The sequence below is a fragment of the Amblyomma americanum genome, chromosome 9 (genome assembly GCF_052857255.1).
Source record: "Amblyomma americanum isolate KBUSLIRL-KWMA chromosome 9, ASM5285725v1, whole genome shotgun sequence".
NCBI lineage: Eukaryota > Metazoa > Arthropoda > Arachnida > Ixodida > Ixodidae > Amblyomma > Amblyomma americanum.
The window spans coordinates 60900889-60972977 of record NC_135505.1 but is presented as its reverse complement, the minus strand read 5'-3'; the positions used below and the strand labels follow the sequence as shown (position 1 = coordinate 60972977).

Here is a 72089-nt window from a genome sequence, read left to right as displayed (position 1 = left end):
TTCCATGATGGCTGCGTGGCTGACATTGTCAAAGTCCCCCTTGATGTCGAGGGCCATGGCTATGTTTTCGCCCGTTTTGAGTGCTGTTTCGAGGACCTCCTCCTTGATCTCTAGGAGACATCTTGTGTCGATAGGTTTGCTCTGAAGCCAAACATGCTTTGCGGGTATAGCCCTTTGTTTTCTAGGTGTAGTTGGATCCATTTCGTGATGACTCTCGTAGAGTTTCCCCAGGCATGAAGTGAGAGAGACGGGTCTGAGGTTCTCTATCTGCAGCTTCTTGCCCGGTTTAAGGATCATCACCACTACGGCTTGCTGCCACTCGTCTGGGATTCTTCCCTCTTTCAACAGTGTGTTCAGGTATGCTGTTAGTTGATCCGTCGCCTCGTCGCTGAGGTTGCGCATCAGGGAGTTTCTGATTCTGTCAGCTCCCGCTGCCGTGTTCTTGGTTATCGCCCTCATTGCCGCGGTGACTTCCTCGCGTGTTATGGGTCTGTCCATGTCGGGGTTCTCTAGTCCTTGGTACTCCCCGTCGTAGGCTTCGGGTTCGTTCTTGCCGTAGCATTTTGTTCGTACCGCCTCGAGTAGTTGCTCGTCGTTACCCTCGTATTGGTGTACGAGTCTCTGGATCGCCTTTCCGCTTTCGGCATTAGACTTTGTAAGATCCATAAGGGCTTTAAGTATGCGCCACGTTTTAGCCGTGCTGAGTGTTCTGTTCAGCGAGCTGCTGAACTGTTGCCACCCTTGTCTGGCTAGCTGTGCCGCGTACTCTTCCGCCTGAGTCGTGATTTCCGCTATTTTTTTCTTGAGCTTCTTATTCAGCTTCTATTTTTTCCATGTTTTGGTGAGCCCGCGTCTTGCCTCCCATATCCCAAGGAAGAAAAAGTACGACCGAAATAACGTCCCACGTACGTCCACGCTAGACATTCGACGTCCTTCGGACGCCAGAATTCGGGTGCAAGTTTCCCAGAGCAAATTTCTTTCGTGTATAATGAGCGCGGTACTATACCCGAGAGAGAGAGAGAGAGAGACTAGGTACTACAGGCACTCGGCTTTGCACACCAGTCCCGTGAATATTGCTGTCGGATGTTGTTTATAGAGGCGCAATATAAAACGCCTGAAATCCTGAAATCAGACAACTAGCTTATCAGACATACGTACGCCCAAAGCTTGAATACGCCTCATCCATCTGGAACCCTTCACAAGCATACCTTACAAATGAATTAGAAGCCGTTCAAAACAGAGCTGCACGGTTCATCATGTCACAGTACTCGCGTGATAGTAGTGTCACTGCACTAAAACGAGCCCTTTCCCTCCCAAGTCTCCAATCACGTCGCATCGTATCACGCCTATGCCTCCTTCATTCCTTTTTCTACCGCCCTATTAACAGGCATCCTTTGCTGCAGCCACCATCAAGAATATCCCCTCGCCTAAACCACACTCATCCCATAGCTCCCATTAAAGGCCGCACATCAGCTATGAATGTTTCATTCTTTCCAGATGCAATAGCCCGATGGAATGCCCTACCTGATAATATTGCTTCTTGCACAGATCGAGCAATTTTCCGCACTGAATTAGCGAATCACCTGTGTCTTACGTGATGTATTCGGCTTCATCAAATAATCTGATCTCCTTTAATGTTTTTAATTTTAATTTATCGTTTCATTGCTTTTTGTTTTTGTTGAGCTGGTACCATATGTTGTACACACTGTTCTTGCCCTCGCCTTATGTAATGCCCACGGGCCCTTAAGGCTTCAATAAATGAAATGAAATGAAAAATGAAAGTCTATTTGCACACAACAAAGTTATCACCATCAGCAGCCCGACTACGCCCACTGCAGGATAAAGGCCTCTCCCATACCTCTCCAATTAACCCCGTCAGGTGCCAGCTGCGGCCACCGTATCCCCGCAAGCTACTAAATCTCAACCGCCCACATAACTTTCTGCCGCAACCTGTTACGTCTTCCTGCTTTTGGGATCCGGTTATCTTGCGTTCGAATTGCATGCCCTGCCCACAAGCAAACTTCATTTTCTTCATTTAGACTACTATCTTTAACCCGCGTTGTTTGAACCCTAAAACTGGACAGGTAATGTCATTGGTGCCATCCAAAGTACGTTCGAAGAGTGTTTCACTATGGTTTACTAAGAAAAACCAGACCTCGAGTTCTGTTGACACACATTTATCCACCTCCACACAATGCCTGTATCAAGCATCTCTCTTCACAACGCTTCTTTCAGCCCGTATCGATGGCTGACCATAAAAAACAAGAGAGGCATATTAGCTGCTAATTATCTAAAGCTACAGGCAGAGAGCCTCACACCAGCGAGTTCAGATTCTCTGACAAGTGCACTAGTAAAATTATAATTATCCTCATAATACTCACAATTATCGTTCTTCCAGGTGTTAAACTGCACGAGCGGTTCCGAATAAACCACGAATGCGAGTTTGTCGAAGTGCCATAAGCGTCCAGAAGACGTCACGGCGAGAAAAAGCTGCGAAGACCAAACGAAATTGGATTGGAAAACATTTAATTCGTCAAAAAAGGCAGAATGCAGACGATCCGTGCTAGGTGGCTATCAGTCCACGGCTGACAGCGACCTGGGTAGCCCATTCAATGACCCGGGTTTGAACTCCCAAGTCTGAGCTGACCAACACGTACGGCCTCCCACTGCTCGAGAGTAGGAACCTGTATTAGAGATTTCGGGGGCGGCTCCTCTTTACAATTCCACAATAGGTGATCATAAGTGGCTAAATCACCACATAATGTACATGCAGGGTCGTATTCACCGGGGTAGAATTTTGACAACAGGTAAGGCGTCATGAAGGATCGCGTCTGGAGTCGCCTCCAAGTGGTCTCCTGCTCCTTATTAAAGGCTTTGTCTGGAGGAGGGAATATCCTCCTTTCAAGTTTAAAATGATTAGTAGTATCGTGAAAAGATGATAGGCCGTCCTTCGAAAAACTCTCAGCAACGACAGCGTCCCCTGCTCGGCTGACGAATCCTCGAGCTGTTATGTGCGCCGCTTCGTTACCAGGGTTCCCCGAGTGAGCCGGGACCCATATCAATTCAATAATTCTGTCTAAGTCTTTGGTTTGACCCAATATGCTCATTGCTGCCTGAGAAATTCTGCCCCTCGCATAATTGCGTATGGCAAATTTAGAGTCGCTGAGTATGGTAGTAGCTTCTGTGTTAATGATAGCAAGGGCGATCGTCGCCTCTTCTGCCGTTTCCGAGGATTTCGTTATGGTAGTGCGGCGACTATCAGTTTACCTTGCGTATCCACCGCCGTTAGTGCGAACGCTTGTTTCTGGGGATATTCTGCGGCATCTACATATACTGCATGTTCATCTTGGTTGTATATGTTGTGTAGAGCTTTTGCCCTAGCCCTTCTTCTCCCCTCGTGGTGAGCAGGATGCATATTCTTAGCTAGTGGCTTAACTCTTATTACCTTAGCGATGCGTTTAGGTATCTGTGTTTTGGTATCTTGGGGTGGCAACTGTATGCCTAGTCCTAAACGATCAAGTATGGTTCTTCCTGCTCTGGTGCGGGAAATCCGGCCTCTCTGCATTGTTAAGTGTGCTTCTGTAAGCTCGTCTAAGGTGTTGTGTACTCCCAAGCCCCAGAAACCTTTCGGTGGAGGTACAGTTCGGTAGCCCTAATGCTACCTTGTATGCTGTTCTAATCATAGACTGTACTTTGGCTTTTTCACTACTATCTAATTTTAAGTATGGGAGTGCGTAGACAAGCCTGCTTATTACAAATGCTTGTACTATTTTGCAAAGTTCTGTCTCCTTCACTCCCTTCCTTTTGCTTGCAATTCGTCTAATTAGTCTTACCGTCATATTGACGGTTGTCTGGAGTTTTTGTAGTGTTTCCTTGTTCTTCCGGTTCGACTGAAGGAAGAGTCCTAGGATTCTTATAGTTTGAACTTCCTTTACAGGGAGCCCTTCCACCCAGATTTTCAGTGGAGGCGGAGGTTTGTAATTTTTTGCTCGAGGGCCCCTTGGTTTGTATCTGATTAGAAATAATTCGGACTTGGAGGGCGAGCAGGTTAGCCCTGCTTTACCCGCCAGGTCTTGTATTATGTCTACAGCTTGTTGCAGGGTATCCTCTATCTGACCATCGCTGCCAGTTGTGGTCCATAAAGTGATATCTGCGTAGAATGTGTGTTGCAGCCCCGGGATGGCTGCTAATTTAGAAGGAATTTTAATTAGTGAGAGATTAAAAAGGAAGGGGGACAGGACTGAGCCCTGTGGCGTTCCTTTACCTCCAAGTGAGATAGAGTCTGATTTAATCTCTCCCACTGCTATCTCTGCCGTTCTGTTACTGAGAAATGACTTGATGTACTGGAAAGTTCTTTCCCCTGGGTTGATGTCCGAGAGATTCCTTAAGATAGCATCGTGCGTGACATTATCAAACGCCTTGTTCAAATCCAAGCCTAATATGGCTTTAGTTCCTCTGCTGCGTTCCATGTCTATTATGTCTGCCTTGAGTTGCAGCATAACATCTTGGGTAGAAAGATTAGCCCTGAAGCCTAGCATGGAGTTAGGGAGGAAGTTATTGCCCTCAGCGTATTCTTGTAGCCGATTGAGAATTATATGTTTCATTAACTTTCCTAAGCAGGATGTTAAAGAGATTGGGTGTAGATTCTCTTTACACAATTTCTTGCCTGGCTTTGGAATGAATGTAATCTTTGCATGTTTCCATTCTTGTGGAATGTTTCCGTCTGTCCAGTATTTGTTCATGAGATCAGTGAGTACTGTCACTGACCCTGCGTCCAAGTTTCTAAGTGCTTTGTTAGTAACACCGTCAGGTCCAGCTGCAGACGTGGTGCGTAGTTGCCCCATGGCAAGCCACACTTCCGACTCCTTAATCTCAGCGTCCAAGTCCTCGTTTGGTGTTCCCTGATAGTTTGGCAGCGGTCCATCTGGGGTTGTGTTTAAGTATCGATCTCGTAGTTCCGTTAAGAACTCCTCTGTGGTGCCTTGATACTGATGCACTAATCTCATAAGTTGACCTCGTTTAGTTGATTTAGCCTCTGTGGGGTCAAGAAGGTGACTTAGCAGATGCCAAGTTTTCCTGCACTCGAGCTTGCCATTCATGCGGTCGCAAATTTGCTCCCATTGTTTGTGTTGAAGCTCTAGAGTATATTTTTCATTTAGTCTCTGCAATTGTGCAATTCTCTTTTTAAGATTTTTGTTGTGTTTGTTCCTCTCCCAGCGGTTTTGCAAGCTGAAATGTGCTTCCCACATATGCAATAACCTAGAGTCAGTGACTTGTCCTTCTTCCATGCCGTTTTCGGCTGTGGTAGCACACATGGAACGACGGAGAATCTGAGCAGGCCGAATTTTCTGCTTCCGCAACATCGCTGCACTTCTGTCGGTGATAAAAGAGGTAATGAAAAGGTGCTCTACAGATGTCCTCGATACGCCTACAGGAAGCCTTGAATGAATACGTACAAAAGCGGCACAGCCACAGGTACAGTACAAAGTTACATCGAAAAGTAGGGACTTGACTAAAACAATATACAAATCGTATGCACAGAGCGACTGAGGCAGACCACGCACGGAAAGTAAAGGCTTATCTGACACGCGTACTACGTCTGAGTACGCGTGGAGAGTCATTTTGGGCGTCACAGTGGAAGGCTGCCCACGTTGCAGCGGCGGATGAAGCATCCCTGTAGAGCTACCCCACGTAGTCGTCGCTCGAACAAAGCGTACAGCATGAGACAGCGAAGCCGTGCAAGAGTGCTGGTAGCGTCAGGCAAGAAGCCCAGCCTCTAAGCTTTCAATGAGGCCAAAAAAGCTTTAGTGTAAACGCGATGCGGGGAACACTCCGGCCTGTGCTGGGTAGGTATATTCTCGTTGGCACGAAAGATGTAATGATAGCGGATCATTCGCCGATTGTTGCTCGCAAGTAGCTCGCAGAACAGGAGGACTTCGTCTGCTATGAGCTTTCCAGTGATAGCCCAGTTGGCCGCAGGAGGCAAGCCGGAGTGAAACACTGGGAACAGGAAGTGTTCCTCTGATGCCACGAGGGCACTGTGAAGGCTCCATGGCTGGCGGATGGCAGACCCCGCCTTTAGGACGTTGCTCAAGCTGGACTGCTGCAGCTGCATGCGTGAGTTGGTGAAATCTACTCAGCTGCGGAATAAGATGGGCCCGAAGGATTATTCAGGGAGTGCGCAGGCAAATAAGCTTTTCACGCCCAGCAGGGCAGTGTCAACCCGTGCACTCAGGTTGAATGAGGTCGTGGCGTCGCGCATCAAGACATCGGTGAGGGCGTCGCGCACATTTTTAACGACGGAATCGGCTCTACGATTTCCACAAAATAGGCTGAGCCAAGCAACGCCTACGCTCCTTCCCACTTGCACTAGGCAGCGGCCAGTGTGCGCCAACGAAGGGAGCCCCATTAGCACAAGTGTGCCGTTGGAAATGTCTCGGTCAGCGATCCATACTAGCTCTAGCTGTTACAAAGTAAAGCCCCAGGCTGAGCGTACTGGCCATCTCCGTGTTCAGTCCCAAGAGGTAGACGAGTGCTTGGAACAGGTAGCGGTTCTCGATTTGTGCCATGATTTCGGTGGTGGATCTCCCTGCACAGGGTTTAGTACTGATTGAGCAGTAGTACCCAGCGGTCGGCGGAGATGCCTGGAGTAACACAGCGAAATTTCGGATTGACATCTGCAAAGTCTTTTGTTTGGGATTGGCCGCTGCTTGACCAAGCACTGCCAGAGTCAGCCTATTCAATGCCTCAATCGTAGCCAGTAGCTCGTCGAGACGTGATTCAGGAACGTCAGAAAGTCGCAGAATGTTCCTGACGTACTTTTGATACTGGAGCGACGGTGTCGTTCCCCTTGGTCGGCTGCCACAGGTGCGCATTAAGCCAACCCAGACTCGGAAACTGGGGCTGGGCCCGATCTTCAGTTGGAGTTCCCCCGTTTTGCTGTGATAACGCGACAGGTCTAGGCTGATCTGGAACCACGGGTGGACGTTGTGGGTTCCGGAGATGCCAAACAAAATGTCAAGCAAGTCCTTGCGGGAAGAGTCAGGTCATCGCAAGCAGTGTTGAGCTGTAAACCACTGATAGCAGCCAAGGCCGTTTTCTGAGAGATTTATGCACGATGTGACCGAGGTGCCCACTCTTTCTTGCACTCTAGATTTCGATGACGCTGCCGTGTCGTGGTCAATGAGGTTCGCGGTCACCGACACCATGACACTCAAACTACAATCGTACATCGCGTCCTCGTCAAAACTGGGAACAGAAACTAGGCGGTGATGTTGCGCCCAGCCATCGCACACAGATCGGTACAAATCAGTGCATGAGTCTTGAAATCGGTTGATGGACGATTCAGCGGTGGCCGTGTATGTCTGGAACGTCCCTCTCACAGCCGGAGAAAAATGGCAGTCCAGGTAGTCTACGCGGGACCTCCCCAGGACGGCTAAGTCCCGGTGCCGCGCACAAGCCCAGTGCATTGAGCTTAAGCAGGCCACCGAGGTACACAGCACGCCCAGCAAGACAAACACGGCCTTGATCGATGCAGCTGGCTGGCAGTTCACCTTGAGAAGCCCATCCTGCACATTCAGAAAGAAAAACAAAAGACTGGTGTCTGTACTTCCACTTATGAGCATAGGCTACGCACATGCTGCAAGCCGCGTATAGTCAAAGGCTCGGGGGTAAGTTTCGACCACGTTGAGTTTTTAACGCGACACCGTTAAGGATGTCCTGTCGCACAAAATCCGGCGGCGGCGTCGGCATCGTTGACCGTGAGCGAAAAATCCCCGAAAATCTCTTGAGAGGCAACCTAGGAGGCAGGTGCGCCAGCTACGTCACGTGACCTTGCGGCGGCATCAAACCTGCTAATCGGGTAGTGAGCAAACTGCACACCATTGTGGGGGGGGGGGGGGGGCAATGAAATTATTGACTGCTCTCTCGGGAACAGCAGCCTGGGTCGCGTGAAGCTCACCGGTGGCACCACCTTCAATCCTCGGGGCAGTGGCGCATGGCTTAACCGATTCACTACTAAGCCAGGAGGAGTAGGACTCCCAGGTATCTATTAATGCAATGTATAGAATGACAAATTCCGCATACATGGGCATTGACCCACTTCGCTCCTCAAAGCGGAGCTTGAGCGTCCCTATCGTTTTTTTTTGCTTTTTTATACGCATGAATATTGCACTCTAAACGGGGATGGGGAGCGGTTGCATTTTGCGTGCTTCAAAGCGCGATCCTTCAAAATGTGGTGGGCTTTGCTAAAAATCAAACCCAAGCGCTCGACTTCCGCGCCGTTGGAGTTCATTTTACGTTTTCACAAAATCATGCCATGTAAGTGCGGCAACAGCAACAACCTCTTAAGGACGAATCAGAGGCGAGAATTCACCAATATGTATTTGTCTGTTGTCTTGCATGGGTGGCTGGCAGGCGCACTCATATGTAATCGTTAGTCTACAGCTGTAAAATCAGGCCTTCACACGCAGCAGAGAACGTACAGTCACGCTCATAGATCTATTTCCTCTACCTTGCTCCACCTGTATATTGTCGCCGACAAACGTAGGGCGACACAAAAGGGGCTTTTAATCCGAAGGCCAAGAAGACCAGCAGCGCGCGTCCGAGCGGGAACGTCGTCTTCTTCGCTTCCACACGAGCACAGCCATGCCGTTCGGCCGCATGGCGGCGCTCGCAGAATGTGAGCAGTGTGGCATTGGCCCCCTCCTTTCAAGAGGCATCGCTTCGATGCCTCCGGCAAGGTGGAAAAACAGAATTGAGGCACCGTAAGTGCGCAGGTGCGTGTGGCGGCGGCACTGAATGTGAACTCCGACAATGGCTAACGGGCGTAATACGGTTTCATGCGCGACACGTGGACGACTTCAGAGTTGGGCGGTCGAGAAGAGCGGACGACTCTTTCAGGGAACACTTCATAGTTCACCTCGCTGAGTTGGCGTAGCACTTCGTAGGGGCCGAAGTAGCGGCGCAGAAGCTCTTCAGAGCGCCCGCGCAAACGTATAGGGCTCCATACCCAGACGTGCTCGCCGGGTTGGTAAATCACCTCCCTGTGGCGGAGGTTGTAACGCCGGGCGTCAGTTTTCTGCTGGTGTAGAATCCGTTGTCTAGCAAGGTGGCGAGTGGCTTCTGCATCACGAATGAATTGGTCAGCGCCTGTGACAGACGAAGGGGCACAATCTGGGAACAGCATGGCGTCGAGGATGGTCAGGGCGTCCCGGCCATAACCCAAACGGAAGGGAGTGGAGCGCGTCGTTTCTTGGAGGGCGGTGTTGTACGCAAACGTGATGTAAGGGAGTATTTCGTCCCAGTTACGATGGTCAGCGTCGACATACATAGACATCATATCTGCAATGGTCTTGTTCAGTCTCTCAGTCAGACCATTCGTTTGAGGATGGTAAGCAGTCGTTTTTCTATGACTGGTGCCACTAAGACGGAGGACCTCGTGTGTAAGAGCCGACGTAAACGCGGTTCCCCGGTCAGTTAATACAACCACGGGGGCGCCGTGGCGAAGCACAATGTGGCGAACAAAGAACCGTGCAATTTCAGCCGCGGTGACACGGGGAAGAGCCTTGGTTTCACAGTAGCGGCGGAGGTATTCTGTGGCAACAACAATATACCGGTTACCCATGGAGGACACTGGGAATGTGCCCAGTAAGTCCATGCTGACTTGCTGAAATGGGATTTGCGGTGGATCAATTGGCTTCAGAAGGCCGGCCGGTTTTGTCGGCGGTACCTTCCGTCGTTGACACTCACGACAGGTTCTAACGTAGCGTTGGACGACCGCAGCAAGCCGAGGCCAGTAGTACCTGTGGTGGAGGCGTCCCATTGTTCTGGAAAAACCGAGGTGGCCAGAAGGAAGGTCGTCGTGGCATGTAGCGAGAACTTCCTGACGAAGCGCGGTTGGGACAACCAGGAGATACGCAGTTTCGGTCGGGCCGTATTTTTTCTTGTAGAGGACTCCATCTATTAAGCAAAACGACGAAATTCCGCGAGAGACGAGTCTGGGCGGAGACGGAGCAGTTCCTTCGAGGTGCTCGATTAGAGGCAGCAGTTCGCAGTCGGCCCTCTGGTGGCGGGCAAGGTCGGATGTGGTGACGGCGCCAAGGAAAGCAGGATCGTCGTCGGGCTCATCTGGTGGGCACGGAAGAGGAGCTCGGGAGAGACAGTCTGCATCGCTATGTTGCTGATACACGATAGTGACGTCGAACTCTTGCGACCGAAGGCTCCACCGTGCAAGGCGCCCCGATGGATCTTTGAAGTTCGCAAGCCAACACAAGGAGTGATGATCTCTGACGACTCGAAACGGGCGGCCGTAGAGGTGGGGACGAAATTTGGTGATTGCCCACACAACAGCGAGGCACTCCTTTTCCGTGGTGGAATAACTCATTTCGGCACGGGACAAAGTGCGACTTGCGTATGCGAGCACGCGTTCCACACTGTCTTGCCACTGCACAAGCACCGCACCGAGGCCAACATTGCTGGCATCTGTGTGCAGTTCCATGGCGGCTTTCTCGTCGAAGTGGCCAAGGATAGGCGTAGATTGGAGGCGGGCATTAAGTTCTGTGAAAGCTGTTTCCTGATCCTGGCCCCAGAAGAAGGGTTCGAAGTCTTTTGTCAGGCGAGTCAGCGGCTCTGCGAGCTTGGAGAAGTTTTCAATGTACCTCCGATAATAGGCGCAAAGTCCCAGAAAACGCCGCAAGCTTCGTTTATCTGTTGGCTGGGGAAATGCAGCAACGGCGGCCGTCTTTTCTGGGTCAGGGCAATATGACCAAGAAACTTGAGCTCCCTAAATGCGAAGTGGCACTTTTCAGGCTTCAGAGACAGACCTGCGGAACGAATGGCCTCGAAAATAGCACGCAAACGTTTCAGGTGCTCCTCGAACGTGTCGGAGAAAATCACGACGTCGTCGAGATACACAAGGCAGGACTGCCACTTCAGGTCAGTTAGTACGGTGTCCATCATATGTTGGAACGTCGCAGGGGCTGAACACAAGCAGAAAGGAAGCACCTTAAGTTCGTACAATCCGTCAGGAGTAACGAAGGCGGTCTTTTCTCGGTCACGTTCATCGACCTCGATTTGCCAATAACCGCTACGCAGGTCGAGTGACGAAAAGTAGGCAACATGGCGGAGGCGATCTAATGAGTCATCAATGCGCGGCAGTGGATATACAGCCTTTTTGGTAACGCTGTTGAGACGTCGATAATCCACGCAGAACCGCAGGCTGCCATCCTTCTTTGCCACGAGAACAACAGGTGATGCCCAGGGACTCGTCGATGGTTGTATGACGTCGTCGCGGAGCATTTCGGCAACTTGGCGGCGGATGGCATCACATTCCTTCGACGAAACACGATAAGGACGCTGACATAGTGGTCTCTGGTCACTATCGACGACAATGCGGTGCTTAGTTATTGGAGTCTGAAGAACCTTAGAGGTTGACGCAAAATAGTCGCGGAAAGAGTGAATAAGGCTTTCCACGCGGTGTTTATGATTGCTCAGAAGGTCAGTGTTCACGGGTTTCTAAACGGCTATTGGTCAGATACCTTCTGGTGTCACACGAAGGTCAAGCAGCAACTACAGCGAAATAGATTCTTAAGTAACGCCCAGGCGAAGCATAGCCAATCAGAGTCGGAAGCCCGACAAGTAACGGACATCGTGTCATGACCGAGACTAAATAAAAAAGTGAAAACAAAGAACAACACGATTAATTCGCCGATGATATCTCAGTGGGCGGGGCCAGTGAAAAAGTGGTTAACTGGCTAGGAATCACGAAAGAAGGACACGGTGATGTCGAATTATTTAAGAGGAAGGGCAGCTTGGCTCAAAGAATGTCATGGCACGAGATTATTTTGCTTGTGCGCACGGTGCGGTCAGAGAGCTTTTTCATAATCATTTCATGTCAAAGGAGGCAAGCACCAGGCTAGAACAGAGTATGTACCCATTGTATCACCGGTGGATACCCGGAGGCACTGGGCATCGAACTACTGCATGCAAGGCGGATGCTAAGAACACTTGGCCGCCGCAGTGGTGCGAGAGTAGTACAGGTGCCAAGAGCAAATTTCGATTACCCGTAACTCGGTTTCTACAAAATTGTTTTGAAAGACTTTTTCTGGGGACATTCACGAAGCAGTCGCCATCAACAACGAATGCTTACCGTGAATTTCAGGAAAAATTTTCTTGAGCTACTCTAAAATAGATCTCAATTTAGCTGTATGATTTCTTCTCTGTAATGATGTTTAAGACTTTCCAAATAGGAATCACCTCGTGTTCCTTGAGAACGACCGCTAAATAAATTTTAACTTAATTTATTCGGTGATTGTTTTGTTTTCATCGACCGAACGATAGTTGTGACGTGTATGGAGTGCTTAGGTCACATGAGGAAGAGAAAACCTCCTATGTGATCTAATAATTGGTTTTTGGGGAAAGGAAATGGCGCAGTATCTGTCTCATATATCGTTGGACACCTGAACCGCGCCGTAAGGGAAGGGACAAGGGAGGGAGTGAAAGAAGAAAGGAAGGAGGTGCCGTAGTGGAGGGCTCCGGAATAATTTCGACCACCTGGGGATCTTTAACGTGCACTGACATCGCACAGCACACGGGCGCCTTAGCGTTTTTCCTCCATAAAAACGCAGCCGCCGCGGTCGGGTTCGAACCCGGGAACTCCGGATCAGTAGTCGAGCGCCCTAACCACTAAGCCACCGCGGCGGGTCCCTATGTGATCTCCGATCCGTAGATTTATTCGACTGCAACGCTTAAGGCAGCCTCTCTCAACAGCTGGAATGATAGCAAACGACGTAAACTGCAGTTTTTCATGTCTTCCACGACCTTCAACCTCCTTACACGTCACAGCCATCGTTGGTTGATGAAACCAAACAGCATCAGAGAAAAAAAATCTATTTTAAATATTTTAGCACTCGCAGGGGAATACCACGCGATGATACATGTGTGCTAATGTCTAAAGCATTATTCGAAAAAAAATCAACAAGCAAAAATTACGTGTGTATGTTCCTTTAAGTTCGAATCATACTCGGCCAGCTCCTTGGCGGATTCCAAAGGGCTACTGCGCCCTGTTTCGCAAAGGACGGCGAGGACCCGATGACAAAGAAGCCAACGCTAAGCTGCTCTGTACCAATGATCTGTGGTAGTCACCACGCAGTTTCTGTCGTAACTACAGCTCTCGAATTACAAACCACCTTGCAGTGCGGAGTTATGGGGCCGAAGTTTAACAGTTTTTTTGCCGTTTCATCACGTTGCCTCTGTGATTAATCAGCCCCATCTTTGATGTACAGCGAACGATATTCTTTTCTGGCTTTGAACCCTGGCGTCACAGGCCATGACAGGGCGGGGGGGGGGGGGGGGGATTTGTTTTGAAACGAAACTTTACAAAGCAAGGCTGCGAGATGCGAGCCGTTGGTCCATCGCGTATGAAGATAAGGAACCGATATAGAATTAGAGGGAAACCGGCCGCATAATGTTCATCAGAGCACGTCACGCGGCTTGTAGTTTGCGCTAAGTACGTAAAATGCATGCTATGCATCGCGAGACCACATTACGGGCAATACATCACACAACATATGGACACGAGAGCCCAGCGCATTCCTAAAGCCTCTGCAATGGTCCTTCCTCCGTGAGTGCATGGAAAAGGTGGGCAGCTGAAATAGTCCATGTAAGATAGGAGTGCATCGACCATACCTGTGAAGTGATGCGCACATGTGCGGCTAGAGGCGGCTGAGGCGAGTCCTGGCCCCGGGATGAAGCACACGCTACAGCTTGCGCATCTCCAACGTGAGCCGCGTTCGGGGCAACCTGACGCGTCTTGCCGAGTCACACCGCCTCGCTCAGAGTCAGCTGCTGCAGGCCAGGGCGCCGCTGTGGTCCCCTTGGTTCGGAGTCCGAGGAGGAGCTCGCTGTGCTGCTGTACGATGTGCTCGCCACGTCGTCCTCAGCCATGGCGGCGTCTCCCGACTGGACCGTGTCGCCTGTGCGCCTCAGCATGGCGTCCCTGCGTCCTCTGTGCGCACCTCAGTGAGAGCCTGGAAGAAGAGCCTCGGATTGAGTCTCAGCTGCACTGTTGCTCGGTCTGTCCGTCCTCGATATCAGCACCGCTGCTGCTGCTGCACCGAGCGCCACGTTCGGAATGCAGCGTGCTGCACGTGGGCTGTGGCCAAAGACGTCATTTTCTTCTTGTTTCTTCTCCCGGCTATTAGCGACGAAATTTAGGGCAAAAATCGAACTCGCATGTGGGATGTTGAAGAAACCATTTTTGAACCTCAGCGGAACAGTGAAAAGCGTGCGACAAGGACCTTAAAAAAGAATGGACGGGACGCTCAAGCTCCGCCTAAAGCATATGATGCGGTAGCGTTAACGAGCCCATGTATGTGGTATTGGTCCTTCTCAACTTTACATTCATATGCTTCTAGGAGCCCTCACACCAGTCCTTCCGCAGCGGTTAAGGGATGTACCACTGTCCTGCGATGGCACACGCTGCCACCGGTGGGGACTCTGCGACCTAATTTCTTCTCGAGCAATCTCTCGCGATCAATAATTTATTTGAAAGCCACCTGCCGCGGTGGTTAGTTTGCTCACAATCCGGTGGGCAGATTATGATTAAGCCACAAGGTCACGTGACCTAGGTTGTCTACTTATGTGCCTTCTCCGCCTGGTGGCCGGCTACCCGGGCCAGCCTACGCCACGGTCGTCAGTTTCTACGACACAAAGGACTTTGGTCAATTCCGCTTGATCACCTTTTTAACGCGACAGCATTAGGACTCCTGTTCTACAGAAAATCCGGCGTCGTCGATGTCGGCGCGCTGAGATAAAAGACGCGCAAAAGCACCCTAGGTCGCGTGACCTTGTCGCGTTATCGCAACATGTGAAACCGGCTGGCGAGGAAACTTACCACCACGGCAGGTCGCAGTGAAATTAATGATTGTTCGCGTGAATTTGCTTAGTAGGAGCACCCTAGGTCGCGCAAGCCCCGCCTAAAACAGCACTTGCAATCGCAGGGTAATCGCTTCTACAAAGAGGCCATGACCGCCAATTTTCGTAAACGCACTGCGTATTGCATTTAATTCCAAACATATCAAACAACAATCCTCAAAGTTTCAGTTCATTCGGTGCAGGAGATATTTTAAAACGATTTTTTTTTTCGTTTCTTTCGCGAGCAGCTTGTTAGTGTGGCAACCTCTGCATGCTGACCTCACGAGGGCATATCCGCCCCGCGTCATCTTAAAATAGAGGAGTGCACCAGACAACGCAACGTGGCATTCCGAAACTTCTTCAACAGCGCAAAATGACGCAACGAGAAGAAACGACGGTTTCGGAACGTCGAAATCATGACTTGAGGGTCGCGGGCACTGTTCGTGGCTGCGGGTGGAATGAGCGATACGTCCCAAAACGGCATCAACGCATCGTAATATATCTAAGCTAGAAAAATGTTCACCTGCTGCAAGAAAAAAGTATTTTATTTTTTTTATTCCGGGAAAAGGCGCTTACAAGAACAGTTACTTTAACCAAATGGTGATTAATATTCAGAACAAGTGATTTCACAAACTCTCCAGATGGAAATGTTTGTGTTATAGCATCTACTGATTGGTTGACAGGTAAAGGGCCGAACAAAGCAAAAGTTGGTCATAGAAGAGGTCTGTTTCTTTTTTACGTAAAGAATAATGTATAACCACAATCTCATTTAGAACAATTGGAAATACGATTATCATATCGAGTGTCACGTGCGTCGGTGCCGGCTTAACAATTCTAGACTAATTCACTGACTCCGCGCAAGGGACGAAAAATACCTGTAAAACCGAAGGATAGCAAAAAAGAAAACAACTGCGACTACGACGCAGACAACAAGAAAGGTTCTGCACGTTCGTGAGCAAGAAATATACAAACACAATCAACATATACGCGTGTTAACTTTTTTTTTAAATACACCGCCTGAAAAACAAACAATTTACAGAACATTTTACATTTCCCTCACCCTTCAACCCCTATGTATTCTGTGTTTTGAGCCCTTAGTACGAAAAGCCCTAAAATTTCAACCAGTTTAGCAAAGAAGGCTCTAGCGAAATAGCTTTTTAAATTTGTGGTTTAGCATTCCACACCGCGGTGGCTCAGTGGTTAGGGCGCTCGACTACTGATCCGGAGTTCCCGGGTTCGAACCCGACCGCGGCGGCTGCGTTTTTATGGAGGAAAAACGCTAAGGCGCCCGTGTGCTGTGCGATGTCAGTGCACGTTAAAGATCCCCGGGTGGTCGAAATGTTGTTGTTGTTGTTAGCCTATCAAAAGATGGCACATACCCACATTGGGGGATCGGCCAAGAATCGGGTAGCTATTCACCTGAACGCAGTTAACAAAAAGGAAAAGCACGTGGGAGCATAACACCGGTGAATTTTTCGTCATGAACAGAAAAGGGATGAGTGTTTTGATTTTAAAATTTTAAGAATAATAATAAAGAGAGTGATTAAATATTGATGATTTAGTCAAAATGTAATAATTGATAGAAAAGAAAAGGTTGAAACACTTAGCAAGGCAGTCGGTGAGATTCTATCAGGAAATTTTGAACAGCGGTGCAAACAGATCTGTGGCTGAACCCAAATGTGGTGGCGCCAAATGATAGCAAGAGCGGGCTGCTCAAACTAAGTCCAAGATGCTGCAAGGGCTCCTCCAGCAACCTTTTTCTCAGTGAGTTGAATCGGCGACAATACAGCCAAAAATGTTCAATAGATTCTGGCTCACGGCAAAATGCACAAAGGGGAGAGAGCGCCAAACCCGACTTGTGAAAATAGAAATTTAGAGGGGGGATGCGGCAGCGTAGCCTCGTCAGTGATACCTCAAGCTGCCGAGAGCAACAAATTTTCCTGTTCCAATAATATTTAAGGTGCTCATAATCCGCCGATGTTAAAAGTGATGTGTCTTTCGTGCTTAAAAACGCACGTCGCCGAAATCTAGATGCTGTAATATAGGCTGTAGCCGGGATGATTGGCAACACGGGGCCGCTGAGGGAAGCCTTTTGAGATTATCAGCAATCTCATTTACTGTCACACTGCTGTGGCCGGGAACCCATACTAAATGAACAAGGCTCAAATGCGGAGGAAGTAGGGATAAGAAAGTTGATAAAATGGGACCGTCAACCTGTGCAGCGAAGGACGAACACAAAGATAAAGAATCAGTAATTACTGCAACTGCTGTAATAGAGGGGTCTAGCTTGCGTAGAGCAAGTACAACTGCTAGAAACTCTGCTTGAAAAATAGGGGTGAAATCTGGAAGGCGCAGAGAAAAGGACCAGTCTAAATGGGAGCAAAATATTCCCACACCTGCTTTTTCATTGCATTGCGATGCATCAGTGGCTATTGCTATATCGGTTGGTAGGGTCCTCAGATGATCTTCTAGAAGGCCATTTAGAATACTCGGTGGCAAAAGTTTTGCATTTTTTGGGAATATGTCGTCGAAAACAGTGTGTATAGTGGGCCCATTCCGAAGCGCAGGAAGGATATCATAAATGTTTACATCTAAAGGCTGAAGTAATCTTTGCACAAACACTACCTGAGGGGAATTGAAACGAGACCAGGGGACACCAAAAAAGGAGGTCGGCTGAGAACAGAAAATGCTTTGGGAACGGTGGAAATGGGATTCATAGATCCTGACGTAAGTTTGCACAGTTAAAAATTGAAGTCGTGATAAGAGAGACGGAATGCGAGCTTCAAGGTACAGCACATTGATAGCCACAAATTATTCCGGAGCCCTCCACTACGGCACCTCTTCTTCCTTTCTTCTTTTACTCCCTCCTTTATCCCTTCCCTTACGGCGCGGGTCAGGTGTCCAACGATATATGAGACAGATACTGCGCCATTTCCTTTCCCCAAAAACCAATTATTATTTCCACACCGCCGCCGCCGTCGAAAATTGGCTTGCTACAGCACTGTAGCCTTGCGTCGCCGCCGATTAGGGTGCCTCGATCTCCACTAGGTGTCTGGATGCCGCATTCCCACTTTGTGGACGCTAGTGAAGCCACCGGAAGTTCGGTGGCATGCCCCAGAAGTTCGCTGTCTGCTGTCTAATCAATTCAAAAAGTCGCGTCTTTCGCCATTCTTTTCGTGTAACGTCTACTGTAATATAAAAGGAATAAGCAAACTCAACGTGAGAAATGTGTGCATTGTTTGGGGAACCCTGTAATTTCAGAGACACCGAAGAAAACAGACATGCATGTCTCACCATGCCGCTGCAAAGGGGTACGGGCATTAAAAACTGTTTTCTGATCTGGTTCTTCTCTTCCGAGAGTAACTAGGAGAAGTAGGAGAATGCCGATGAGTCTAACAAATTTTCGTGTAGCAAAGAAAAGGCAATGGCACGGAAATCCCGACACCCGAAGAGCCACTCGTTATACAGCTGCCGCTGTTTCGGTTTCGAGTTGGTGGCGCACGATGTATCTTCTCATCGATGGCAGGTGATGCTTATCGCTTTAGTGTGTCATTTGCCTTCCAGACGTGCTTTTAATCTAACTCCATATCGCAGCCATGTTTCATCTACACAGCGCGAGAGAAAAGACTGACGAGAAAGACGAATGGCAGCAGCGCATGCGACAAGCGCTGTTTGAAGTCAACTGCACCAAGCGTCACGAATAAGAGCCCATTCTGGCATAATTTTCTACAGTGCGAAGCAGTAATTGATACGCTTCGTCGAAAAAGCAGTACCATATACCTTTTGGAGGCGCTAATAAGAACCAGCAGAACACCGACGGCACCTCACCAGTTCGGGGCCTCGCCCTTGCTCCGGTTCGTTCTAATTCGGTAAAATGGTCACTGCAAAGTCGGCTGCGTAATGAAGGTTTCCACCTATTCTTCCTTAAATTTATCCCTCATTGATGGTATAACTTGCGCTTAGAGCGCCACAATGTGCATCACAACAAAGACTAGAGTTGGCGACGCTAGCGCAACGTGACGACACAGAGCTGAGCAGACGAGGCTCCGTACGTACTGAGTGTAGCGTCGATCGTTCTGTCGTCTGCTAGTGTCGTCCCGTAGCGCTGCAATGGACCCTTATTTTTTAAACGTCTTTACCGAGGATTTTGATACTCTCCTCATGCAGTTGACGGCGCGACAGGTCGGCATTGTCATGAAAAAAGACAAGAATTTCGAAAAGACAAAATACTAAGTGGAAAACGAAAACTGAAAAACCGTTCTGAGGTCCGATTTCGTGCACTGCCAAAGGATGACTTCTGAGACATGCCGCACAACTTCCGGTGGCTTCACTTTCGGGCGCCCTATGCGGCATCCAGCAGATCAGTGGGGAGACGTACGATAGCGGAAGCTGCATCGCGGGCGGCATCAACGATCGCGGTGGTTCAGTTCGTTCGCGGTGTTCGTGCCAGATCTGTCTGCGACTGCTGTTTCGTTTCCTGGTGGTGCCGGGCGTTTATTTTGGTGAGACCATTCCATGTTCGTGGGGTTTTTGCCAGGGTTCAGGGTAGCCCTCCTGACTCGGGTGATGTAAGGTTGTCGGCGCGCTGTGTGCAGGCATGTCTTTCACTTCCCCGGGAGGAGGCTCGAAAGCCTGGCTCGCCAGCCTGCCGGCCGAAAGCTTGCCTTTGAATTCATTTCTAAAAAATGGTGTCAATTCAATCCCCGTGGCGCTTGTGCCGATAGGAGATGGAATTCTCAAAATGTAGAATCTGAAAACAATAAAGCATCAACTAAAAAGTCTAACCACTCACTATCTCGACATCTCTGAAGTGCGACCTTTCGGGAGGCGTGGCATTGTTTTTAAGTCGGCAAACATTGAGTGTGTGTCGGATCTGCACCGATGTAATACTACAGTGTACTAGAAGGCAGCAGTGGGTTCAGGGAGCGCTCGCGGGTGAGGCATCTCAAGTCGACGATGGGAGACAGCGCCACCGGAGAATGGGCTGTAAGGAACAGGCAGCACGCATAGCATCTGCAGCGCCGAAATAGCGTCGCGTGTTGCGTTTAGCGGTGAATAAGGTGTGCCTGCTGCTGTAATGCAAAGTGTGGTACGGGATACAACAGTTGGCGACGAGTGGTGAAGTAACCGAACGCGGAAGCAATGAGCCTGCATCAACCGCCCGAGTTCCTGCCGACGCCCGGGAAGCCCGCCATTCCTTGGACGCAGTGGCACCGCCTTTTCAAGAACTATCTCCTGGCGTCCGGGAGCGACGCTCACCCACCTGCGCGCCGTAAAGCTTTGCTGCTACACTGTTTGGGTGTGGAAGGCCAACGCTTGTACTACGCGTTGCCGGAGGAGAAATCGTCGACGCCGCCTACAGAAGGAAAGGAAGGAAGCGGTACGAGCGACGAGTACGATGCAGCGGTGGCTACGTTGGACGCTTACTTCACTTCTAAAACGAACGTCGTCGTGGAGCGGCATTGGTTCGGACAACGCACCCAACTGCCCGGGGAGACTGCAACAGCGTTCGTCACGGCGTTGCGTGAGCTGGCATTAAGTTGCGACTTCGGTAAGCAGGCTGACGATTTTATTCGTGACCAACTTGTAGCGAAAACGTGCAACCCTGTTCTTCGGGAACGCTTACTGCTTGAAGGCACTTCGCTCACTCTTGAACGCGCACTGGCTATTGCAAACAGTATCGAAGAAGCCACGAAATACTCACTTGAGCTGCAGTCATCGGCTGCGAGCGTTCAAAAGGTCGAAAAACATCGGATGCCATGCCGCTCAGAAACGCAGTTACCGCGTTCGCAGCAGCCGAAGTCCTGTTTCCGTTGCGGGTCTTCAGGGCATCTTGCAGATTCCAAGACATGCAAGGCGCGGGGTAAAACTTGCAGCAAATGTGGCAAACGAGGACATTTTCAGCGTGTCTGTAGAAGCGGCATGCCTGACGAAAGGGCCCTTGCTGTCCGAGAAGTCGACACCTGCAGTGCATCCGGCGATCTCAACGTGTTGCTTCTCGACCGGCAGTGCAAAGGAGGGATACACACAGAAGTCTTCGTACAAGATGTTCCTATACGTTTCCTCGTAGACACGGGTTCTGCTGTCTCCATTCTGTCGAACGCCACGTATTCAAGGTTGAAACGCTTCCCTTTGCAGCCAACATCAGCGTCACTCTACGATTTCTCTCGCCGCAGAATAACCATCGAGGGGTGTTTCACGGCGCCAGTCATCTTCCAGGATCGGCAGGCCGACATTCCCTTCTACGTCGTCAAGGACGGTACTGACATTCTCGGCATCGACGCTGTCGAAACGCTGCGTCTGCAAATCAACGGTACGTCATTGCAATGCACCCATATTACGCAAGCGCCAGAAGGCCTTGACCGTGAACTGTTTTGCCAGTTTCCGCACTTGTTTGATGGCAAGTTAGGGCTTGCAACAAATTTTGTCCATAAGGTCAAGATAAGAGAAGGAATCACGCCTGTTGTTGCTAAGTTGCGGCGTTTGCCATTTTCAATGCGAGACCGAGTACGCGAAGAGCTGCAGCGCCTTGAGCAAGAAGATGTCATAGAAAAGATTGACACGTCTGAATGGGTGTCTCCAATCGTAGTAGTAGCAAAGAAAAACGGCAAGATAAGAATTTGTGTCGATCTGCGCGAACCAAACAAAGCGATTGTCGTTGACAAATTTCCACTGCCGCACACGGAAGAAATATTGCACAAACTTCATGGCGCAAATTACTTTTCAAAGATTGATTTAGCAGCTGCATATCACCAAGTTCTGCTAAGCCCTGAAAGCAGGGAACTGACTACCTTCATAACCGATAGTGGACTGTACAGATTCAAGCGCGTCTGTTTCGGTCTTGCATCAGCACCGTCTGCGTTTCAGAAAATGATGGCCACTATTTTGCAGAACTGCAAAAACACTTTGTGCTACATAGATGATGTCATTGTGTACGGAAGCACACGTGAAGAGCACTTCAAGAATTTGAAACAAGTTTTGCACTTGATTGCAAAGGCTGGATTGAAGTTGAATGACAAATGCATTTTTAATGTGCAAGAAGTCGACTTCCTTGGTCACAGGATCAGTCACAAGGGAATACGCCCTTTACAAAGTAACATTGACGCCATCAAGGCTGTGCCAGCCCCAACAAATGTCGGTACTCTGCGCTCATTCTTGGGCATGGTCGGCTACTACGCCAAATTTATACCTGACTATGCGGTGGTTGTCGAGCCTCTTCGAGAGTTGCTACGTAAGAATGCCACATTCACATGGAACCCTGCAAGACAAGCTTGTTTCGAGCAACTGAAATGTTCCCTGGCCACAAGATGTTTACAGCTATTTGATCCTGCGGGTGACATTATTGTCACTACGGATGCCTCATCCATTGGCTTGGGAGCAGTGTTGCAACAGACAAGGAATGATGAACTGGTGACGATTGCTTTTGCTTCTCGCAGGCTTACTTCACAGGAACAGAAGTATTCTGTAGGGGAATTGGAAGCCCTTGCTTGCTTGTGGGCATGCGAATATTGGAGAGTGTACCTTTGGGGTCGTTCATTCATATTACGCACCGATCACCAGGTTCTGGTCACACTCCTTAGTACAAAGGGAGTAGGTCGCCGACCGTTCCGGATTGCGAGGTGGCACGCCAGGCTGTTGGCATACAACTTCACGATTGAATTTCACAAGGGTGACAAGAATACTGTTGCTGATGCTCTTTCAAGGATGCCCCTTCCAGGTCGTGTGGAGGAAGAGGAAGAAGAGACTGTTTGTGTTGTCTCAACATGCATTACTCATGAAGAGTTTGTCATTGAAACGATGCAGGACCCGTTGCTGCAGCAGGTTATAAAGTGGGTGACATCGGCATGGCCCGCAGTGAAGATGTTGCCTGCCGAAGCAGTTCCGTTCTACCGGGTGCAAACTGAGCTCTCAGTCGTTGGAGACCTCCTGCTTCGTGGTGACAAATTTGTAGTACCTTCGTCCCTCGTAGCACGGCTTCTTGACGCAGCCCACGAGTCTCATCCGGGAATAACGAGGACAAAGCAGCGACTACGTGAGCAATACTGGTGGCCTGCTATGTGCAAGCAAGTAGAACAATTCATTGCATCCTGCGCGGTATGCCAATCTGTTGACAAGTCTGCAAAACCCGTGACACCACCTCTGCAGCCAGTTGCATTCCCATCTGCACCATGGCAGAAGCTAGGCATCGATATTGTGGGCCCTTTTTCCGAAGTGCCGGCAGATTGCCGTTTTGCCATTACAGCCATCGATTACTACAGCAAGTGGCCTGAGGTTTGTTTCTCAGCAAGGGTGACAACTGCAACAGTCATCTCCTTTCTGCGAAGCATCTTCAGCAGGGAAGGATATCCAGACGAGATTGTGAGTGATCATGGTGCTCAGTTTACAGCCTTGGAGTTTGACAGTTTCCTCAAAGAACGTGGCATCGCTCATACGTATTCGGCAGTCTATCATCCGCAAGCTAACGGGCAGGTAGAGAGGTTTAATCGAGTACTCAAAGAGTACGTTCAAGTCTGCGCACAAGAACATCGGCCTTTGAAGGAAGCTATCACCGAATACCTGGGAGTCTACCGTTTCACACCGCATGCGACCACAGGAGTGAAGCCTTCCGTCCTTCTTCACGGCCGTCATCCCAGAACAAAACTTGATCTTGTAGGAGCGCCAGGTAAAGAGTTTTTTCAAGATCCGCAGGCAGCGATGAAGTCCATCCACAGCAGAGTAGCACAAAGGCAACAAGCAAGTAAGACTTACACTGACCGTCGACGAGCTGCAAAGTACTCTCCATTAACAACAGGTCAACCGGTGAGAGTCAAGTTGCCTGGTCACGTGCCTAAGGGCGCTCTGAGCTACTCGAGTCCATTCACCATTGTGGACCAATGTGGTCAAGATACCTACAAGCTCAATGATGGCCGCACATGGAATCGGAGTCGGCTGGTACCTTGCCCCCAACCAGTTCCACCACCTACAGTTCCGAAAAGTTGTTCGCCTGAATCAGCAAAACCACTTGGCGAACCACAGCAGGAGAACCACGACCCACCCCAGCAGCCATCTGTTCAGACGCCAGTTGAAAGGGACGTTCCAGGACTGAGGCATTCGACGAGACAAAGAAGACCACCAGTGTGGTTTAAAGACTATGAAAGACATTGAGTGTTTATTGTGTTTTTCCAGTGTTAGTTGCTAACTCTTTTGAGGGGGAATAATGTGGTATTGTATTCTGTAGTTATGTTTGTATAAACTAGGTGGCGCTAGGCATGCGCCCTATCTGGTCAGCTGACTCGCACATCTGTATATATATTCATCATTGAACTGGAATAAAAAGGAGGTTGGTCGAAGAAGGTACGTGGCGGGTGCTTGACGTGGTGGTGCTCCGGCTGCTCCGGGCAGTCGGACCAGGCAGTTCCCCAACGGTACGGGATACAACACAAAGATTTTTTTCAAGCGAAGCAGCAAAGTAAAGAGTAGAAAACTGGGCATGCCGCAGTCTTCTGTCGCATGACAAAATAGAGCTGGTGACAGAACGACTGGGATTTTCGTGCACAAAGCGGTGCCGCGCACGGCATAAAAGAACTAAAGGGTTAAATTGGGCAGGCACTATTGCTATCAAAAGGCACAAAATTTGTGCCTTTTAGCTCCAGTTTTTTTTTTTAAATGTGCAGATATTTTGCACAATAGACCACGGCTCAAAATGAAGTTCACAAATTACCTAAGCTGAGTCTAAAGTTAGTCTTTCTTCTTCATGTTTTGGCGCGGTAAAGAATGTCGGTTTGCTTCCTTTTGCTGGTTTGACAGCTGGGACTGAAACGGTGGCGTTGTTGTTGACAGTTCCACATTCCAGCTTACTCCTTACGGGCACAAAAAAAGGAAAAGAATTTTTGCAAAAAGGCAGTGCACACAGCACAGCAACACCATGAACATGCAAGCCAACAGTGGTCATCAAGTGGCAACCAGCCAATACCCTACAGCCCCCGCGACTGCAGCGCCGCCGCCGCCACCAGCAAACCGTCTACACTCGCCGCCTCACCGCAATGCATGGCGCGTGCCTGCTTCTGAACACGCTACCCCCTTCTAGTACACTTTAGTAATACCTTCACTTCTCTGCCGGTTAAAGCCTTCATTCCTGAGCAGCATGTGTGCATTAAGGGCATTGTACGTGGAATGGACCCGCCATTTTCATTTCAAGAAATTTTGGAGGAGTTCCAGGAAGCCGGGGCGGCAATGATTTCTGTATATCGCTGCTCTCGTGAGATGGCTGAAGTGCGTGTTGCAACAGAGTCAGTCATAACAGCTTTTGCTGGTCGCACATGCCCGTCGGAGTTGAAAATTTGGCCAATTGTCTACTGCGTTGATCCGCTGCATCCTTGACCCCTGCAATGTACCAACTGTTGGAGAATTGGACATGGTGGTAGAGCCTGTAAGTTGGCGACCAGATGCCAGGTGTGTGGTGAAGGTCACTCTTCCGACAGATGCACCACTGAACAGACAAGCTGTCTATGCAGTAACAGTCACAGCGCCGATGATGCCACTTGTGAAAGTGGCACAGGAGCAAAGTTTATTGGAATTAATTGAGCAGAATCACTGCTCACAGGCAGACGCTTATGCACTCGTTAATCGCAAAAAACATTCCTATGCCAGCCTTGTGCGTTCCTCTACTCCTGACCTCGAGGCCACATTGTCTGCCTCAACAATGGCAACCGTCGAAAAAGCACTCTGTTGTCATCGAGCGCATGCTCAGCAGCTTCGCGCAGGCGTTTTCTGGTATTGTTGCAAATCAGGCTATTTCTCAACCTCAGCCTGTAGTTCTACCAGCATCAACATCACAGCAAGCCTGTGCTCAGTTTCGTTGCCACGTCATCACCCAAGGTGCCGTCTCATGTGCTGCCTCTCGACAGCATCTCTGTAACCCTTTCTCACAACATTGTTTGCACTAATGATGTAGAAATGGCTTGTCCTACGCAGAAGCGTCAGGCTTAACCTCTCCTTCCAAGTCCTCCATTCCCCAGGTCAAGACAAAAAAAGGGTTTTCTAGAGTGTCTTCCAAGTCGGATATGCTACAAGAGGCTGTTTCAGCCTCTATTCTCAAATAGGCATCATGGCGAATGTAAAAGTTCTCCAATGGAATTGCCGCTCTATTGCATCTTCTCTTCCTGATTTAAAAATTCTTCTCTTGTCTCATAACCCAGATAATGCGCTCTTGCAAGAAACTTGGCTCTCCCCTGTTAAGTCATTCTCTTTAAGCAGGTTTCGTGTTTTTCGTGCGGGTTGGTGTCTCTGATTTCGTCAAAAAATTGTGTCACCGGTTATTAATAACTAAGAAAGTAATAGATTCTTTTTGTGAGGTTCTAGCTATGGATCTCACTTTGCCACACTGTGCTAGTGTCACAGTCGCAAATGTCTATTTTCCAAATGGAGTATGCAGAACAGACCACCTAGACAGCTTACTCACATACTCTAGCAGGCTAATCATTGCAGGGGACTTCAACTCACATCACGTCGTCTGGGGTCTCTATACTGATTCACATGGACATATGTTATGGGCATGGAGGTCAACAAATGATGTGCGGGGTTGCAATTCTCGGGCCGTAACCTTCATCCGCAGGCACTCGCGCCCAGTTCTCGATTTGTCCTTGGCAGCAAGAGGAGTAGGTATAGGGGCATGCTCCACAACTGACTGCGGCACATGTAGTGACCACCTGCCAATTATTTTCACCATATTGGTGAGCCCGCTCCGAGATCATGGTTCTGCCCGGAAATTAGTGAATCTTGCAGCCTACAAATCATCTTTGCGCGCCTACCTTACATTTGATCCTTGTTCGTGTATAGCCCCGCCACGGTGGCTCGGAGGTTATGGCGCTCGGCTGCTGACCCGAAAGACGCGGGTTCGATCCCGGCCGCAGCGGTCGAATTTCGATGGAGGCGAAATTCTAGAGGCCCGTGTACTGTGCGATCTCAGTGCATCTAAAAGAACCCCAGGTGGTCGAAATTTCTGGAGTCCTTCACTACGGCGTCCCTCATAGCCTGAGTCGCTTTGGGACGTTAAACCTTGATAAACCAAACCAAACCTTGTTCGTGGAGGACCGACAGGGCTCAGCGAGTGTTTTCTTCAGTTTTGAAGGCTACGGAGAGCTCTCAGTTCATTGTGCGTTCTGCTATTAGCAATAAATCACCATCCCCCTGGTGGAACGACGCGTGTGAGACAGTTTTCTGTCATAGGAAAGCAGCGTGGAGGACCCTTTCGCATAATCAGAGCCCAGCAAATTGGATCAACTACAAATTTTTCTCGGCCTCGTTTAAACAAACCATAGCAAAGGCAACGGGTGACTACAATCAAAATTTGAACACATATTTGTCAAACCCAAAAAATAAGAAGGCTTTGTATCGTTTTATGGAATGGAATGTGAACTCCTGATTCATACAGTTAACCAGCTCGGTGGTGCCCTCTCCACATGAGGCAAAAGATGAGTTACAGTGAATTGCTCAAGGGCTTGCTCCATGTTTTCAGGAGCAGCATAGAGTCCCTCTGTTCGCCCCCTACCCCTGCTCAGACTATGTTGTGGTTGACAAGTCAGAGTTAACAACTGCAGTTTTTTTAATGCAATCCTCAGCTCCGGGTTGGGATGGTGTGACGGTCGGTATGTTGAAAATCTTAGCGCAAGACTTCACTCAGGGCCTCCTCGATCTGGTCAATACATGATTGGAAACTGCATGGTTGCCTCGCTTCTGGAAGGTAGCGAAAATAATATTGCTCTTAAAAGATACAAAGAAAGGCTTCCATATTGATAACATTCAGCCAATAGCTCTAACATCTAATTTGGTAAAGCTCATAGAAAGAATTGTGCACAGCTGCCTATCAGCGCGTTTCAGAAGTCAACGCATTGAGCTCTGCCCAGACTGGCTTTTGCCGCGGATGGTTCATTTGGTCTGCCCATGTCGATTTAGAGAGCAGAGTCCGCCTTGCTATGTGCAGGAATGAAGTATCAGCATTAGTGATGCTTGACATTGCTAAAGCTTACGACAGCGTTGAATATTCGATCCTTCTTTCTAAATTGGCATTATTACACCTGCTGTACTACATTTATGTATGGATCTGCGAATTTTTAACAGGATGGCAGTTCTTTTCCTCTGACGGTTCCTTGAAAGCTTGTCTTGGGGAAATTACATTCTTAGTTCCATTTTGATATGATTTTACATTATCTTTGTTTCTCTCCGCTTGTGTGTATTTTGCGTCCGCTCTTTTCAAATCCATTTTACTTCTCTCATCCTTTTTTTTTTGTTTGGCAACTTGTCTGGTTGGTGCATGAATTATATGCTGTCTGCTGCCAGGCACTGCAACTCAAGCCTTCTAAGGCTTTGGCAGGCCCGCATTTGTACTGGTATGAGGAAATAAAAAAATTCTGTTGCTATTATTATAACTTCAGACACCTATGCCCAGACCAGAGGTGTGTCGCAAGGTTCTGTACTTTCGCCACTTCTATTCAATCTGCTGATGTGCGACATTCCAGTACACCCTGATGTTACAGTATACGTTTATGCAGATGACATAGCGCTCTTTGTTTCTGGAGCAGACATTCATGCCCTATATCATTCTCTCCAGGAATACCTCAATGTGCTCGAGGTTTGGCTGGATACAATAAATTTCGTATTAAATGTGCAGAAAAGCAGCGTGCTTGTTTTTAAAACCAACATGCCTTTATATATAACGCTGCGCTATTGCTCGGACAGCATACGTCAGGTGGAATCATTGAGGTATCTATGCGTCATTTATGATGCCAGTATGGATTGGCGGCCCCACATCGAGATGAACATTGAGAAAGATGAGGGTGCATTAGGTAGGCTACTACAAATAAGTAATAGGAAATTTGGCATGTGCCGGGACACGCTTCTACTTCTTTACAAAGCGTATGTCAGACCCATTTTGGAATTTGGCTGCATACATTTTTCTGGCTCCCCTAAATATAAGCTTCATCCGTTGCTGCGGTTAGGAAGGCGCGCACTGCGCCTCTGCCTAGGTCTCCCTCAATCAGTTTCCACCGCAGTTCTGTACCTGGAACCTCGTATTCCCGACCTTAACTCCCGTTTTCGCCTTTTAAATTTCAGGACTTTTTTGCGGGCATTTGAGTCGGCTCCTGCTGTGGCTACACCTATTTTCGTGTCGCACCCAGCCCTCTTTCTCACTCCTCATTGGCCAAGGTTCCGCTTCCCTCAAGTTTTACTCAGAACCTTTCATCCAACATTGGTGTGGATCTCAATTTTGTACGCAGAGTTGGTTGGGCAGCGTCCCCTATGGATATTGCTTTTGATTAGATTTTCCCACCTAATGTGAAGCATCTGCCTGCAAGTACATTAACTGGACTCCTCTTTGATCACCTTGCCCATTTCCCGCAGCATACTGTAATTGTTACAGATGCTCGTGGGGCTGGCCGGAAGGCAGCGGTTGCTATTTTTTCTGAGTCTCTCTCGTGGAGCTTTTCGGTTAGAGTTCCGGATTACACAACCATATTTCTAGCAGAGTTTATGGCTCTTGGGCTGGCCAGTTTGAAAATTCCCACAAGTTTCTCAGGTGATGTTCTTCTCAGATTGTCTCTCTGTTTTTGTTGGTGCTGGAGTCCACACGATACGCTTTTGTGAGACGCTCACATAAGTTTTTTATTTCCGGATGGGCGAAAGAGGTGCGCGTTGTTTGGATACCTGGCCACTGCGGTAGTTTTCAAAATGAAGCAGCAGACTTCTTTAGAAAAATCAGCTCTAAATGCACCTGTTGCCTGTAGCATCCCTAATCTTGTTATTTTCGGTATGATTCGATTTCAGCGTTTTCAGCTTATAACCGCCACGTGCACCGAAATCTTACTCTCTACTGTTGACTACCAACATCTCATGTACCCATGGAAGGCTCGTGCATGTAAAACCCAGCAGGGTGGGGTAGTGGTGACACTCATGCGATGCAGGATTCCCCGTTTAAATCTTTGCTTATGTAGATGCGGGTTCAGACCCACAAAACTTTATTCGGCTTGTGGTGAAGTTGAGACATTGGAGCATTTCCTGCTCACTGGCCGGAGGCTTGTACATCAGAGGAGAGGACACCTAGAAATTCCCATTACAAAGTTGGGTCTCACTTTGTCGGTTCCCCTCCTCCTCTCTTTCAGCGCCAGGGGTTTTGCATTGCATCAAGTTTGCAAATACCTCCATAATTATATAACAACTACCGGCAGATTCCCTTGCTAATTGTTTCCAAAATTTCCGCATTTAAAAGAGTGTTTGGGTATTTTCATATATTTAATTCTCAGATAGTCTCTCCCGATATTTCGATTTTTCTTTTTAATTACTCTGAAATTTCACCCAAGGCACAAGCATTAGCTTGACATCAGTTTATTCTGTGGGGTCTCCCCACTGAACCCTGGTCAATCCCCCGTCGTGGGTATGTGCCATGTCACGAAAGCAACAACAACAACATCAACGATCGCACAAATTTCGCGCTATGGTTTGTGTATTTCCAGTTGTGCCAGTTCCTCAGTCTGTTGTCTACGTGTTTGTTTTTGTGTGTTGTCAGTCTGTGAGAAGAAGTGTTGCTCCTTTAGCTATCTCGGTGGGGTAGCGGCTAAGTACCTGGCGGTATTGCGCTAGCTTGCTCAATTTTTCCTTCTTGTCTGTACCTGCTCCTGTTGAAGGGTGATTGGGTGCGGGATGTCTGCATTTTCTCCTGGTCAGGGGTTTTCCCCTTGGTCGGCCTCTCTTCCTCAATGCCAGCTCCCAATTGATCTCTTTTTCCGCAGTGTTGTTTCCAGCATTCCAGTCGCTTTAGTGCCTTCCGATGGAGGCGCTATCCGACTGAACAATCCGGAGGCGGTACAGGCGGCTCTTCAATCCACATCGAAACACTTCGTGTGCATTACTGATGTCTGGCAGTTCGGCAGGGGTGGTATTTTGTGCAGGTCACCGGATAAGGACTGTATAGAAGACCTGCCGAATTGTACGTCCTTCGACAACCACCCGGTGAGCGCATTCATTCTGCTTCAACTAGCGTGCTCCAAGGGCTTAGTCCGAGGGATCGACTCTCGATTGAGCCCTATGGAAACACTTGAGAACCGCTCGTATGCAGGAGTAATTGCTGTCCATCGATGCAGCAGAATGATCGACGGAGTAAAAATTCTCGCGGAGTCTGTCATTGCCACATTTGCAAGAATATCCTTACCCTCAGAGATAAAGGTGTGGCCATTGGCGTTTCGAGTAGATGCCTTTAACTCTCGGCCCCTTCGGTATCAAAACTGCTGGAGATTCGCCCATAGCGGCAAAGCCTGCAAATCGGCCTTAAGCTGCTGTGCATGTGGGGAAGGTCATGGAAGACAGGAATGCCCCGAACAGCAGTAAAAATTTTGTTTGTGTAGTGGTGATCACCCTGCTGATTCACCTGACTGTCTTGCACGCACACTAGAAGTTCAGGTGCTCGAGCTTATGGACGAATGCAGATGCACGCGGAGGGAAGCTTTTGCCGCAGTCAAGGAGAGAACCTCAGGCCTCTCTAGTGTGGCCGCCAAATGCCCACCCATTATAGACGCGCCAGTTGGTCCCAGGCTATCACAGCGGCAGTTGAGAAAGCTGTGGCAAATGCAATGGATCGCATTATGGAAACCGCATCCACTTGCATTTCTTAGGTCATAGCTACCCAGATGACCAATATGCTGCAGGTGCCCACCACTCCGGTCTTGCCTTCTTTGGCTTCGGAAGCTGCTCCTCCTTCTGTGGCCACCAACTGTGCTCCACAGGGCCAAAAACAATATGAGCAACAAAAGACTTCTGGGCCATCTCTTCCGAACAGCGTTATAGACACATCCTCTTTGGACTGTGGATATGGAGTCAGATATTCGTGCGCAGAAACGTAGTTTGTTTCCTTTGAATATTTCAGGTCCCTCTTGCCCCCAGTCGAAGACAGAGAAATAACGCTAGTCAAAATCCGAAGACCAGGATTCTAGAAAAGGTAGTCGCAGCTGCGGCACTTCCACCAAGATTTGGTTCTTTAGTGTACTCCAGTGGAATTGCCTTTCTATATTCTCAGCTGCAACAGATTTAAATTGCCGATGCAATCAGCTTCTACCAGATTTAATATCATTACAGGAAACATGGCTGACTACAGATTTTAATTATCATCTCAAAAATTACCGTCCGTTCCAGATTGACCAGTCATCACGAAGGGGAGGGTTGTTAGTGCTAATCTCTACAAAGTTTTGTCACAGGGCATGCATTTCTTTGCAATATGCAGAAAATGACTGTGAAATCCTTGCGGTTGACCTCAGTGTCCCAGGTCAACAGCCCTTTACTGTAGCTAATGCATATTTCCCGTCAGGTGTGCATGATACTCGGCCCCTTGACTCACTCCTGTCTAGTAGCCGTTCTCAGGTTTTATTACTTGGTGACTTCAATAATCAGTTCGCATCATATAACTTGGAGATTTAAAACGGACAGCTTTGGTTCTAGATTATTTGTTTGGGTTTCTGACAACAAATTGATCTGCAACAATTCCGGATGGCCTACGTTTGTTCGGAGTCAATGCCGCTCTGCCTTGGATTTAATTTTTTCCTCCCCAGGAGTCTCTGTTATGTCTTGGGCGCCTGTTGACTGTGCAACAAACAGTGATCATCTACCGATTAGTTTCAAGTTTGCACGTCAGTTAACTCTTTCCGAGTGACATCAGCACACGTTAATAAATTACGGTTGCTTTAAAGACACGCTAAAATCAGCCCTCGAAATCACTTTAGACAGATGCGCTGAGACAAGTGCCGAATGCAAGGCTACACATCTATGTTCAGTACTGGAACATGCATGGCAAAAGTCTGAATTCTTGGTCAAGGGAACCAAGGGTGCAATCGCCAACAGTTGGGGAGATGCTGAGTGCACGCGTGCATATAGACGACGGAAAGCAGCTTGGAAGAAACTTCTCATAAATCAGTGCCCAAAAAATTGGTTGGATTATAAGTATGTTGCAGCAACATTTAAGTGCTCTGTCTCCCGTGCAAAGAAGGAGTATAATTCAAATCATTATGATTTCCTTTTGCAATCGGGAAATAAATGAGCTTTGTTTAATTTCATGAGGCACAAAAAAGTGATTCTGCCGGCTGTCAACATTGAATCTCTTGTTCAGTCCCCTGTTGACATTGCCATGACCTTAGAGGACATTGCGTGTGGCCTAGAGCTTCGCTGTACATCTGCTCTACCTTCTCCAGCTATATTCACATGCGCCTCAAGTGATTGCACTGAGGTCTCTATGCCTGAGCTGTCTCAAATTGTTTTGCGATTATCCCCAGTGGCTCCTGGCCCCGATAAGGTCACTTCATCTATGATCAAAATTTTGATCAATGAATCTCCTGAAGACCTATTGGCTTTAGTTAACCATTCTATTAAAGGTCCTTGGATACCCTATGAGTGGCGTCTTGCTGAAATAGTTCTATTGCTGAAAAAGCAAGGGGAGGGTTTTACTTGGTGGAACGGGCCCTTCTCAGCCATGTCTTGTCTTTCATTTCTGAAAACGCTCTCTTGAATCCGTGTCAATATGGTTTCAGGCCGGGCTGTTCAATTTGGTGTGCTCATACTGACCTAGAGAGGCGAATTAAATTAGCACGCAACAGAAAGCAGTTTGCTGCGCTTGTCACTTTGGATGTCATTAAAGCATACGACAGCATTGAACACTCGACTAGTCAGATTACAGGAACACAACTTCCCAAACTATTTTGTAGCCTGGATTTCTGCTTTCTTGGAAAATAAGAGAATTTTATTGCTGCCAAAATGGTGTTTCCTCTAGGAGATTTCAATTGGCAAGAGGTGTACCGCAAGGATCAGTTCCCTCACCTATTCTTTTTAAAATTTTTCTAAGCTCAGTTCCGTGCATTTATTATGTGAAAACGTGTATGCCGACGGTATTGCATTTTTTACATCAGCAGGGGATATTCACACTCTTTATCACACCTTGCAAGATTACCTCAATGCTTTTGACACCTGGTTAGGAGGAATTTATCTGTCCCTCAATGTGAAGAAATGTGCACTGTTAGTATTTCCGGTATCTGTTGCTGTAAATATATGGCTGGTCTATAGAACTAACATAATTCTTCAGGTTCAGACGGTGAAGTATCTCGGAGTGGTATACAACTCTACTCTATGCTGGCGGCCACACATTGAGCAAGTTTCTACAAAAGGAGTTCGGGCCATTGACATCCTGCGCAGGCTTTGTAGTGCTCAGTTAGGCATGAGAAGGCATACACTTCTGATGATTTATAAAATGTACGTCTGCCCAGTTTGGGAGTTTGGCTGTGTTTTATTCTCAGGAGAACCTGCATATAAACTTCGCCTTCTTGTGCTCTTGGAGCGTGATCAGTTGCACTTTTGTCTGGGGCTTCCAAAATATGTCACCAATGCTGTTCTGCACCTTGAGGCGAGAATACAATCTTTATCAGCTAGGTTTCGCCTTTTAACAGTTCAAACATTTTTAAAAGTTGTGCGACTCACCTCTTCACGCCTTCAGTATAATATTTGATAGTCAACCTGCAGTCTTTTTTAGTGCCGCCTGGTCTTGTTTGCATACTCCATAGATATGTTTCGTGCAGTCCCTCCTTGATCCCTTAAACATTCATTTCACAGATCTCCGCCAAATGTATAACAACTCATCTTCTGTGCAGATTAAATTCAATGACATTTTCCCATCGAATACAATCTTGCAGCCCTTTCCTCTTCTCCAGGGTTTGTTGCAGGACCACCTAAGGTTCTTTCCCTCTCATATTCTTATTGCTACCGATGCCTCGCAGGATCGTGAAAAGGCAGGTGTGGGAATTTTTTCACCTTCACTGGACTTTTTCTCTTCGTCTTCCTGACTTCACGCCAATTTATCTGGCTGAAATATTAGCAGCAATCTTAGCCTAATGAAAATTAGAAACTACTGTTTCCCAGGTCGTGTTTATGATGGACTCTGTCCATGGGATTTCACTTAAATGAGGTTGCAGATTCCTTAGCAAGAGCTTCTCTCTGTGGCCTATTTGTTGCTGTCCTGCCAACGTGTACATATATAGCTGCGGTGAGGTTTCGCAGCTATACAATATTTCAGAAATTTGGTGCCTCGGCTCTTACATCATCTCCCGCATATCAGCATCTTCTGCATCCTTCACATATCTGGCCTAGCAGTTTCCCCATTGTGCCCTTTTTGTGCCGAACCTGGGACAGTAGATCACTTCCTGCTGTTATGCCGCCGCTTCTCTCATTTGAAAAAGCGTCTTTTGCAAATTCAGTTTCATCAACTGGGTTTGCCTGTGTCCTCTGCGGTTGTTCTTTCCATTGGCACTTCTATGTTTGGACGAAGCGACGGGAGTGTGCGCTCTGCTGTGCAAAGTTTCCTTCAAGAAACACGACTCCCATTCTAATTTCTTTTTCCGACTCTCAGTCAGTACGAAATTTAAACATTACAGGCATTGTATACTATTATGCACTTTAAGCCATTTTCCCGTCTTCGATCTTCTAGTTAACAGGACCCTTGTCCTTGAGTCTTCCAATCTATCAGCCTTCATACTATTACTCCTTTTTCCTGTCAAAACATTCCTGTCTCCAGCAATTAACCGCCTGTGTCTTGGCCACTTTCCCGCAGTGTGTATGTGCCAGCATTGTTTAAGGCCAACAAGAACTATGTGCCTACAGAGCAAAGGGAAATGCGTGCGGACCGGTGAATGTAATTTTTGCAGCGTGCGCTAGTGAAGACGCGGTGCGTCTTTGTGTGCGCTTGCACAAATGTCGCCGCACAGTCTCGAAAGATTCAGCCTTGTTAGCGCCTTTACCGGTAAAATGAAAGCCACACAAGTGTATAACCACAATAGCGGACAAATTTGCTTCGTTGAAGCCTGCCGGAGTTGTTCCTTTAAAACTGCTACTTTTAACACTTGCATCAATGAGCAAGTAGAGGCAATAGACTGACAAGCTGTAACTGCCGTTAATTTATGTAAGTTCATTAGATGTGTGTCTTCAGCCTTGACCATCTCACTGACTCCGTCGCCAGTGAGCTTTCCGTGGCTTATTTCTCTTGTAGCAGGCTTTAGCAAAGCCAGCACGTTTGTGGAGATCGCGCCATTCACAATTCTGGTATGTCTTCATTCTTCTGTGTAATCGCAAAGCAAATGGAACAATCAGCTCTTTTGCAATCTATAGCTTTGCCGTGAAAGGGGTGATGCTTTATGAATTCTCTGGCGGTATGTTTGGCAGCCGTTCATTGTGCGTTCAGTCGAGTGGAGAGCTGGGCGAGTTGGTGCGTGATTGTAGAAAGAAAACCAGCGCAAGCGACGGAGACACAGAACAGGAACACAGTACGACCCACAGAGGACAGCTTCACATGTCTTCCTGTTCGGTGTCTCCATCCTTTGCGCTAGTTTCTTTCCACAATGGTGCATTATCGTGACTTGTGGAAGCTGGTGAACCATATCCCGATGGCGGTACCTGTAACCAACAGTTTACACCAAAAACTGGTACAAACAGCTTCTAGTTATGGCAAGTCACTGGGCTTTTTTTTTATACAGAAGTCGTTTTATTCGTGCTCGCATGGTATACTGGTATACAATCCTTTTTCCGTGTCTCAATAGCCAGTATACAGGGAAGAAAAATGCATGATATTCTTCGATTAGACTAAATGGTCTAATCTAAAATGCGGGACAACTTCCCGTTTTGAACAATGCTGAGTTCTAATTTTTTTTCTTGCTTGACCTTTTTTTTACATTCTCGTTTTGCAGGCAGTGCAGGAGTACCAGCAGCCAGGGGAAGAGCACTCCAAAGGAACTGCAGCCAGCTATGCTGACCCATAGCTTGATGCTCCTATCCAGGTTGTGGCGACTACCGCCTTGCCTAGTAAGTTAAAGTGGTGAATTGCTTTATTTGTTTTGTACCGCCCCTTCCTTTTTTCAGACTTTGAATCCTGCTATTTTTTTTTTCTTGCCATTTTTCGTGTTCTAAGCTCTATTCTCTCTCAATTTCTGTAATGTTTCATGGAATTTCTCCATTCTGCTTTCACATCACCTGTTAACGTTGCTTTCACTATCTTTGAATCGCAAGGCTACTGGAAGGCTGTGTTCTCTAAGGTATCTGGTCGAGCGACCTTACAGTCTACCAGAACATGTTTAATGTTTTTTGAACTGTTCTTGCACTGGGGGGAAATCCAACTGTGCGGACTGACCGTGCCCCCCCCCCCCCCCCCCCTTGCCACCGGATACGGGCGGTGCAGTTTTGGCTACTAGGCTTTGTTCCGGTGCAACGCCAGCGGTGGGGATGGGTTGGCCGGGGCCCATCCTCTGGGGATGCAAAACCCCATGGGAGTGGCAGCGACTCTCATGGGACTGTGAAGGCCAGTCGCACCCGTGAGGTTCGATGCCTGAGCGCAGGCAGGCCTGGTTATATCATCAAACTGGACCCACGGAATCCAGCATGGAAGGCATGTCAAAAGTCGAGAGGTTTTCAAATACATTAAATCCAGCCTCTGCATGTGGGGGCGCGCGCGGCTGCCGACCAACACGCTGGTTTCCGGCTACAGAGAGGCTAGGTCTGCGCTGGGGTTTACAGCAGCCATGCTTCTCGGAATCGATGTCCTCCGGGAGGCAGCCTCGCGGCTGACCGTGGGTCCATGGGGGTCATTGCGGGACGCGAAGGTAAGGGGTGCGTAGTACAACCGGTGCAAAATTCTTCGATGTTGTGGAGTACCGGCAGAGTAGGCCCGGTGATCTCACCCTAAGCCATGCCCTTCTTTTGTGGCCCGGTCACCCGGCCTAGAACGCTCCCTCCTCAGTAAGCGTGGAGCATGCTAGGGGAGAAGATAAGTGTATGGCTGGTTGGTTGAAGCACAGGTGTGTCCCGCCGGAGGTGTTAGGTCATGGCCCCGAGGGCCGGAGGGTCGATAGGCTGATGACCTAAGCCTCTACTGGCTGGACCACACCACACATACTTTCGGAGTCTGAAAAACTGGGAAAAGCACTCGACCACTAGTAGCTGGCAAGTCTGAAACAAACCCTCAAAGTCATGGAGGAGCCCGAGGTAGCTGACCCAAGGTTAGGTTTTCCTGTCTCCGGCAGTCGGAGCCCGTTGCATTTGTGGGTGGTCGGGTATCCCGTGAGTGGAGCCGCACCATTGGGCAATCTCGATGCTCTCCCTGTTCTGGCCAGACAGGCCAGCAATGGAGTCGAGACGAATGAAAGATCAGAGCCAAAACTCGCTGTCCCCATTGTCTTCCCAATTCCCATAACCCCATCCCAAGTCTTAATTCCAATACCTGTCATCCAACCCCTTCCTCTACAACCCAGGGGAGATCAGGGGAGTCTCCCCGGTCCCGCTTCCCCGGCTGTGGTTCGCTATTTAGTTCCCCCCCACCCCCCCACATTTTTTTCCATTTTCACGACCTACGGGTGGCGAAAGTATACCATTGCCTTCGGGCCTTTTCATTTATTTTAAGATTGGGTTAAGCCTGTTATACGTTAGTGGTGCAGGCAGGGGCTTATTATCTTTCGTTCTGTTTAAGTGGCCCCAACCTAATATTTGTCTCCTGCACAATTATCTACCTTTTGTACTTGCTCCAGGGTATTGCCTGGTTCTAAGGCAACCTGATCTAGCCTCAAGTGCATGGGTGCTGACTCTTGAATTATTATATAGCACTTCTATGTGGATTTTATTCTTACCAGCTCTGTATTCATGCCTTGAATCTTTTGATCACATTTTTTCCCTGCACTTTTTCTCCATTTCATACATAGCAGGCAATGCTGCAGAGGCTGCGCAATTAGTGTGTTCGTCAAACCATACTCCGCCACATATCATTCATCCTTCTCAAAACCTTATTGAGTATTTGGATGAAAACTAGGAGTGGTATAGAACGAAGTGTTACCATTGAAAATCACGGTCAAAACTTAAAGGCGCGCAGTGTTCACGTCTTCTGGCTATAAATTTCACTGAGTGAACTACTTCTGGGGCACATTTTGACTTGCAGCAATTCGCTTTGAAAGCCTCTTATCAAATTGGACTTTGTCTGCATGAACAGGCAGGCTAGATTTGGCAGCATTGCCTGATGTGTATGACATGCAGTATAGGATTCTCGGTTCCACACTTTTTTTTTTGGTGTTCCATAAGCACATTGTTCCGCTCAAAGAGCAAAGTTCTGTTGGATTAAACTGTTTCCTCCAGAGCTTTCGTCTTTTCCAACAGACAGGGGATGTATCTCGGTCTTCTTCAGCGCCAAAGATGCACTTCTCTTTGTTCAGTGTGAAACCAGCTTCATGAATCGCCTTAAGCACTGCCCTCAAATGACTGTCATGGTTGGCCTTTGTTGCGTGCCAGATCAATATGTCTATGTACACTCATTCCAGGCAGGCTATCCAATGCTTGACTGATATCCTTTTGAAATATTTCTGATGCAGAGCATAAGCCAAAGGCTGTACAATGTACTGGAGGTGCAGATTTTGGGCGATTGTTTGTCTAATAGCATCTGATAAAACCCACGATTGGCGTCAAGTTTGCTGAAACAAGTGGCACCAGCCAACTGTGCTTCAATATCCACTTTTCTATGAAGCATGTATCTCTTGCTCTTGATGTTTTCGTTAGTATCCCATTTTGTGATGCCATGCTTCGACACCATGCTTTGGGTTACAAAACACTGACACTGGTGATTGGCCTCGGAAGAACACCTGCATTGCACTCCGCTTCCTTCTGTACCCCATAGATCTGGCCAGTGCGGCCGCTCGGCACAGCTTAACCGGCTACATATTGATACAGTGATGTGTCTTCGGAAGTTAGAATTTTTTGTGAAAGAGCATACGGTCGCATTGTAGGCTGTCAGTGGCTTGGCAAACAACCGTGATGTTGCATCTCCATCATCCCATGATGCCCCTACAGCTGCGTATGTGGCGCGCAAGCATTACCACCTTTTGATCATTCATGATAAGGCTGTGTGTTCAAATTTTATTTCATAGCTTCATATCTACTTCATGGTTTGGTAATATCATAGTTTTGAGCTACTTATAAATTTGTGACTGCAAAGATCCAGATTAATGGTTATAAATGCATATTCCTACTCTGATGCTCTTTGGATTAGGTTTGTACCCTGAGGTTTTAATTAGAAGATTCAACTTGCATAAGCCACATTTTAAAGCTGTACGCGGATTAGTGCTATCTGTGCCTTGTTGCATGCCAAAATTAGACAGCTTGTATATGTGTCACAAACGATATACTGATTGCGGTTCATCGTGGTAATACAAACTCTTAGCACTACCAAGTTAGGCATTCTTGTAGGATTTAAGATCAAGGTCTCTTGAAGAACTAGCTTCCTAATGGTTTCTCCGTGGCTTTCATAAATCTGCTTGCTTTTATGATACAATCACTTGTGGCTCTAGACAATTCTTAAGCCTGTGCGTGTCGTACCTAATGCAGTATCCATGGGGAGCGGCTCTGCTGACGACTTGATAATCAGTCTTATCGACGCTACAGGACTGATTAGGGGGGACATCTGCTCTACCATTGTTTACATCTGTGCTGGCGTGCCAGAAGAGTACTATGTCTGCAGCTTTTGCAGCAGCATAGGTATAAGCGTTTTGTTCCAACATGCAGGGCTAATCACGCGAGCACTGCTTAACTCAACAAATGCAGGTAATGGCACTGCGCTGCATTAAAAGGTCCAAGTTATGATGACTCATGTTTTTGAGACCAATCTGGCGTCTAACAACTATCTGAGGATGTGTTTATAATGCCAGTGATTGTTCACTCATTGATTCTAGGGTCCATAACATTCAGCATAGCTGCATTGTCCGTCGATTTCCTTCACTATTATATTCCTTGAAAGCTAAGGTGTTGGGATAGAATAGGAGCAGTAAGGTAGAAGAACGCATTGTTTCTAAACAGACATTACTGCAGTGTCGTGTCGTATCTCTAATCGACCACTTATTGTACGTTCAGTATCACACAGCCAGGCAGCATGTGGTTGCGTAAAGGGGTGAGGAGTCATTTAAAATGTTTTTTTTTCTTCTCAACGGTGCCCTGGCCACCTTGCATCACAGGCCTGAGTTGCTGCCTGTAGGAACTGTAGGGTTCGAATGTTCCCCGTGTGCTTTGATGTAACGAATATTGGCAACAATGTGGGAATCCCGTGGGTGCTCACATAAGCAAGGACCAAAAGACCACGTTGACAGCAGTGCGTTAACCCACTCACATTGTAAAAACGACAGCTAGAGGTGGTAAAGTGAACAAACATATGCTTCATGCAAAATTTCTCGTGCTACAAGCTCAAAGCATGAACGCGAAAAAGATAAAAAAGGCGTAATTGGCTGCCTTATACTGTTAGCGTCACGAGTATCAGCTCGCGGGAATGTTTCGGCGAGGCCTCGTGGAGTGCCACGCTGACATGTCCACATGCGACGAGCTCCTGACTCTAAATGATGGACACACTGTCCTCTATGCCTTTAACAGTCACTCCGTCTGTCGGTGCTAGGGTCGCTGCAATGCAGGTGCCCTCCCTTGTCAGCTAAGGTAACTAGGGAGGACAACATCGCAGGGAAGTAAACCTAAGGGCTCAAAGCGGCCATGAGTGCCCACAGTGGAGAGAATGCGCTCTCTAGTTTAGTTTTTAATATCGGAGCTTCCTTGTATCCCTGACTGCATATTATCAATGATCCTTTTGTATTTATCTCTGAGATCACATCCACAAGGATAGCTTTGCTTTGAGATGATTAAGGCCATGCATGCTGGTAAAATAGGCAGGTGCCGCAACATATCTGATGTGCAATTTTGGGTGCACTCTGCTGGCTCCTGGCACTTGCTTGATGCAGTAGATTATTGTTTTACCTTAGCCAGTCCATCTAAACTTGCATCAGCTTTGCCTATATGCATTACGCCATCGGTATCCTATGCATGGGTTATCGTCTCTGCTGCCGTGGTTTCTTGTCAAGATGAAATGTATTCCTGCAGTTTAATGGCTTTTTCTAAGGCATTAAGGGCCATGATAGATCACACTAAATATTCTCGGCCTTCATTATATACAAGTGTTTACTGTATTAAATTCTGCTTTTAGTAATTGAGGCTTTCCCTTGTGCATGTTATGCTCTTCTGTGTGTCACTTTGCAGGCAAATCAAGCGTGTTCGCAGGAGGATGGCTAGATGCTTGAGGAACAACCTCTATGGACAACTGCTACCGAACTATGCAGATGATATCCTCTGGCTCATATTTTTTCAAACTGTGCATCCATTCCTTTGAATTTCTGATGACTATGTGCCAAGTTAGGCACATCAGAATCCTTCTGGGCAATTTGTTTTTTGCTCTTTGTGTCTTGCCCTTTGAGATCTTGTTAGCAGCCTGGCTGGGCACGTGCCATTTTCTTTATCAAACCACGTTGTGCAATTTTTTGAATTATTTTTTTGTTGTCCTTAGCTTGTCAAAGCTATATAGCATGCATTCGTCACATTCTTGGAGTAAAACCTGTTGATAATCGGTACTCGTGGCATCTCCTTGCTATATCCCGTCCTTGCTCTGTTTCAAACATGGCCAGTAACCAGCAAGCCAAATTCAAAACACTTGTGCCAATCTATGATTACTTAACACGTTCACTGCGTAGCCCCTTATCATAGTTTTGATCTCTGTGCGTCGTGGCCCACCGGTGGGTCACCCGATGCTTTCCGCGGGTGCGTCGTGGCCCACCGGTGGGGCACATTTCTGAGGCTGTTTTTTCCGCCTGCTGAAAGATGGCTCTACTGGCATTTTCGGTTGCAGCTTGCGCGGGCTACTTCAATCATGTATGCTAGCGCAGAAAATCATCACGTAATTCCCTTGGCCCGTGCATTTCCAGGAAGTTGCTTCCCCTGGGGCCGCATTTTTTAAGAATCCATTGTCCATTTTCCGCTCCATTTCGCGTGACGTAAGCCTGACTGAATCATCAGACGAAAGCAGCAGTCGATCAATCAAAGAACTGAAAAGCAGCAGATACCCGCGTTGACGATAGCCTTCGCCATTCGTTGCGCGCTGTGGTTCAATATGGGCTGCAATGTGCATCCAATAGTGAGGTCCAGTCGCCAATGAGCCAATAGTCAGGTGGCTTCCCACGGACGTTTGAACGGCACGGCTACGTCATCGAACAATAATGACCTGACGTAAAGGACCAAATGGATCATAGAAACAAAATGGATAATGGCTTCTTGTAGCATACGGCATCTGGAGAATTTATCTAGTCATTTATTACCGCGACTCTGCTCGCTTCATCCCCAGTGAACGCGACTGAAGCGCGTTCTCAAGGATGTCCTTGAAAAGCGGCGCCCTTTCTGTCTACCAAATTTCTGCTTTATGCAACTAGAGCGCGGCCAAGAGTTTCGGTCATTCTGGTCCGCACAAATGCCAGAGGCGCTTGTTGCTCTCGCACCCTCGATTCTTCTTTCTTTTCCTGGGCATGCACAAGTTTTCACAATATAGAGTTTGCGTTTTGAAGCCGTTGCCTGCTACGTTACCTACCCACCGACCAGCTCCCCTTTGTGGGGCAACGTCACGTGACCCTGCGTTTCAGCATTCACTAAGCACCAATACTCAAGAACAAGACCTCAAACTCGACATTTTATTCAAGTACTTCCAGAATAATTTTCGTAAGAAAAAAAAAAACAGTTCAAATCACAGCATTTGCAACTAAACGTCTTACGTGCCACCAGCTAACGATGTCAAAAACGTAGTCTATGTTCAGGAGTTCTACTCGTGCAGAAGATTGAAACATGGCAAACACATAAATGGCCTTCCCGCGCAATTTGCGCAGAATGTAACAACTTTCTTCGCCATTACCCTTGCCTGCTCTGGACTTCTGCGAGCTCTCAGCGATGCGTAGCATCCAGTACATCTCCTTCGGACAGACCGTGCAGGTCCATCGGCCTTTTCCAGCGTATGGGCGCGCTTTGTTCCGCGTGTCCTTTCGGTCTCAATCTGAGCTGTGTCGAAGAGTGCGCGTGCCAACTCCTCGCGGAATTCGATGATTGGCGACGTTTTACCGTCCACCATTGAACGGACAACCCATGCGTTCACAACTGCAGTTCCAACGATGAGCTCCACCGCAGCTTTCCTATACCACTTGAGCCCTTTCCGTAGGCAGGAGTAGTAGGACGTCATTTGGTCACTGTAGTCTACGCCCTTTTTCACCACGTTGTAGTCGAGGACTGTGCGCGGTTTCATGATCGGCTCACCCTTTCTCGTTTTTTTTCCGGTATCAACAAGGCTGGCGTCATGCTCAGCAACCGTTGTGATCATGAGAACGGGCCGTTTATCCAACCACTTCAGCACCTTTACGCCGTTGTGGGATTCAAGACCAACGACTTCGCCTTTTTTAACTCTAGCTTGTGTAACTTCTTTCGGAAGCCCCTTTCGGTTCGATCGGAGAGTGCCACATAAAAATGTATCATCTTTCAACAGGCGTGACGCAAGCGGCATGCTCGCGTGGAAGTTGTCGACGAAAAGTGTGCGACCGCAGCCGGTGAAGCCAGCCATCAAATTTACTACTACTTCTTCGGCATGCCCCATGCCCGCTATGGCGCCAGATTTTCCGGCATATATCTGCACTTTCAATGTATAGCCCTCCTTCGTGCAGGCCTTGTATAGCTTGACTCCATATTTGTGGGCTTTACCAGGGATGTATTGCCTAAAGGCGAGGCGCCCACGCCACGGAATCATCGTTTCGTCAATGACAATCTCTTTGCCTGGCTCCAACACTGAGCAGAAATTGCGATTCATTTTTTCCATCAAGGGTCGAATACGATAGAGACGATCCTGCTGTGCGCTCGGTTCCTCGTTATCTGCGAAATGCCAGAACCTTAGTAGCAGCAGAAACCGGTCGCGGGCCATGTTCTGGCGAATGCAGCTTACGCCGTACAGATCGCTTCTTGCCCAGTAGTGCTGCAGACCAGGAAGCCTTACTAGACCCATGCAGATCAGTACACCAACGAACACTTTCATTTCTTGCACGTTTGTCTCAGTCCATTTCTTCACACGCGATTTCTCTTGTAGGACGTTCGAGTCTATGTACTGTTTCCCATACCTGTTTGTCTCATGAACCATCATGTCCCAAATGTCATCAGTCAAAAAAAGAGAAAACAAGCTGAGAGCATCGTTGCCAGTCGGGAGGCTGATTAGCACAGGAGGGCTCGAATATGATATCGCTCTAACTCTAGTCGTTATCGCATTCCAACTTTCGGTAGGTAATGCAGCCTGAACATCACCATTTTCTGAATCCTCAGATACCGCTTCGCCGCAATCGCTTGACTCACCATCCCACAGTTCAGAAGAACTTTCTAATAACTCTTCGAGGCTGTCATCGTCGCTGCTTGGACACTCAACGTTCGCTGGAGCAGAAGTTGTGCCGCACGAAGTGGATGGCAACGTATTTGGGCTGCCGTGTGTCCCGGCGGATCTGCTTCCACCGCAGGGTCTTTTCTTCTGGTTTTCTGTACCTCCGTCGAATTTTTGACAGTCCATCACGATTTTTGAATGCTCGTAAAAAATGGAAATCACAAGGATGAGGACCACGAGGCTTGGCACTGAGAGTGAGCCAAGTTATTGCGAATAGGACAGACTAATTCTTCAGCTGAGCTCTTGCACACATTGTGAGCGCTTTTCAAAAGTACGTTGCGCATGTGCAAAGCGCCCGAACAAAAGGCTGGCGCGGGTAGCTGGAACATTTTCTGCGCTGTTTCCTGATAGCCGTCAGCTTTATCATCAGACCCATTGCAAGCGCCAATGTCAATAAATACAGGCGCGCTTTATATCTCTACCGCCATCTGTGATATGATAGTGGAAACGCATTTTCACGCATTTGTGGAAGCATATCGTCGCCGCACTGCAAGAAACGCCTCGTTGTTTGCGCCACCACGGCTGGACTGCGTTGCGTGACCCACCGGTGGGCCACGACGCAGTGAACGTGTTAATATATAGAGCACGTACACACCTCCACTAATAGCATTTAGGTTTATTGCGTAATTATTATCTCTTGCTCTGTTTGGTATCGCTGACAAATGTAGTCCTGGTACTACAAGCTTCCAAGAATTAACCTTTCAAAATGCTTCCAACCCTTACTTTGAAGTGTGTTACTACTGAAAACATGTAAACTGACATGCTCAGTAGTAGTAGTGATATCTGGCTTTCTGCTTGCATGAAGCCGTAGACACAACCAGATGCCTTTCAAACACACGTGTGCCTACTGCATTTTATGTGCTGTACACACACAAAGCATATGAACAATTCGCTTGTGCCTTTAGAGACTTGTGTTTAGGCTACTACGCTCTGTTTGAATTTGCAGTAATGAGGAAGATTATTATGTGGACAAAGTGTACATCCTGCTTGAAGAACCTTTGAAAGCAGTCTAGTGCTGCGAACATATGCAGAACCATACCGTCATATATGCATGCGCAAATTTAGGTTTGCAGGAAGCCATCTGTCTTTTCCTAGATAACTGTCTAGACCAACTATTCTAAGTATACCACTATTGACATTGCATTTTAGCTGCTATAAAACATCAGTTTCAAATATTTGTCCTTTAATGCACTATGCCAGTTGTAGTTCTTCGTTTTTGACCATATCCTTTCACATTTCATGCCTAGGGAAAAAAGAAAACGACACAATGTGTTGACAAATGTCGTTTTTGTGAATGCTCGCTGCTTCTCTTCACATTTCTGTTTATACAAAAGCACACAAGCGCTGGTGCTTGTGGCATTTGTGTTCATTTTAATGTGAAACTCTTTTGCTCTGTTTTTTTTTTCAGGCCATTATTTATAAGCCAATGTGTACAACGTTCCAGAGGAAGAAGCCTTCAATACCATGCCTATTATTTATAAGCCAATGTGTACAACGTTCCTGAGAAAGAAGCCTTCAATACCACGCTTGCCAGCTTTTCATGACCCCATTGCTTGATGTTCATAACCTGTAAAATTGCATGTGCAGTGGTGCATCGTGTTTGAAAATAATTTCGATATAATTGTTTTGTTTTAATTACAGGGATCTAAATAACAGAGAAAATGGGCATCATCCTCAAAAAAAATTTTGTTTAGTGGACTGTTTGTAAAGATTATAATTTTTTTCCACAGAAATGACGACCGCCTTGGCAAAGGCGAGGGAAGGAGAGAATAACGGGAATAATAGATGGCTGCACAGTGGCCTCTTCAGGTGTTACGGACGCTGAGGGAGCACCAGGTTCTTTTTTTCTTTTTGGCTCGAGAGGCGTGCAGCAGAAGCCGTTGGCGTACATTGGTAGAGCAGTTTAGACTAGGCTCCGAATGAGATTCCCAAATTCAGTCATGGCATGTACAGAACACATGACCACATACAGCAATCAAATGCAACCTCAGACCTGTCTACTCTTGCGGCGTGTGCACTTAGCAATATTAGTATTAGAATCACTGTATTCGATCGCTCAAAATCAAGCACCAGAAAGGGAGTGGGACCTGATGTACAAGCACCAGCCAGTCTTTCAGCTGTCTTGGACAAGCCAGGCACTCCATGAAAAAGGGGTGTACAGGCAAGGGGTTTAATGGTCGTGGGGCATTCCAGAAAACAGTGGGTCGAAATGGTGTATGTTTCAGGGCAGTTATAACGTTCAGGAAATGTTACATACCGTAAAAACCGGACTATAGGTCGGACCGGAATATAGGTCGACCCCCTAACTAACCAATCCTAAAAATGAAAAAGATCTTTTTCAATGGGAAAAGTACCGAAAGACATTCTTACTTTGAAACAAATGCGACTCGAGAGGTTGCACAATGGTGACAGTATTTAATTTCATTTAAATGCTGCTTGTATGTACACCGGCAAATTTTTTAACAATATCGCGCACCAATCGGCCCGCGTGTTTGTTTCTGGCACAGGCAAGTACGGCGCCGTAGAGCAAAGCCCTCCTCTTCATGAATCGCCGCAACCAGGATGGCGAGCCTTTGAATTGCGCCCTCGTGAGTCTAGAGGCACGCGCGATCTCTGCCGCTTTCACGCGGATGCATTCGGCAGTCACAGGCAGCGATCTTGCTCGCAGCGCAACGTTTCCTTCCTATTCTCGATACACTAGGGTCTGCCCACGAAATGTTTTCTTCTGGTTGCTGCAAGTTGTAATACGCAGCTTCTGCCTCCGCCGGTACTGAATGCTCTTTTCGGATACTCCAAATTCGCGCTGTGCCGCCAGGTTCCCGTGAACTTCCTCGTACTGAATCGTGTTTTTCTTGAAGGCGACGGTAAATTGCTGTTAGCTTCCGCTTTGCATCTATTGAAACGCAAAATGGCGGCACTGCTGCTGATGGCGATGGTGATGGTGGCTGCTGACTTCAGCCACCCATTGTTGCAAAACTTCAGTATTTTTTCCGCCAATGACCGGTATATAAGACGGGGGTCGACTTTTCACCGTGGTTTTTTGAAAAAAAGTTCGACCTATATTCCGGTTTTTACGGTACTTTTGCAAGACAGTCTGTGCCGGTGTCACTAAGTTGTTGCATGTCCATTTGAATTGTAACTTCATGACTTGGAGAATTGAATAAAACAAGCAGCTGGAGCTCACTTTTGATAAAAGATCACTGGTTCCAAAACATTATGCACGACTAAAAATGCAAATTGCAGAAAATGACGCCTTTATTTTTGGTGCAAAATAAGGCGAATCAGAACCCATCCTGTTATACAGAGATCGAAGCAAAATCTCTGGAACGGAGCTGATGGTCATTGTGAAAAACTTAATGGGACATCATATAAAGGAGCACACAATGCGATTATGCTGGGCATAGTGTAATCGTTCCTTAAGTGTGCAAATTGATTCTTTCATTGATTCAATGTTCTTTCTTGTTTTTTAAAGCAGAAATGTCAAAGGTGAATATTGCATGTGCTGGAATAGTTAGGCTTTTGGTGCATCTGTGTTTGATGTTTCACTCTTTATCTTGATTCTTGTGCTGTACGGCCTTGCATCTTTAAACATCCATGTTAACATAATTGAGTGTGACTCCACTACTTCACACTGTTGCTCTGTCTGCTGGTTGGGGCTTTGTGAAGATTATAGCTCTGCAAAACCTGTGGCGTTAGTATCATTCTGTGTATTGTATATGTTATTGTATGTGCAGCTGTTCACTGCTTTATGGGCATTTTTTTGCTTTGCTGTGGAGTACAAGAAGATTCTTTGTGGTTGGTCACAAGTGAATGACCTCATTCCGTGATGAGCATAGCATTACTTACTCTTTCAAAACGGTATTTCTTGTTGGGTTCATTTAGCCTGCATTATGACATCTTCCATTTCATTTTAAGGCTTTTTTAAGAGCAGGTAACATTTGGCTGTATAAGGTGTACTGTGACAGTTTTTTTAGTTTTCCCGTAATACTGATTGCTCTGCACACCTTTTAGTCAAGGTAGCGCCAGTTTTACCAGTTTTTGTGACCTGCAGTGTTTTTTCTTAGTTGCCCGACTTGGGCCTTTACAAGAGCCAAGCCTTCGTGCATCACAAAATTCCTGTAAAACCAGTGTAGTGCTGCAGTTATGCTCAGGATAATGCAGCAACAGTTGACAAGGTGTCAAGTTGCACTTTTATTCACAACCTGTCGCCGTGTTCACTGCTTCTACAGCGGTGGTCTAGCCATTGGAGCATGCACCTCACATGTAGGATGTCCGCTGTTGGATTCCCAGTGCCACTGTATACCTACCAGTGCTACGATACGCAAACCTTGTCCCTGGCTTCTGCTGGGTGGAATGCTTGGAAATTTGAGTTTGACCCCACCTTGTGTAGACGAACGTGCCTGATGCCTTGCTGCAATTTGGCCAAATCTGCCCTTGCGCCATGAATATTCACCATTGTCATCCTCGGCTCCCACTCTCGCTCTTCCGATGACCTGACCTAATCGGTGTGTCCTCAGAGATGGGTTCTTTTGTGCCAACCTTGGTGTTAGAAAAGCTGGTTACCTTAAGCCTTTTTCAGAACAATGCATTGATGAACTGATCTGCACTTAGAAGTGCATTGTGAAACTCTGTCATGACAGTTTCTTCCTTTTTTGTCTTGTCCCAAAATTGGAGGTGCAGGTATTACACGAGTAAATATGGTATGTTCTAACTTCATTCAAGAGACAGTAGTGTGCAGTTTAGATGTGGGTGTTTCTACCGACTTGATTAATTACGCCCTTGGAGACGGTGGAGGCGGAACATCATGTTCGGCCTATTTTCAACATTCGTGGGCCGCTGTGACCTGAACATTTTTACCAGTAGTCGTGCTCTGAAAACTTTTCATTTTGCAGTACTACAGCTATAAATGGTTTAATAAATAAGTTACAGTTGTATCAATGTTTTTGTTATTAAACATAACTGACACTCATTAGTTCTAAGCCTGAGTAGGGAGGCTTGTACTGTCCTTCCCATGAAGCCAGAAATTGGGCAACTTCATTCATCAATGCAATGGCTATTGACTCTGTTCTATTGGCGTATAAATTTGTAAGCAATTGTCTGTTTGCATGAATGTAAATGTAATACCTGCATGCAGAACTAAAAGTGAAGAATGTTTGCTTTCGAACTCTTCTTTTCAGCCTCTCCCTACTGAATTTACAAAACCTTGAAAAGCTGTTTTACGCGATTGAATTCCATATTCGTTGTGTCATGCACATAACACCACATAAGCTGTTGCGTGTGTAATCTTTTGTCTCAGTGGATGTAATCTGGTTCTCACATGCAGGTTTCCGCTCCAGGGACCACACGTATGATGCACCTTCTGGACAGAATTCGCCAGGTTAGAATCGGCACTTTTTCTCCTTATATGCTTTCCTGAAGATTGTCTTTCAAAGAGCACATTGAAGGATATGGAAGATTCAGTTTACTGAACTGTGGCAAATGAAGGCGATACGTGCCTTTGATATTTATTGAAAGTTGCTTTCTGTTATATGCGAACTACTCACCGAACGGTCACCGCTGTGAGTTCTGTTTATTGATGCAAGAAATTGTACAAGGAACCAAGGCCCTGTCAGGTTTTTACACCTTAGCCTTGGCCTCCTTGGACACTGTCTGAGTAGGAGCAAATAAAACAAAAAATGGCATTCTGCATTGGGCTAAGCATAGCTGACTGCCACTCATTTAGTTAAGCCCACCTGATTGGACTTTGGACAGTATTGGTCGTGATCCCAGTAATGTAAGTGCAAAGATCAAATGCAGCAACTTCGGATGAATCCAAAGGCTGCCCTATTTTTTGGCAGGGATAACATTTCTTGCAGCCTAAATGTTTTTTTGCCTGCGTGCAGTATTGACTGCCGAGACATCTTGTTTCAGACCCGAGTTCTCGTTAGGGCCGATCTGTTGAATAAAACTTTAGGTAAGCATCCACAGCTTTTGATGTGTGCCCCCCCACATTCAGCTTTTCTTCCTAACTCCAAGTCAACTGTGAATTGTTGTTTCTGGCATTTTTTTTTCCAAGTACTCTGCTTGTACAACACAGGTTCAGTTGTCACACAGAGCACCCATGGCACACCTCCTGTGCAAGATTCAACCAGTGAAAGGCTCCCTGTGAGCCACTGCATGGAGTCTACTCCTTCCGGCATGGATAACCACCGGGGTAAACCCACAGGAAATAAGCTGCATGTATGCACGGACTGCAGCAAGGCATTCAAAAGAAGATCAGAGCTAGTGGTGCATCTCCGAGTTCATACCGGTGACCGCCCATACCATTGTAACGACTGTGGAAGCAGCTTTGCACAAAGGGCCACCCTAAACCAACACCAGCGCATTCACACAGGCGAGCGTCCTTACTTTTGTGACCGCTGTGGATGCAGCTTTACACATTTGGCTGTTCTGAAGAGACACAAGCGCATTCACACTGGTGAACGTCCTTTCCATTGTGGCCACTGTGGTAACACCTTTGCAGACCAGATAAACCTGGTGCGACATCAGCGCACACACACAGGCGAGCGTCCTTACCGTTGTAACCAGTGCGGCAGCAGCTTTGCACTGAGGCACCACCTGGTGGTACACATCCGTACCCACACTGGTGAAAAGCCGTTTCAGTGTCAGCTGTGCCCCATGGTCTTTACAACTAGTTCACACCTTCTGAGGCATGAGAGATCCCATAAGGGTGCAAAGCCCTACCAATGTGACTTGTGCCAAAAGGCATTCACCCAGGGGAAAAATTTGAAACACCACAAAGACACAATGCACAAAGAATAGCAGTGGTCCGTGATGCCCCTGGTATGTGTGCTTTGCTGACTACCAGTTTGTGTGCAACCTAACAAGATTCTAGCTGAATACCCCATGAAAAGTGCTAGTAGCTAACCTTCATCATTAATTACATTAGCAAGTTTTGTTTATTGTGACAAACTTCTCAGAAAATGACATTTTTTGTGCCCTTGCACAACACCCACGCTGCAGCTCCAAGTCTTTCCTGAACACGGAGAGTGAATCTGCTGTGCTCATAAACTTGCATCAATGGAAATAAAATCGCAATCATACGTAGATGGCATCGCGTTCTCTTGGAGAGTGACTTTCAAAAACGTACTCAATATTATTTACTGGTGCTAGTTGTCACCCTACCTCAGGGAAGAGACTTTGGTGTGTGAAAGGTCACACAATTTCTTTAGTCTTGAAGCCTGTGCGTGATAATTTTTGCCAGCTTAATTATAAGTTCACTCATTAATATCACTGAACAAATTACTGTTTGTATGACAACAAAGGAAAACCTGCTGCTGTGAAAATCTGTTTATAAAGTAGTGTTAGTGGCAGGAATGAGAGAGGACAATTAGGTATTCAGCCTCAAAATGATGTCCTGCGTTGGTTTGCTGGCTTGAAGAGTTCTGTGTTTTTTGGAATGAAAGACGACACAAGAATTCACTAACATCTGCATCGCCATTCCTCAGTGCACTCTCTCTGTTCCTTATAAATGGTACAATATTTGTGAAGCATTGTTTCTTCACAGTCTTTAATCTTTTTCTTCTGTTAGAATACCAGCTGTTTGTGACCATTTTGCATTGTGCTAGCTTCTTTGTTATGTTGGTGGTACTTGAAAAAGTCTTCTTTATTTACATAAGGTGTTCATGATACCAGCCACAAGGGCCGTGGCTGCTGAAACAAAAATACTTTGATTAGTGCCTTCAAAAATATTGTAATCTTTTAATTTGATATAAAGCTCATAATTTAGGTCAGTTGTGTGAAATTGCCTAGTGCACATTAGTATTTTTCCATTTTCTATTACAAAATGTTGAATATATTCTGGCTGTTTGTAATGCTTGTTTACTTGACATATGTTTCATTAAAATTCAAAGCGATGCAGTTCGTTAGTTTTCAAAAAAGTTACTTCTCTCTTTTTTTTAGTGCTATACTTCGAGCATCCTTACACATCATCATGCCTTGCATCCAGCAAAGAATTGCTGTCATGACTCTCTTCAGCACTCAGTGCTGTTCCCCGTAACAGAGCTATTCTGTCTGATAACATTACATTACCAATAGCACAACAACTAGTGGTTGTTTTGTTGGTTGCTTTGTAGAGAAGTTCAAACTTCTCATTTTCCCAACCATTGCGCATTTAAATGCTGTTGCATGCATTTATTCTTATAAAGTTCGATGAGCGACCTTTTAGGTGAATTTAAAATGAATAACCCCCGTTCTTCTCTTTTGCACTTTGTGCAGTCTTCCCCAAGCTTTGCACTAGCATGTTTTGAAGCTCACACACAGTTAACATATATATGCCTCACGACCTACATGCAGGACACAGTGTGGAGTAACTGTGAAAGTTTTTTTAGCTAAAACTTGTGCCTGCTAGCGTAGGTTCAAGAGGGTCTAAACTTTTCCTGTGCAAGGGTTGTGTTGAGTTTGTGCACCTTTTTGCGTTTTATGTGGTTACAAAGATTGGACAGTTCTTTCTAAACGCCAGTTTTGAACCTTAACCCCATCGAATACATTGTAATTCTGCAATAAAAGCTTAATTTCTGTCCATTGTCGTAAGGAAACCAACATGTGTGATGAGAAATGCGATATTAGAGTCGATGTCAAATGTTTGACAGGTTTTGAATCTGCCTAGTATCCTACATTGTAGGAAAGCTTGAAAGCTGGTGTTGAGAAAAATATTTCCGCTAATAAAAGGATGTTTGTGATTTCGGGTTGAAATGAACCTTTTATATTGCAGAATATTTTAATGTTTTCAGATTAGTAAACTTTCGGCATATACGAGTTCTGTTGTGTACTCAAAAAATGTTTACCTTGTGTACTCAAAGAATGATTACAAAGCACACCGCAGTTACGATGCCACCGCGGTGGCTCAGTGGTTATGGTGCTCAGCTAATGACGCGATAGTTTGGTTCGATCCCGGCCATGGGGGTCGAATTTCAATGGGGGCATAACTCTAGAAGCCCCTGTGCTGTGCAATGTCAGTGCATGTGAAAGAACTCAGGTGGTCATAATTTCTGGAGCCCTTCTCTACGTCATGCCTCGGGACGTTAAACCTCGGGAGTTGCTTCGGGACGTTAAACCCATATACAGTAAACTAAACTAGTTACTGAGTCAACTCTGTACACACAATGCCTTCTGTTTGAGTGCATAACAAGGAAATAAGGTACTTTCAAGTTCTGCTGGCTCATGATCTCTGGATAAGAGAAAGGGCTGGTAAGCAACGGCATTAAGGTCATGGTTCGCACTTATGGGGTCCCATTTGTTTTTTTAACTTCATGGACACAAGAGAAATTGCTTCCTACTGCACAGTGCACGAGTGACTTTTTTCAGCGTACACCCCACAACTTTGAAAGGCTTCATCAGTGTGGGTGATGTTGAGTGAGTGCTCACACATATACCACCACATCCCTTACACAGCAGAACCACAGGAGAGGGATCTTGCTGTCAGCTTTGAACTACCGTGGTAGTTGCATGTGAGATATACTGTGGTTTAATAATGCACAATGCTGGCACTGTAGCTTTGTCAGCATGTATGCAACGCCACATTCTGGGACAGGTTTGACCATTGGTTTGAAGTCGGCAAGTAGACGAGACATGAGTGCGGGCACAGTTTCGGAGTGGACGTGCAATGCTGTATGCTAACATCACAGCAATGCGTTGAGGTGCACAGTGCATCATAGTTTGTTGCTTGGTTGCATGTGCAGAGGCTGGCATTAGTTTGTCTAGTGTGGTTCTCTGCAGTTCAGCAGTCTATTGTTGCTATTTTTGCTGTGAATCATGGAACTGCTTACAAGGCCTGGAAGGCTTTCTATTGATTGATCAAGGCAATGCTGACAGGCATGCTTAATGCCAACACCATGGCACTCATCCTGTTACCTTTTACAACACATCTGGCTTGAGGTCCGCCATCTATTGGTAAACATAGCTATGCGGGAAGGCCCATTTCTTGACTTTCGCATTGAGTTCTCGAAATAAGGCAGGGGGTAAGGTGAGTTGAGGTGGGATTGGCAAGCTATAGCGTACAAATGCCACCTATTGAGTGGTGCATTATATTCCATGCACCTCTGACACACCCGTAGCTGAAGGCATGGTGCCAATGATTGAAGGGCCCTTGTTTCTAGGTCAAGAACTAGACTAAACATGTTGTTTTGGTTTCTGAGCTTTGCTGCTAGCCCATGGCAATGGCAGCTGTAGAAAACTGGCTTGCCAATAGGCACTGAAACTCTCTTAGATGACCTGTGGACATCCAAGGGAATTTCAGTCCCATTGGGTTGTCACGGGTCATATCTTTTTTTTTCATGCAGTGTCATCTTTTTGATGCCAATGTGGGTTCCTCTCATTTACGTCCGCTTTGTTGATGTGTTGACCTGATTATTCGTGCATTTCTTCTGGTCTCTTGACATACGGGTTATGAAGATCTTACTACCGTCATGCTATTAGTGGCCACTTATGTGTCAGTTCATGGATTTCAATATTTCACTTATTTTGCATGACCACATCTCGCGTTACTGTTAGGCTGCCTAGTCAAGAAGTGCACACTTCTTTGCACGTCATGTTTTTTTGCATGGTCCTATGTAAGTACAACTTTGTTTACTTGGGTTCTAAAGTCCATACTTTTGTTTTGAAAATAATAAAGGCATTCACCCATTGATATTTTTCTGAAATTTTTTGTACTAAACAGGTATGAGATATTCAATGTAATATTCGTGGGCATTTTTTCTTCACATTGGTTTTAATTCGTTTTCATAAATTTCTATATTTACACGTCCCAGTTTTATGCCTATATGGCAGATGAGATTAGGATTTTTTTTTTTGATGAGATGGCTGGATCTGTCTGGGTGAGCACAGTGTATTCAAGGTGAGCTAGAGAGATCTTTGTTGAACTGTGGTTGTAGTTAGGGTCACAAACGTGAAGAGAAAAGGTTTTTAGGTAGTTATACCATTTGACATGTTTCCATAAAGCCATACTGAAGCTGCCATATTCTTATTCTCCTTATACAGTGCAACAGTTTGGCTTTAAAGTGCCATTTCGTTTGGAGACCTTTGTTCATACGGGATGTAGGCTAGAATCGTTCCTTCCGATGCGCTTAATTTATTCTTTTACCCTCTCCTTCGAGTGCAAAGTACAAAAAAGAGCAACATATTGTTATGAAGACGAAGAAGAGGGCAGTGGCGCGGGACGGAGTGCTCGCGCTAGGCCCTGAGCCATTAAATCATATCTTCATTCTGTCATCATGTCATGCCTTCCTTGGCTTGCCACCTCGTAACATTTGGTGTGAGGTGCTGGGTACTCATCGTCATCCTAGCCCCTGGAGCATCTCCGCCTTCTGCTCGCCTTCGTCGTCGGCCGAGGGGACCTGCGCTCCGCCGCCCAGCCCATTCCCCAGCTCGAACCGACCAGCCGCTTTCCCTCGCCCCGTCCCCAGCACCGACCACAAGACACGACGACCAGGACCTGACGTACGATGACCCGACTACTACCCGAACCAAGACGGCAATTCCGCCCAGACTGTGCGGCGATCCCTCAACCCTTGACCTTCGGCTGTGGGCGACCGACCGCTGAACCCGATGCTCCAGGGGCAACCGCCCACCAGATCATCTCCTTCATCTTAGTGGCAAGCCTTTCATCTTCTTCTATCCTTTCTGGCCATGCTCATCGTCACCTCATCATTCGTAATTCAAGCAGTCGATAGGGACGATCGCTCGGAAGACCGGGGTCATGTTATGAAGACGAAGAAGAGGGCAGTGGCGCGGGACGGAGTGCTCGCGCTAGGCCCTGAGCGATTAAATCATATCTTCATTCTGTCATCATGTCATGCCTTCCTTGGCTTGCCACCTCGTAACAATATCAACCCCAACTGTACTGTTCAAACCTGCTGCAGGACTGGATGAATGGCAGGGCAAAATTGTGACAAGAAGTAAAACAGTGTCCAGGAGGCACCAGTCACGGCACTTAAGGTTTGTCGCAACGAACTATGCTTGTGTTCAGTTTACTTGTGTGGCGAACAACTTTTTTGGTGCGGACATACCCTGCGTGAACAGGCACGCTAGGTTTGGCAGCATTGCCTGCTATGTATGAATTGGAGTATAGGAGTTTGTTTCACAGACTTCTCTTTTTGTTTTCCATGGGCATGTTGTTCCACTCAAAGATTGAAGTTATGTCGAATTAAGCCCTGCAGGGCTGTAGTCTTTTCCGACAGGGACTGTACTTCCTGAAGGAACTCACTGCTCCCAAGAACCTTTGCACATTGTGCTTGGATGATGGTTGTGGAAAGTTTACAACACAGATTTTCATCCCTCTTAATTCCTTTCCTTGTGGTATCTCCAAGGATTTTGACTTCTTGAACACCAGAGAGACCTTTCTCTTTGTTCAGGGTGAAACCAGCTTTGTGAATTCTCTTAATTAAGGACTGCCCTCAAATGACTGTCATGCTTGGGCTTTGTTGTGCCCCTGATCAATATGTTGTCTATGTACACTCTCACACCAGACAGGCTATCCAGTGCTTGACTGATTTCCCTAAGCCCGTACGGTGTACTGAAGGTGCAGATTTTGGACGACTGTTTGTCTAATTGTATCTGATAAAACCCACGATTGGCATCAAGTTTGCTGAAACAAAGGGCACCACTCAGCTCTGCTTCAAGATCCTCTCTTCTATGAAGATGGTACCTCACACTTACGTTTTTGTTGTGTAATAAGCATATTCCAAACTCTAGGGTTGGCTTAGATTCGAGGATTTTAAAAGCTGGCTAGTTTTTCATTAAAACTGCTAAATATGGTTCACAGCTAGTGCTATCTAGAAAAGTCAGTATCGCAGCCGCTACTAGCCGTGCCAGTAGCCAACCGTACACAATCGGGGACCGGGGTCGCCATTTTGACCTGTGTCCTGTCAGCCTCGGTGTGCGGCGTGGTATCGCGATGGCACCAAGCAGGAGATGCCACTACAGTGCCGCTTTCAAGCGAAAAGTTGCAATAGCCGCAGAGGCATCGTCGAACCTTCAAGCCGGGCGGGACTTAGGCGTCGACGAGAAAAACATCCGTCTTTGGAGGGGACAATGACAGCAGCTTTTTGCGTGCGCCGCAATGATTATGGCATTTAGCGGACTAAAGAGAAGCCGTCACCACGAAGTGGAGACAGTTTTGGCCGACTTTGTTCGGACGCAGAGAGCAGCTGCTCTTCCAGTGAGAACAGAAGTGCGAAAACTAGGGAACTTTCGAGGGAGCGAGGCCTAAAGCCAAAGGATTTCAAAGCCAGCCGGGGCTCGCTTGAGAAATTTATGAAGCGCTTCAGCTTCAGCCTCTGATGTCGCACTTCAGTCACACCGAAGCTGCCAAGCGATTTTGAAGAAAAGCTGATAGCTTTTCAGTGCTACGTGCTGCGAAAGAGAGAAGCGGCAGGCTACAACCTTGGGCAAATCGGCAACACCGAACAGACGGCTGTGTATTTTGATATGCCAGTGGTGTACACCATGAATGAAAAGGATGCCAAGGAGGTGAAGGTGCGCTCTACGGGCTACGAGAAGCAGCGTGCAACTTCGATGCTGTGCTGCACGGCTGATGGACATAAACTCCCTCCTTGTGTGATATTTAAAGGAAGACACTGCCTGATCGAGAAACTTTCCCAAGAAATGTCATTGTGGGGGCAAATGAGAACGGGTGGATGATGATGCGATGGTGGAAGAGTGGGTTAAGATTGTGTGGCGATGGTGTCCAGGAGCCCTTTTGACAAAGAACTTGCTCCTTGTCGTCGACTCTTACTGTGGGCACTTGATTTGACAACGTGAAGGCTGCGCTCGCCCAAGCGAGCACGGACCTTGCTGTCATACCGGGCGGCAATGCCAGCCAGTTTCAGCCACGATGTCTGCATCAACAAACCTTTCAAGGATCATCTGCAAAAATATTACACTGACAGGTTGACTGACGAAGACCGCATGCTAACGGCATTGGGCCGCATCAAACATGCATCGTTATCGCAGCTGGCGGGCTGGGTAGCTGCAGCGTGTGACGACATCCCAGGTACTTTGTGCGTGCCTTTAAAAAGTGCAGCATATCTAATGCGCTTGACGGTACTGAAGATAGTGCACAGTTTGAAGGTGATAGTGACAAGGGACACACGCTGACGACATTGAATTAGTTCTGCACGTTCAGATTCAATAAATGCTGTTTGCATTTTGTGAACGCTGTCCTCGCATTTTTGTTCGGCTTACATTTGAGGTAATATTTTTTTTTGTTGGCTTTGGACTTCGGGGGTCGGCTTAGAATCGGGGTCGGCCTAGATTTGAGTAAATACGTACTTAATGCATTTTTCGCTTCAATACATTTGGCGCAAGTGAAAGTTTGGTGTTAGCCAGGAACGGAAGTTTTCGGAGCATTTCTGCGAGGTTCGCTTCAAGAAGAGTCGTATTTTTACAACTGAATTTACGCTTCGTGCCCAACAATAGTTGAGCAAGTACAAAAACTAGTGTTAGGATGAAAAGGTATGTACCGAACCAATATGTTAAAAAGCAGCGTAGGCAGAACAGATACTTGCACCACACCTCTTGAGTGAACATAGGTATTAGAAATAAAGATCTGCCTGTACAGAAGAAAAATCTATCGTTTACAAAATTCACAAATACAGGCATAAATGTAGTGCGGTGGTTGTAGCTGAGCAAGGTTGTTCATAAGGAATATGTGCTCCACGCTTTCATAGTCCTTAGCTACATCAAGTGTCACCAAGGTCAAAACTTCCCTCTTGCGCATTGAGAGTCTAATTCGGCTCTTGAGAACCGCATCCGCGGCCCATATGGAACAACCACGACGAAAGCCAGTCTGTGCAGGTCTGATGTCGTTAACGTGATGAATATGCTTTGTGAGGCAACTGTGTACTACTCTATTAACTTTACAAAATTTGAGGTTAAAGCAATTGGCCATATATTCTCTAATTGAAATCCATTCTCGCATTTTTCAAGATTTTTTTTGCAATCTTCCAACTGAGGAATCCAAGATTTTTCCAATGACGCATTTACAATATCCAGAAGATGAGTTGTGAAGTCTTGCGCTAAAATATTCAACATGCCCACAGTAACCCCCGTCAGATCCCGGGGCAGCAGACTGCATTGAGGAAACAATTGGCAGGAGCTCCGACACGTCGACCTCGGAATAGTCCGAGCTGAGGGTGAGTGTGTAAAGGTTCCGTTTTCTGCATCTGGAAACATAAAACCAGCCCTTGAGCGATGCGTTCAAAGTTTTGCTTAGGCTCCTGCGGAGGCAATGCTATTGACTTTGTGTGGTTGTAGGCCGGAAATTTGTTATTCTGCACCATGAATCTATATAGAGCCTTCCTATTCTCGAGATTTGAGAGATACGTATTTAAATTTTGATTATAATGCTCCTTTGCTTTTTTAACTGTTGTTTTGAAAGATGCCGAGGAGAAATGATTTATCTAATTAGCTTGGCTCTGATTATAGGAAAGGCCTTTCCAGGCTGCGTTTCCTCTAAGGAGACTGCTGTCTGGCAGGGGCTGTAGCGCACACGGAGAATACAGAGCTCCGAGCAGTATGTTGCACAAAGGAAACTGCCCACTCAGCTGTTTCTGCTAGACGAGCTAACTATGGAGGGAAGCGAGGCAGATATTAATTTTTTGTGCGAAATGCGATTTTAAAATTTCATGGTTTCACCATCTTTTCTGAGAGGAGAGGATAGAATAGTAAAGGTTATTCGAGAGTGGTCACAGCATGTACCCGAGTCCTCTGTTGACCATGCAGATACCCCAACCCCACGAGCTACTAATATTAAAGCTATGAGCAAGAAGCTCCTCGAATGAAGGTTACTGCTCCGGAATATCAGCAGCACACTGCATTCATACCATGACCAGAGAAGCTGGCTGCAGGAGTCAGAATGATACCCTAGCAACTGTGGTGCGAATTAAAACCCCCAGCGATGACTGTGCTGCTTGCGCTGCTCAGCAAGCTATACTAACAGTCTGTCCTGTGAACACCTACAGGGAAGTAGACGTTAGCGATAGTTACTTTGGCGCACTGTGGAAGGGAGATTTCAACTGCCAACAGCTCGCAGTCGGGGAGCATAACTTTCTGCGACATTGATGCCCGTTTTAGAGATCATAGTTATTAACCCACCGCCCCTGCTGTTATTGCGATTTTGTCTGAAAACGCGAAATTTTTTCATTGAAAATGATTTAAGTGGAGAGAGCCACATTTCTTGCAAAAATTACAATATCTGGATTATGTTTATGAAGAAGTGTTTCAAGATCTAGGACGGAAGAAAATACAGAGCGACAATCGCACTGCAGAACATTTAGACCTGCCATGATTTTTAACTGATGAAAGAGGCACCAACAGCCTCCTTCAGCACATCAGTTTGTGGGATTACTTTGGAGGGGGGGGGTCCTTTCTTTGTTTTTAATTGCGGAACAGCTGACTTCGAGGGTGAGAGGAAGCAGCTCGACGCTTCTAGCTGGGAAGGGTGGCGCATTTCAACATCCGTGGTACAGATATGTTCGTCACGTGAGAGACACTCCGAGGAGTGTTGTTGGCAGGCGGGACTTGGCACGCAACAGGAGGCGACATGGAGTGACTACTACTATAGCAGCTCAATTTGGGAGCGATGCAGGCGTCGCCGCCAAAAGAGATGATCGAGAAGGCAGAGATTGGCCAGCAGCAAGTTGATATAAAGCCTCGGTAAAATTGCACAGCATTCGCTTGACCACCACTGAAAGAGCCTGTTCTACTGTGGACACTATCGAAGTACAGCTTATACCATTTATAACGTAACCGTTTTTTATGCGGGACCGCATTATATATGCGGCTATTTGTGACGACCGCTTAATTTGCTTCCCATAGAGCTCAATGTATTGGCGTACCGCTTAATACGTGGCAGTGCGTAACCGAAAACTGCGTATAGTGCGGTTTCTTGAAGCCTGGCGGCCCGCGTACCGGCGCGGGCCCATAGGTACTGGCGGGCGCGATGAGTGTGCTTCCTAGATCGCGCAACTGACTGGGCGGGGGAGCATTGTCAGCGCTGTTCAAGGAAAGGCTGCAAGCAGAAGGAGAGAAGAAAAAAAGTCGCGAAGCAGGCGTTTTGACAGGTGGTTGTTTGGTGGGAAAAATTTGTGTGCCGGGCGTCCAACTGTCTCCTTGGGAGGAAACCTTCGCTGCTCTGCACGGAGGTGGGGGAGGGGAATTGCAGAGATGGAGTACGGGTCCGGATGCGGAAACGGCGGCAGGAGCACGGCACAAAGAGCGTGGTAGACTGGACGAGTTACTGCGGGCACACACAGTGGAGCGCGCGCTGGTGGAAGTCACAAGACGCACATGCGCGCAGTGAGCACAATGTGTCTCCATTCAGGCGTTTTTCCTCTCACTCTCCGATGCGCCTCCGTTGGGCACACTGATTGGACAAAACTTAAAAGCACGTGATTGCACGGCCAAACGAGCATGCTGGAGCGACGGTGGGGCGCGCATTTCACTACGAGCCCGGCTACTACTTGCACGTACGGCAGTATTTTTGTTCACACACTGACAACATGGGCAAGTCTACCAGCCTCGGCTGTCATCAGTTCCGATGACGTATTCTCTTCCGAAATCCAGGAAACGGCAAGCATTCCAAGGGACGTCGATAGCGGTTTAAAAAAGGCTGCGGTGGCAAAGAAGTACGGTGTCGCCGACACTACCGTGTCCGCCATTTGGAAGAATAGAGAGAAGTTGCACAACAGCTGCAGGAAGACTCGATTCGCTTGCGAGGAAGCGGATTCACGCGTCCAAGTACGAAGATTTTGACGCTGCTTTATTTAAGTGGTTTCGAGAGGTCCGAGCCCAAGGCGTTCCTGTGAATGGCCCGATACTACAAGCCTAGGCCAGGTGCTTTGCAAGCCATTTGGGGCATGATTCTTTCAACCCATTGAACTGTTGGATTCAGCGCTTCAAGGACAGGCATGGGATAAGCTGTCGGGCTATCTTCGGCGAAAGCCCAGAAGTCGACGACTCTGCCATTCAGGCCTGGCTCAACATTCATGTTGAGAGCATGCTTTCGAAGTACGGTGACCGTGACATCTATAATTCTGACGAAGTTGGTGTCTTCTACAATCTGCTTCCGAATCGCACTCTCGATTTGCGAGATGAGTGCTGCTCCCTTCGAAAGGCGTCGGAGGAGTGACTGAGTCTTATTTTGCGCCAACATGGATGGCACAGACACACGGCACCTGTTCGTCATGGGAAGATCGGCACGACCACGGTGCTTCTAGAAGCAGAATTGTCGCACCTGTTTTGTACGCAGCCAACAGAAAAATTGGCGGTGGTTCAGCTCTGGTTAAACCTGGAGTGACACGAAAGCTACAGCCGGCTGAGTAGAACTTGCTCAGTTGAATTGCAAGATCTTTGGCTGCTCCGTTTCTTCTTCTTCTTCTTCTCCTCAAGTAGTTTCGCTGCGCGTTTCTTCATCTTTGTCCCACTTGACGCGGCGCATGCAGACAGCTGTGGCAGCTCGATTTCACCGGCGTGCCGCAACGCCGGCAGCAGCTGCTCCGCACCACGTGGCTGGTCACTTGATCAGCCACGGCACAGCACAACACCCTCTAGACTTGAGACTATAGTGTTCCTGTATATGCTCCCGCAGGCAGGATACACAGGAACACTACTAGAGGGTGTTACACCGCGCCGCGGGCAGCTGCTCCGCACCACGTGACAGCATGGCGGCGCAGCCACGGTGCCAATTGGTTACAGAAATTTGATTAAATTATGATGTCGACATTATCGCCTAGAAACGGCAAGTCTTTTTTAATTTTAGATAACGTGAAGCGAAAGCTGGCTGCAGTGTGCTTGAAATTTTTGCCAGTGAATAGGACAGCCAGGAGCCAGCCACTAGACCAGGGCGTGATTGCGACGGTAAAAGTGCACTACAAAAGACGCATTTGCGAACGTTTAGTGGTGAACATGCAGCGAAAGGAAGCACTGAAGGTGGATTTGATGGCTGCCATCGATATGATCATGGCATCGTGGTGGCAGATAAAGGCAGCCGCGGTCCAGAAGTGTTTCGAGAAAGCTGGTTTCGTGAGAAATTCCGGAGCCTCGGACACTGCCACTGCCAGTGATGTCGATGAAGAAGTCAACGCGGACAACGTGTGGTCCGATCTGATAAAAAAAAATAATTGTGTGAATGAGAACGGGACATTCGCAGACTTCGTCGCCGAGGGCGATGACGATGGCGCTGTGTGCGAAGTAGGCGCCACAGATGAAGACATCGTGGCAGCGGTGAGACTGTCCGAGGATAACCCCGACGAAGCGAGTGAAAGTGTTGCAGGAGTTTCATGCAAAGATGCGCTCGACTGTTGCAACTAACTGCGCCTCTACAGCGCTCAGAGAAACCTCAGCGAGCAAGCACTCGAGTGCCTCACTGGTTTTGAAGACGAGGTCATTAGCAACGCAGTTAAATCGCAGCGACAGACGATAATAACGTCGTTTTTTTTTCATTCTCTATGACGCTTCCAAATAAATTTTTTTGTAGCCTACATGTGATTGCAGTGTTGTCGTGCATCTGATGTGTTTTCAGGTGCACTTTAAAAGGTAGGCTGGCCATACTGAATACACGAATGCGTCAAAAGCTACGTTTGGTAACAGTGTAGTACCGCTTATAATGCGGATTTTTCAGACTCCCGCGGTATGCGTTATAAGCAATCAAGAGTCGGGTTGCATACTTGACTGAGAAAACAGTGGCTGGCGGGTCATGCCTCGGCAAAGTCATCCACGATCCGTTCGGTGGGTGAACCAAACATTATGGGGGCTTACATGAGCCCGACAAAAGTCGCGTCAAGTAGGCTGTCGGGCAGAAGACCGGTTGTCGGGCTAATGTATACGCTAGGGGGCCGAGCTAAGTGATCGTCGAGCCGAGCTGCGCCAGCCCGACTGCAGGGGGTGGGTTGACTTGTTCCGACGTTGGCCCGACCCGGTTGGAAGGAGCATGTATACGCTGCTGCGTCGGCTTATCGCCTCCTCTCTCTGCACAAGCCTGGACGCTCCTCCTCCTCTTCTAGCATCCGCGCGTGGTTTGCTTGCTCGACGCTAAGGGTAGTGGCGATCTCTGCCCGACAGAAAACAGGTTCATATGAACGTGGTCGCGTCGGGCTTGTCAGCCCGACACCTGGCGCGCCCCTACTCGACCCGCCGCTGTCGGGCTCATGTAAACAAGGGTATAGGCCGTTTACAAGATAGGGGCGGTGTACACGCTCATCGTACACGGCAGCAGCGGCGACGTGCACTTTACGGCTCGCTGGCTTGGCTGGCTCACGTTCGGATTGTCTGGCGGGTTGTGCAGGTCCGTGACACAAGCAATGTCAGGGGACGTGCAGACGTGCCTCTATGCCTGAACGGTCGCACCACTATCACTATCTGTATCACTATCTGTAGATAGTGATTAGTTAGAGACCTTAGCTCCTGCTGAAGAACTTTAGAGCTGTTCATCTTGATTATTTCCTCACCGATCGGTACGAGAGCCACAGGGATGACAATTATTTTTTTCCTAAAAAAGTTCAGTGGGAAGCTCTGGGTGAGCAAGCTCGCAAACCAGGCTGCCGACCCTCCATTCGGGGAGGTCAGTGACATGCCTGAGCCAACCGCGCCCTCAAATGCACATTAGACGTGCCTACAGACTCAACCTGAGGCCTGGCCTAATCCCCCATGCAGAACGACTTCATCAGAGATGACACGCAGGCACCTCTAGGACAAAAAACAAATGAAAATTGTTTGGGGGGGGGGGAGGAAATAGCGCAGTATCTGTCTCACATATCGGAGGACACCTGAAGGGCGCCGTAAGGGAAGGGATAAAGGAGGGAGTCGGTTATGATTGTCTTGGAATCGGAGTGTGTTGCCGCTAATGCGATGGCGACTTCCTCTGCTTGAGTGACGCTTCGGGCTTTGAAGGTGAGCCCGTTCACCGTTTTGGACTCGTGGATCACTGCCGCCGTGTACCACCCGCCTTGGTGCGGGCCGGATGCGTCCACGTAGTATACCCCGGGTTTCCTTCCGTAGTGGTGAGCTAAGGCCTCTGCCCTGGCCCTGCGTCTACTTTCGTGGTCGTCCCTGGACATCTTAATTGGGAGTGTTCTTACGTGCAGGGCGTAACGCCACTCCTGAGAGAGTCTTACTCTCTCCTCGGTTAGAGTCGTGTGTTCTATGTGCAGACGGGCTAAAAGGCGGCGTCCTGACGGCGTCTGCGATAATCGCGTGTATTGACCTGTGAGGTGGGCTTCTCTAAGTTCATCGAAGGAGTTCGTCATACCCAGACCTTGGAGTCTCAGGTTAGACGTGGTTATCGGGAGGCCGAGGGCCTTCTTCGCCATTTTGCGTATTATCACCTCGATGATGTTTTGGTCGTGTTTGTTGAGGCGGAGATAGGGGGTCGAGTACAGGATTCTGCTTGTTACAAAGGCATTGGCCAGCCGCAAGGCGTCTTTGCTTCGCAATCCCCCTTTCTTGTTCGAGACTCTACGGACCATTCGGCCCACCTGATCTCCCACCTTCTTTAGTTTGTCGAGCGTGGTCGTCGCCAGCCGACGCTGGTGGATGAAAAGACCTAGGACTCTAATTTCTTTTCTTTCGGGTATCGGTTCCGATCCAAGTCTCAATTCTATCTTGTTTGTGCATTTTTTGTTGGGGCGAATGTGCACGAATTCGGATTTTTGAGGGGAGCAATGAAGGCCACATCTTTTCGCGTACTCGTTCACCGCGGTGGCCGCCTCCTGCAGGCTGGCCTCCATTTCACCGAGAGAGCCCTGCGTGGCCCAAATGGAGATGTCGTCCGCGTACAGCGCGTGCTGCACACCCGGGACTTTCTCCAGGTGGACCGGCAGGTTCTTCATTGCCAAGTTGGAAAGCAAGGGGGATAGCACCGCTCCCTGTGGCGTCCCTCTCGTGCCATAGAAAGGGGCCGTGTTCCGCGTTCTGGATCCTCACGTAGGCCTGTCTGTCCGTGAGGAAGCGTTTTATGTACTCGAAAGCGTTCCTGCCGCATCCCGTCTCTGATAGGTGTGTGAGGATCGCCTCGTGTGTCACATTATCGAAGGCTCCCTTCAGATCTAGGGCCAGCACTATCTTATCCCCGTTCGGATGTTCGATCGGGTTTAGTACCTCCCTGCTGAGCTGCAGCAGGATGTCCTGAGCCGATTTATTTGGCCTGAAGCCGTACATCGAGTCGGCGAAGACTCGCTTGTTTTCTAGGTACTCAGATAGTCTATCTCTGACCATAGCTTCCATCAGTTTGCCCACGCACGAGGTGAGAGAAATAGGTCTTAGGTTATCCGTATCTATGGCCTTGCCCGCCTTGGGGATGAAAGTTATCAGCGCCGTCTTCCACTCCGTGGGAAGTGGAGCTTCGCCCATCCAAACCGAATTAAAGTGTTTTAGGAGGGATTCGTATGCGCGGTCCGGCAGATTGGCTAGGAGTTTTACCGAGATCCCGTCCCTTCCTGGCGTGGTCCCGCGTTTCATCCTCGCTAGAGCGGCCTTGAGTTCGTATATCTTGAAAGGTTCGTCCAGCTCAGCATTTTGGGCTCCACTGTATCTGTAAGCTTCTCCCCTTGGATCTTGGGTCGTGCTCAGGTACTGGTCCCGAAGCTTCAGTGCGAGCTGGGCCGTATTTCCTTGAAATGCATGTACCGCTCTCTGCAGGTGCTTCTGCGTCTCGGTGCGCGTCTGGTTGGGATCTATGAGCGCCCGGAAGAGGCGCCACGTGTTTTTGCTAGACATCTGCCTAGCGGCCGCGTTGCACCTATCTACCCAGTTCGCGTCCGCGAGTTGCGCCGCGTACTCCGCCGCTTCTTTAGTGACTGCCGCGATCCGAGCTCTTAGCTTTCGGTTATGCTTCTGTCTACGCCATCTTTTGACCACGCTGCGTCTGGCTGCCCAGAGGTGGAGGAGGTGGGTGTCCACGTCCGTCACCGCCTCTGAGAGCTTTACCTGCGTCTCCGTCGAGCGCAGGTTGATCAGCAGCTGTTTTGTCCAGGCTTGATAACCCTGCTCCTGGATGGAGCTTACCTCGTATTCCTTTCTAAATTTCGTCCAGTCCGGCAGCATAGTGTGCCCCGTAGGCCTGGTAAGGGGTTTCGTACGGATCGTTATGGTGATCAGGCAGTGGTCACTACCGAGAGTTTCCTCCGTATTCGTCCACTCCACTCGCCTCGCGTTTTTCGTGAAGGTTAAGTCGGGACACGTGTCCCTCTGCACCGAGTTCCCTATCCGCGTGGGGCACGCCGGGTCAGTGTGTAGGGTGAGACCTAACGCGGACGCCGCCTCCGCTAGCTTCCGTCCTCGTATGTCTTCTCGATGATAGCCCCATGAGGGACTCTGCGCGTTGAAATCTCCCATTACTAGTAGCGGGTCTCGTCCTGCTTCCCTGATAGCTCTGCTCAGGAGTGTGGAGAAGGTTACGTTTTTTGCTTTAGGTGGGCAGTATACGTTCAGTATGTGTAGCGGCGAATCCTCCTTTTTCAGTGGCAGAAGAGTCACCATCACGAGCGAAAAGCTGGTTTGTAATTCCAGATCTACCAAATTTGCAGTGAAATTTTTGTGCACAAAGATGCACGTTAGGGGGTCGAGTTGGAACGTTTTGTAGTTTGTGAGGCTCACGTTCCCGCCAGGTTCCTGTACGGCCACTACTGCCGGAGTATGCTCGTACGTAGACAGGTGCATCCTAAGATCCGCTCTCTTAGTCCTCGATTTCAAGCCTCGACTATTCCACTGCGTTAATGTTATGGGACTCTCTTTAGTTTGTCTCGCCATGTTGTATCTGGAGATTGTTGTTATTCTGGAGGGGAAATTGCTCCTTGTGGTCTTCCTCCTCGTCCTCGCTCAGCACCCTTCGCATCCTGTAGGCTCGGGGATTCTGGAGTCTCCTCGTGTTAGCGTATTTGCGAACCGTCATCGCTTTCGCTATCTGTTGTGAGACTATGGTGGGAATGGATTCCTGGACCCTTCTCATCATAGCTTCTAGTTTATTTTCAAGACTAGGTTCTGTGTCGCTTTCCATCGCCTCCTCTTGCTGAGGTGGCGGGGGTTTAGCTAGCGCACTTTCTAGTTTGCTCGTTAGCACCGCGATCTGCGCTTTTAGGGCTGCTATCTGGTTTCGTAACTCGGTTTCTACTGGGTTGGGTGTGGGTGGAGAGGAAGGTTTGGGAGGAGGAGGAGGAGAGGCGGTCCCACTCACCTGCTGCTTCCCTTTCTGGACTATGCTGGCCCAGGTCCTCTTTTGCTTGGGTTGATCAGAAGTCGACTCCCTGCTAGGTGGAAGGGGCGGCGAGATTCCCGCTTCCTCCCTTCTTCTTGTTTTTTTTTCTTCTTTTTCCTCCTCTTTTTCTCCTGATTGCTGGGTTGTTGCTGCGCGTTCATGCGGAATTTCGCCGTGCAGTCTCTGGAGTTCGTGGCGTGTTCGCCGCCACACACCGCACATTTTGGTTTGCACACGTGAGGGGACCGCACCCCCTCCACAAACGGGGCTAGCGTTCCGCAGAGTCCGCAGTTTTCTCGTCTCGGTGTCGGGCAGGTATCTGGCCTATGTCCCACTGTGCCGCACAAGTTACACGCTGGTATGGTGCGGCGGTACGTTGCTACCGGTATGACTTGCGCGTTGTACAATACAGCTCTGGGCTTGTACTTGCCTTCGAAGGTGATTCTGGCTTTGTTCGAAGTTCCGAACTTTCGGATCTCCAGGATGGTGCTTTCTCCGTGAAAGCTTTTCACCTTCCCTCGCAGGGACTCGGTGGTTTCCAGATTGGCCACTGTGATGACTCCGTGAACCACGTTGTCTTCGCTCTGTTTTACGTGCCCGTGCAAATGGAGGTCTGCTCCTTCTTGGATTTTTATCGCAAAGTCCCCGACCAGTTTGTCTGCCGCGTGGATGCTCAACGTGCCCACGATGATCAGGTTTTGGTCAGGGGATATTGTGAAGTAAAAGTTGTCCGCTTCGGCCTCCCCGACTCGTTGTCGTAGGGCTAGGCCTAGCTCACCGTGTTGTAAGTTCTTCAAGCTTGTCGCCGTCAGTGGTTTGATGATTATCACCACATCGTCTGGTCTAAATCTGCAGAGAAACTTGAGTTTCCATGCAGCTTTGACTTGCCTTGGGCCTCCGGCTGCGCGCTCATCGGATGCCTTGTCGGGTTGCGCATGGTGGCCTCCGTGGGCTGACGTGGCCTTCCCTTGCGCGCAGGCTTGGAGTTTCTGGGCTCTTTTTTTAAAAGCCAGGATCACATTAGCGTTGCAGGCTTGGTCCCGACTGGTCTGCGGCACAGTTGACCATGCCATGCCTTCCGGGTCGTAGCCGCGTTGCTGGTTTGCGCTTGCCATGTTGGCCTGGAGCGGCCTCCCCGCCGCCGAACGCCGGCGTTCAGCCTTGAAGCTGCGTCGCGGAGCTATGGTGGATGGGAGGAAAAAACGCTAAAAAAAGGTCAACAAATCGGCCCACCGGGTTGGGAGTGGTCTCCCTGCGTGCCGGCTGACTTGCTGGTCCTGTCAAGTCCAAACTTGTCGGGATCCAACGCGTTGGTCCGCCGCCACGGTCGAAAATCGCCGGAGCCGATGTCCCAAGCGTCCGCTCGCTACGCGCGCTGGTAGCGCCCTCGATACCGAGGACGGATAGACCGAGCGACAGCAACAGTGTAGCTGAGGCATAATCCCAGGATTTTCTTCCAGGCTGTCCCTCAGGTGCGCACAGAGGACGCAGGGACGCCATGCTGAGGCGCACAGGCAACACGGTCCAGTTGGGAGACGCCGCCATGGCTGAAGACGACGTGGCGAGCACATCGTACAGCAGCACAGCGAGCTCCTCCTCAGACTCCGAGCCTGGGGGACCACAGCTGCGCCCTGGGCTGTAACGGCTGACTCTGCGCGAGACGGTGCGACTAGGCGAGACGCGTCAGATGCCCCAAACGCGGCTCACTGAGGAGATGCCCAAGCTGCTGGGGGTGCTTCATCCCGGGGCCAGGAGCTGCAGCAGCTGCCTCTATCCGCACGTGTACCGATCGCTTCACAGGTACGGCCGATGCACTCCTGTCTGGTATGTTGCGCACCTTGTCCGTGCCCTCACATAGGAAGGACCGCTGTTGAGGTGTTAGGAATGCGCTTTGCTCTCATGTCTATATATTATGTAATCGTAAGCAGGAAGGAGCGCTCGTGATGCATTGCCCGTAATGTGGTCTCGCAATGCACAGCATGCTTTTTACGTTCTTAGCGCAAACTACAAGCCGCGTGACGTGCTCTGATCAACACTATGCGGCCGGTTTCCGCCTAATCCTATATCGGTTCCGTATCTTCATACGCGATGGACCAACGGCTCGCATCTCGCAGCCTTGCTTTGTAAAGTTTCGTTTCCTAACTAATCACCCCCCCCCCCCCCCCCCCACTGCCCTGTCATGGGCTTTGACGCCAGATTTGAAATTCAGGAAAAAATACCGTTTGCTGTACATCAAAGATAGGGCTGACTAATCACAGAGGCAACGTGATGAAACGGTAAAAAACTGTTAAACTTCGCTCCATAACTCCGCACTGCAAGGTACTTATTAATTCGAGAGCTGTAGTTAAGATGGAAACTTCGCGTGTGACTACCGCAGAACGTTGGTACAGAGCAGCTTAGCGTTGGCTTGTTTATCATCGGAACCTCACGGTTCTTTGCGAAACAGTGCGCAGTAGCTTTGGAATCCGCCAAGGAGCTGGCCGAGTATGATTCGAACTTAAAGGGCTATATACACCTAATGTTGGCTTGTTGATTTTTTTTTTCAAATGATGCGTTAGACATTAGCGCACATGTATCACCGCGTGGTGTTCCCCTGCGACTGCTGAA

General features: G+C 48.0%; 1 long non-coding RNA gene across 1 annotated transcript; it reads left to right on the top strand.

Moving 5' to 3' along the window:
* Positions 1-19345: 19345 nt before the first annotated feature.
* Positions 19346-51416, top strand: LOC144104717 (uncharacterized). The gene is made up of 4 exons (XR_013308620.1): positions 19346-19415; positions 36654-36768; positions 50580-50633; positions 51333-51416. It is a non-coding gene; the product is annotated as an uncharacterized LOC144104717 (long non-coding RNA).
* The last annotated feature ends 20673 nt before the right edge of the window (positions 51417-72089 follow it).